Source organism: Moschus berezovskii, chromosome 1 (genome assembly GCF_049115385.1).
Source record: "Moschus berezovskii isolate FMDL1 chromosome 1, NW_MosBer_1.0, whole genome shotgun sequence".
NCBI lineage: Eukaryota > Metazoa > Chordata > Mammalia > Artiodactyla > Moschidae > Moschus > Moschus berezovskii.
The window spans coordinates 115574873-115646961 of record NC_142460.1 but is presented as its reverse complement, the minus strand read 5'-3'; the positions used below and the strand labels follow the sequence as shown (position 1 = coordinate 115646961).

At 37.3% G+C, this 72089-nt stretch overlaps 1 protein-coding gene across 1 annotated transcript; it reads left to right on the top strand.

The window, feature by feature from the left end:
• The first annotated feature begins 26069 nt into the window (after positions 1-26069).
• LOC148778828 (neuroligin-1) lies at positions 26070-61737 on the top strand. The gene is made up of 4 exons (XM_088832961.1): positions 26070-26214; positions 53243-53455; positions 56837-57626; positions 60171-61737. Exons 1-4 carry the CDS (start codon positions 26070-26072, stop codon positions 60991-60993), a joined length of 1971 nt encoding a protein of 656 aa, XP_088689087.1. The 3' UTR covers positions 60994-61737.
• The last annotated feature ends 10352 nt before the right edge of the window (positions 61738-72089 follow it).

Here is a 72089-nt window from a genome sequence, read left to right as displayed (position 1 = left end):
TTCAGATTCACAAGACACATGTAAATGTAATCTCCTTTCTGCACACCACTGATTCATTTCTTTCTTCCATTTCTTCCCAGGTGTTGATTAGACCATCCCAGTTGCTGCTTGTATCTATTTTACTGTACAGAGCTGTTGAATTGATATAAATGGAAGTGTTTATTTGAAAATATCACTTTTTCACACTTATCCTGTTTCTATTCTAAGGTTGTAATTTTTAAAGTATACCACTAATATTTTTTCACCTTTCCAAAGTCAATTCTCACATTTCATGGAACTTATTTGCCGAGATTCTTACATGGCTTATGCCACCAGAGAGAAGAGTAGCCAATCTTGAATCCTTCAGGGGTTTTATATCTTTTCCATAAATTACTGAGAATATTTTACCTTCTCCTGACAGAGTTCTCACATGGATCAAAGAGAGTTGACAACTTCACCTTGTTCCCACTGACAGAATCTCTCACATCTCCTTCCCTTGCCTTCCTAACTAAATGTGTGCTTTACTCTCCCTTTGTGGCAAATTGGTGTGCCGCTTCTGCTTTTCATATTTATCGTTAATCTGATCAATGCCTTTTTTGGTCCTTGATGATAAGTTCCTATGGGGAAAGTTCATATCTGTGTAGTTTTTTGGCATTAAACCTAAAAAGTATCACAGTAAAGTTCCTAACAAGTCCCTTCACTTTCAGTTTTTTTTCCTACCTTCTTTTCTTCTGTCAGTCTGTTAATACCTCCTTCTCACTTTGCCTTTTCCTAATCTCACCCACTCACCTGCCTCCAAACAACCTGTCCACTGGCAACTCTCAAGTCAGTGTGTGCAGTCAGATGTCTTTGGCCAACTTCTAAATATGTATCCTCAATCCAGAACAAGTGCTCGGTTGACAACTGAGTAGCTCAGGAATACCTTTCCAAGATGTTTTTTGAACTTTGTTGACTTCTTTCCACATAAATAAATGCATTTTGCATCTCAAATCATAAAAGTATACCCAGAGACAAAAAGGACTGCATGAGTTGGTGCTCCCATTAGTTCAGTTCAGTTCAGTTCAGTCGCTCAGTCGTGTCCGACTCTCCGCGACCCCATGAATCACAGCACGCCAGGCCTCCCTGTCCATCACCAACTCCCGGAGTTCACTCAAACTCATGTCCACAGAGTCGGTGATGCCATCCAGCCATCTCATTCTCCGTCGTCCCCTTCTCCTCCCGCCCCCAACCTTTCCCAGCATCAGAGTCTTTTCCAGTGAGTCAACTCGTCGCATGAGGTGGCCAAAGTATTGCAGTTTCAGCTTTAGCATCAGTCCCTCCAATGAACACCCAAGACTGATCTCCTCTAGAATGGACTGGTTGGATCTCCTTGCAGTATAAGGGACTCTCAAGAGTCTTCTCCAACACCACAGTTCAAAAGCATCGATTCTTCGGCGGTCAGCCTTCTTCACAGTCCAACTCTCACATCCATACATGACCACGGGAAAAACCATTGCCTTGACTAGACGGACCTTGGTTGGCAAAGTAATGTCTCTGCTTTTTAATATATTATCAAGGTTGGTCATAACTTTCCTTCCAAGGAGCAAGCGTCTTTTAATTTCATGGCTGCAATCAGCATCTGCAGTGATTTTGGAGCCCAAAAAAACAAAGTCTGACACTGTTTCCACTGTTTTTCCATCTATTTCCCATGAAGTGATGGGACCAGATGCCATGATCTTTGTTTTCTGAATGTTGAGCTTCAAGCCAACCTTTTCACTCTCCTCTTTCACTTTCATCAAGAGGCTTTTGAGTTCCTCTTCACTTTCTGCCATAAGGGTAGTGTCATCTGCATATCTGAGGTTATTGATATTTCTTCCGGCAATCTTGATTCCAGCTTGTGCTTCTTCCAGCCCAGCGTTCCTCATGATGTACTCTGCATATAAGTTAAATAAGCAAGGTGACAATATACAACCTTGACGTACACCTTTTCCTATTTGGAACCAGTCTGTTGTTCCATGTCCAGTTCTAACAGTTGCTTCCTGACCTGCATACAGGTTTCTCAAGAGGCAGGTCAGGTGGTCTAGGATTCCCATCTCTTTCAGAATGTTCCACAGTTTATTGTGATCGACACAGTCAAAGGCTTTGGCATAGTCAATAAAGCAGAAATAGATGTTTTTCTGAAACTCTCTTGCTTTCTCCATGATCCAGCGGATGTTGGCAATTTGATCTCTGGTGCCTCTGCCTTTTCTAAAACCTGCTTGAACATCTGGGAGTTCACGGTTTACATACTGCTGAAGCCTGGCTTGGAGAATTTTGAGCATGACTTTACTAATGTGTGAGATGAGTGCAATTGTGTGGTAGTTTGAGCATTCTTTGGCATTGCCTTTCTTTGGGATTGGAATGAAGACTGACCTCTTCCAGTCCTGTGGCCACTGCTGAGTTTTCCAAATCTGCTGGCATATTGAGTGCAGCACTTTCACAGCATCATCTTTCAAGACTTGAAATAGCTCGACTGGAATTCCATCACCTCCACTAGCTTTGTTCGTAGTGATGCTTTCTAAGGGCCACTTGACTTCATATTCCAAGATAGTGCTCCCATTAACATGACCATAATTAAACAAATTAAACCACTTTCCAAATTGTCTTACTTCTATTTTCTCTTGGTTTTGGGGAACCTAATATAGAAATGCAAAAGTTATTTTGGACTTTTCTACATTTCTTACCAAATTGGCCACAAAGTCATTAGCATAAAATTCTTAAATATCTCTCAAGTTTAACCCCCACTCTATCCCACTCCAATACTTTGGCCACTTGATGCAAAGAACTGACTCATTGGAAAAGATCCTGATGCTGGGAAAGATTGAAGGCAGGAGGAGAAGGGGACCACAGAGGATGAGATAGTTGGATGACATCATCGATTTGATGGACATGGGTTTGAGCAAGCTCCAGGAGTTGGTGTTGGACAGGAAAACCTGGCGTGCTGTAGTTCATGGGGTCACAAAGAGTCGGACAGGACTGAGCGACTGAACTGACTGACTATCCCACCACATAGACTATTATTGCATGATAATCCCAAAAGTTCTGCTTGTCTTTATCTGTCTCATGAAATTCTAACCCACCTTTCATATTGCTGCATACATTATTTTTCTTCACCTTTGTTTGCTTATCTTTCTCCTTCCATGTTTCAATCACTTTCTAGGTTCTATAGATAAGCAAGAAATAATGCCTCTCTGAGTCACTTACAATGCAGAGGAGGAAACAGAATTGTAAACTAATAGTTACCATGCTTGTGTGCTCAGTCATGTCTGACTCTTTGAGAACCCAGGGACTGTAGCCCTCCTGACTTCACTGTCCATGCAATTTTCCAGGCAAGAGTACTGGGATGGGTTGCCATTCCCTTTTCCAGGGGTTCTACCTGACCCAGGAATCAAGACTTTATCTCTTGTGTCTCCTGCATTGGCAGGTGAATTCTTTACCACTGAGCCACCTGGGAAGCCCAATAATTACCACACAAGCATGTGTGCTAAGTCACCTTAGTCGTGTCCAACTCTTTGCGACCCTATGGACTATAGCCCACCAGGCTCCTCTGTCCATGGGATTCTTTAGGCAAGAATACTGGAGTGGGTTTCCATGACCTCCTCCAGGGAATCATCCTAATCCAGGGATTGAACCCAAATCTGTTATGTCTCCTGCATTGGCAGGTAGGTTCTTTACCACTAGTTCCACCTGGGAAACCCAATAATTACCATACCAAATATAAATTATTCTAGAAATTTGAACAGTTTCAACATCTCAAAAAAGGAATGACATGTAAATCCTAAGGAACCATATCACACAGCTTAAAGTCATTGTCTTGAGGAAGTAAATGTAGACACATACACTCACTTGGCATTTACCACATGTGCCTTTCCCTTTAGAAGGTGTGTGAAACTAACAACATTTTTGCATTAGTCTTTTATCTTTGGAAAGTCACTCAATTATTTTTCCAAAATCCCCAGGATTTTTCACAGAACAGGCTTTGAACGTCACTGATGTACCTCCGTTTAAAGATAGGGAATCTGAGGCCAAGAGCCAACAATTAATGTGTCTAAATTCAGAGAACTCAGAGGTTGAATCAAAAGGAAAAACCAAACCTTCCAATAGTCAATGGTTTTATTTTAGGTTTGGGGCAGGTTCTTTACTTGTCTCTGCTGCCCCTTTCCCCTCTCCTAGAACAGAAAATGACAACTGTCTTAAGTATCTCCCTAATACTATACCTGACTTGGGAAGGGCTGTCTATGCAGTCTGAGATGTTAGTTACAGTATAATAGTCTCAAAAACATCCTACTACAGAAGTTCTGGATCTTGCTTGAAATATTAATGGAAAATATAGCCTTTTTCTACAGACAAAAATATGCCTGGGACTTTAAGGGTTTTTCAGATGCCACTAAACCCTTCCAGGGATCCCACAGATATTCAGTTTGTGTAATGAAAAAGGGGAGAAGAAATTCAACAACCAGCATCTGGTCCAACCAATTTGCACCATAAATAACCAAAGTGATGCATTATGCCTTGTACTGTTGGTCTGTGCGTATATGCTTAGTTGCTTTAGTCGTGTCTGACTCTTTGCAATCCACTGGACTGTAGCCTGCCAGGCTCCTCTATCCATGCAATTCTCCAGGCAAGAATACTGGAGCAGGTTGCCATGCATGCCCTCCTCCAGGGAATCCTCCAGACCCAGGGATCAAACCCATGTCTCCTGCATTACAGGAAGATTCTTTACAACTGAGCCACCAAGGAAGACCATTGGTCTTTCCCTGTATTATTAGATTATTCTTGCAAGTCAGAAATATAAGTGTGCAGAAAAACAAGTTTATAATTTGGACCATGAATTATCTTCATTTTTGGAAGTTTTTTTTTATGTTTTGGGGTTTTTTTTGTATCACTATAATTAAATTCTAGAGTAACAAGATACATTACACATATCAAAGAAGAGATTTCTGGAGCAGAAATACCAATGTGAAATACAGCAAAAGAGCATAACGATCTTATTTTATTAGAAGTTATATAGACATGATCACAAAATTCCATATAATTTTCTCCTTTATGCTGAATGTCATGTTTCCTATATGAAATAAAATTGAAATTCACTAACAATCGCCAAGACTTAATTATCTCCGGGATCATCAAAATCTGTTCAAAGAGATGATTAAGAGACAGATGGCTGGAATTGTCTCTGTTATGAAGAAAGCATGGAAGTTTTTTATGAGCACAGCTAGGAAATGATTATGGATGCCAAGAAAGTATATGGTTTCTAATTAAAGGTATATACTGTATCTGCAGGGAAGGGATGGAATATTAGCTATTCCTCCCTGGTTATCTAGGTGTATATGTGACCATCCATTTCAGGATGGATGAAATGCAGGACCCTGGCCTAGCTGAGTAGGAAGAGTTAAGCAGGACATACTGTGAGAGGGATTTTCTCCAGAGTTGTGTTTTGTTTTTTGTTTTTCCAGGTTCAATTAGCATGACACAGAAGTGGTAATTTTAAATTCTAGTCTGTATGTGACTTTGCAATTGCTGTAACACTGGGATACTATTAAAGAATATATAGACGCTTTTAGGTTAGTTTTTGTTGAGCTCAGCTTTTACTAAACTCACGATGCATTGAATTTTATTGTTACTTCCTCTACTTTTTTAAGTATCTACAACATAAGAACCAGGTGCTATATGTCTGTTACTCAATTAAAAAGGGCTATATACCATCCACTAAAATTTAAAACAACACTAAAATGAAGAAGTGACTTGCTGAAATGTTCCTTTGTGAATATTCCCCCATATCTTGGGCTGCCTAATTGTGGCCATTCTATCCAAATTGGCAGTTCAGGGAATTATTAACTTCTGGGGTAGTATCTTTTTCCACTTGTCCCCGATGCAAAGGAGCACGTGTGTTTTAATGAAGTTACATCTTAAAGATCTGGTTATTTATTACTGGTACACAAGAAATGAAAGCAAGTAGAGCTAGGATCCTTGATTTTAAGTGATTCAAATATTGAAAATAATTCTAGACTAGGTCTAGTAATAATAGGCAAGCTAAGCATAATAAGGAGTGCTTGCATAGGCTGTATTTAAATTTATAAGTGGAAACAAGCAATTGTTACACTCACCTGCCAGGTTCACATAGACGTTCTGTGAAAAACATAAAGCAATGTTTATTACCAGTACAATTAGCCAATTGAACACAATGGTAATTTTAAACACAATGGATTCATTACATCAACCAAATTCCTGTGCAATTGCATGGCCATCCAAGAGAATACTAATCCTACTTACTGGGGAAAAAATAATAATAATATTTCTACTATCAGCTCCATTTTAAAGAATATAAAGATTAGGAAAATAAATGGAAGTTCACAAAACTCATTTGAATGATGGCAGAAATGCAAACACAATTGTTTTCAATTCTATAATCTCTATTTTTTTACATGATTTTTATTTTTTAATGATTTTCAGCAGTTCAGGAGAGCAGATACTGATTTCCATCTGTAGAGATATTATAAAACTCAATGGCATGTAAGACAACTACATAATCTGTAACCTTCTCTTGATTTATCTATAGTACATAGTAGTCATAGCACTACCCTGGTGGCTCAGAGGCTAAAGCGTCTGGCCGCAACGCGGGAGACCTTGGTTCTATCCCTGGGTCGGGAAGATTCCCTGGAGAAGGAAATGGCAACCCACTCCAGTATTCTTGCCTGGAGAATCCCATGGACGGAGGAGCCTCATGGGCTACAGTCCACGGGGTCGTAAAGAGTCGGACACAGCTGAGCGACTTCACTTTCACTTTCATAGTAGTCATACCACGTAATATATTGGGTTGGCCAAAAAGTTCGTTCGAGTTTTCTGTAAAATGTTACCCAAAGTCCCAATGAACGTTTTGGCCAACCCAATAATTATTTTATTCTTATTGCCAATTATTTTATAATTTACCAATTAGCTAATTGATATCAGTCCTATTTTGTTTGGAAGATTTTTAAAAATATTTTAAATTATACTTTATTTTTAATTGGAAGATAATTGCTTTAAAATATTGTGTTGACTTTATTTTTTAAGAGAGTATAATTTTTATAACAGGAAAAGGGCTTCACAATTCATCTAGCCCAATCTACTTATTTTATAGATGAGAAAGCTGTGACCAAAAAAAGGCAAAGAAAATTTCTTAAAGACTAATAGATGTCTGGTGGTAAATATGTCAAATGCTGGAACCTGGATTTCCAACCATCTTTCAAAAATATTTATTAAATAGTGTTTTTAATTAGTGGAAGTGGAATTATCTTCAAAGTACAGAGATGGAGAAAGAGATTAATGTTATCATAATCTAATATTTATTTGTTATATAAACATACCTGGTATATTAAAAATACAGTTCTCCTGGTTGCCGTTAAATTTGGTCATTGTATGAGCACAAATAACAATCAGATCTGACATTATTTGTGCATTATATATACTTAAGTGATTTGTAATATATATTTATATGTATATTTATGAAAGTTCCTACATCACATTTGATAGTGGTAAGAAAGTTTTATATTACCTCAGAATTGTTTTTTCCCTCTATTTCCTTATATTGAAAAAATTACTCAGTTGGCTTTTCCAAAGGGAATTCCTATTAATTATGTAGGTATTTGTTAAGATAATTGATTCATGAAATTAAGATTACCTTTGTTCGTTTGATTTTGGAGGAGCACTAGTGTAACAAATAAACAACCTTGTCATTTGCTACATTTTTCCAGTGAATGCTCAGGAAAGAAATTAAAATGATACATCATCAGTGTGTCTTCCTGTAAAGTCAGATGGAACAACTTTTGCAAATCAAATGTAATGCAGTTCCACATAGCAGAGATTTGGCTCAATTATGAGTTTAATCATGGTTCTATTAGCTCAGATCATTAACTTTTAACCCCAGAGTGGGTCGCTCAGTCGTGTCCAACTTTGCAGCACTCCAGGCTTCCCTGTCCATCACCAACTCCCAGAGCTTTCTTATGTCCAACAAGTCGGTGATACTGTCCAACCATCTCATCCTCTGTCATCTGCTTCTCTTCCTGCCTTCAGTCTTTCCCAGCATCAGGGTCTTTTCTAATGAGTCAGTTCTTCACATCAGGGTCTTTTCTAATGAGTCAGTTCTTCCTTAAGTATTGGAGCTTAAGCTTCAGCATCAGTCCTTCCAATGAATATTTAGGACTGACTTACTTTAGGACTAACTAGTTTGATCTCCTTCCAATCCAAGGGGCTCAAGAGTTTTCTCCAACACTGCAGTTTAAAAGCATCAATTCTTCAGCCCTCAACTTTCTTTATGGTCCAACTCTCACATCCGTAGCTTTGCCTATATGGACTGTTGTAGGCAAAGTAATGTCTCTGCTATTTAATATGCTGTCTTGGTTTGCCATAGCTTTTCTTCCAAAGAGCAAGAGTCTTTTAATTTCATGGTTTCAGTCACCATCTGCAGTGATTTTGGAGCCCAAGAAAAGAAAATCTGTCACTGTTTCAGTTGTTTCCCCATCTATTTGCCATGAAGTAATGGGACTGGATGCCATGATCTTTGCTTTTTGAATGCTGAGTTTTAAGTCAGCTTTTTCACTCTCCTCTTTCGCTTTCATCCAGAGGCTCCTTAGTTCCTCTTTGCTTTCTGTCATAAGGATGGTGTCATCTAAATAGCTGAGGTTATTGATATTTCTCCTGGCAATCTTGATTCCAGCTTGTGCTTTTATCTCCAGAGGCATATATTTGCAGGATACTTACTATATGGTAGGGGCTAAGGAAACAAAACTAAAAACAGCAGTGTATTTTCTTTACCATGTATATATCAGTTCAGTTCAATTCAGTCGCTCAGTCGTGTCCAACTCTCTGCGACCCCATGAATCACAGCACGCCAGGCCTCCCTGTCCATCACCAACTCCCGGAGTTCACCCAAACTCATGTCCATAGAGTCGGTGACGCCATCCAGCCACCTCATTCTCTGTCGTCCCCTTCTCCTCCCACCCCCAACCTTTCCCAGCATCAGAGGGGATATAAAATATCTTTTAGAAAATAAGTGTGACATAGATGCTATTCAGCATGGGGTAACTACATGGTTGCCATTTTTAATTCCTCAGCGATATACTCCTGCAAATAAAATTCAATTTGCCCTTTATCTACATCAGGTGAAAAAAAATTCATTTCAAACTACAGCATGAAATGTACCCTTCCTTTCCACAGCTCTTCTTCAGAGTATGCCCTGCCCCCAGTAAGCATTTTTATACAAACCTGTTGACGAGATAATAGTATGATTTTCCTCATCTGCCAGATTTCTGTGGGAACCAAGAAAGAGCACAAATATTCATTATGTAAGCTGACTATTGTATTATATAGATTGTAAAGCAGAGGCTGGTAATTTCCTGGAGGGTGTTACTGTATAGAAATTAGGCTGTAGGTTCTGCTCCCACTGAAGATCAGCAATTCCATCTCTCTCCATAGCACAAGAAGTAATGCAGTGATGTGGTTCAGGGAACAGGCACCAACCTCAAAGTGGATTTTGATTCCTAGCTCTACCGCTTACCAGCTATGTGACCTAGGGTAAATTCTTTACCTCTCTCCATTTAGCTTCACCACAGTAAAGTAGGATTAATTATAGTTCCCATAATATAGAATTACTAAGAAAATTAAATGAGCTACTATTTCTAAAGGACTCATAACAGACTTTGGAGACAGAAAGTGAAGCAGAAAGAAAGTGTGTTTTGGTGCCAGATGCAAGTAGGTTTTAATTATGAGTCTTCCATGCATTAACTATATGACCTTAGGCAAGTTTCCTAAAAGTTATGTTTCAAGTGGAACTAAAATGGGACTGAGATCTCCATCAAGCCCAGCTCATAATATATGTATCTCTGTGTTCAGCTATTCAGTCATGTCCAATTATTTGTGACCCCATGGACTATAGCCCATCAGCACCTCGGTCAATGGAATTTCCCAGGCAAGAATAATGGAGTGGATTGCCATGTCCTATTTTAGGGGATCTTCCCGTCCCAGGGATTGAACCCATGTCTGTTCATGATATATACCCACCTAATCCCTTGCCCCTTCTTCTCAAAACTCTCAGTTTACAAATTTGCAACAATATCAAATTATATAATTCCCACACTAATAAAATTGAAATGAGATTTGTTTTAGTAGCTTGATTTGAGGCATAATAAACTATCCTTCATATCTTTGTCTTAGGCAAAGATCTCCTGCCAATGAACACTGAAAAAAAAAAAAAAAACAACTAGCAGATATACATATTTGTACGATTTGCTAATTCATTCAAAAAGTTATCAATAAGAATTAAGCAAAAGATTATAGTAAATTTTCATTTTATTATAATTGTGATTATGTGATAATGACTTTTAGAAGGATTTCTTTTGGTAGGAAGGTGACTACTGATTCTTAGGCCTGGTTTCCCTAAGGCTGTTACTGTTGTTTCTGTTGCCTGCATATAGGAACCTATCTCTCCACTCTCGTCTGAGCAGAATATCCTTGAGCCTGAAGTTCTTGTGTGATATTGATTTGACAGGAAACACCCTCTTCCTAAATGGATGAATTAAAAGAAGCTGTAAAGTCCTTAAATTACTTCTCAGTAATATTCCCTCCAATTTCACTAGTTCAGATACGTTTTTCCAGAAGATTTTCCCACACTTGAAGGCCTCCCGTGTTCACAGGTGCCAGTTAGCCGGGTACCAGTGAGACGCCCTGCTGTGTCTTGAACACCCACCATGCGCACAGCACCTTTCTCTGCACCTTTTGAGCCTCTTGTCATTGGAGAAGTGTAAAAGAGAAACAACTGCATTCAGCCTCAAAAGCTGACTGAGAATTGAAATGACTATTTTCCTGGAAAATTTCAATCAAGAAAGCTTAAATGTATTTGTGAACAGCATGAGAAAATTTGCATTCTCACTAAAAAATCAAAGAAACACAAATTAAAAGAAAATGAGATGCCATTTCACCTCATGAAGTTATCAAAGATGATTACAAAAATTATAAAACCTGGTGCTAAGAGTAGGAGAGTGATATGGATCTAACATTCACAGTTACCGGTGTGTAAAGTGATATGAACTGTTTTGAAAGAAATTTTATGATATATTGTTGTTGTTGCTGTTGTCGCCAAATCGTGTCCAACTCTCTGTGACCCCATGAACTGCAGCACGCGTATATGAATAGAGCTCTTCCCAGTGTTTTCACTATTAAAAAGCTAACGGTGATCAGAATATAGAAAAAAATGATTCTTGTGCAAAGGTGTTTACTTCAGCATTATTTGTTTTGGTGAAATATTGGTATCAATCTAAACATTTAAGTATAAGGACATAACTGAGATTATAGTATACTTATAAGATAAAATATTACCCTGTTTACATATTATACTTTGAAATGACTTTAATAGTGTAGGGAATTATTTCTGATACAATTTTAAATGAAAAAGCCAAATGAAAGTTGTACATGTTGTGTATATAGATGTAAGAAATTCTCTAATCATTTAACAGTTGGTACTCAAGTGAAGAAATGTTGAATAATTATTTTCATGATCATAGTTTTCTTTTTCTTGATTCTCCAACAATGGCATGTACTGCTAATACTGTCACTTAAATGCCTTTTAAAACTACAGAAATATGATTACAAATGACATTATGAAGCACAGCAAAGTATTTTAAAATGTTAGCATGTGATTGACTTATGGGAATTATTTTAATCCCTATTCCACATGGCAGGAAGTAGAAAAAAAATTCTTTCCATTGGTGCATAATGTTTTCTGATACTTTCCCTTTTCATATCAGTAAAGCTTCAATACTTTGGCCACCTGATTCCAAGAGAAAAAGACTCTGATTCTAGGAAAGATTGAGGGCAGGAGAAGAGGGCGACAGAGGAAGAGATGGTTGGATGCCATCACTGACTCAATGGATGTGAGTTTGAACAAGGTCTGCAAGATGGTGAAGGACAGGGAAGCCTGGTGCACTGCAATCCATGAGGTTGCAAAGAGTCAGACACCACTGAGCAACTGAACAATAATGATAACAGTGTCAACTTGCTGTCCAGCAGCAGCTCAAAAGCACATCTGACCTGTTGCTAAAGTTTATGCTGCTCCAGCTCTAAGGAGAGCTTTATGAAAGCTTCTGCTGTATCAGTCACAGTACAGCTGGGTTAATGGAATATTTTGCCCTTTAGCTCTGTACTTCCTAGGAGCTCAGAGAGAATTGGGGATTACTCCAAGGAAGAGCCAACTAGAGCCACAGGGTAGTGCATGGTATGGAGAAATCACCCCAATGAGAAGTTACTTGTTATAACATCTGGAAGCTTCTAAATGTTGAGTAGCTTTATATTTGACAGTCATAGCTGAAAAAGTATGCAAATCTGCCCTCTGCTTTCCAAAAGCACACATTGTATTCGGTGTCAGCAGGGCATTCCTTCAGAGCTGACCACTTATATCTCAGGCATTCTGAAATGTCTCTTTCCTTTCCACCCCTAAGTGACCTCTTTGCCAGTTTACCACTAGTTTACTTAAATCTAATTTTAACGGGTTACCTGGAATAGTCTTTTTGTTTATACCTCCTCTCTAGATATAATTGTTATTAGTGTCCTGTTTCACTCTGAAAAATGTCCTAGTTTAGTGAAGGTGTAACCCCTGAAACTATGCAAACATACCTCGAAGAGTAGCAGATTAGATGTTTTCTTGCAACAAACCATCTATTATTTTCCCTTCTCATTATTAAGATTTTTGTTTTAGGTGACATCATTCCACACTGAGAGTAATCAAATAGCCTTCTAAAGAAATGCTCTCTCCCTGGCCTTACATTTCTCCAATATACTTTACATGTTGATTCCAAATTGATAGAAGATTCATGTAATCTCCTTTTCCCCCTGCTTGTTAAAACCTTGCCTCAAATCCTCATGGTGTAAGGTTAGAAGATAAGATCCGTATATATGATCCTTCATAATACAGCTTCAACCAACAACACAGAAAATACTCAATGAATATTGGCTTTTGTTTTTATTATCCTGCAAAATCCAGCTTTATCATTTTCTCCAGGAAGCCTTCCCAAGATTTCTTATGCCACCTCACTGTTTTCTACACCTTGTATTGTTATACTTTTCCTCCTATATTTTACTATAGATTTGGGTTCCTATAGACTGGATCTTATTTGTCTCTGTATTGCCAGTGGTGGTAGTGGTTTAGTTGCTAAGTCATGTCTGCTTCTTTGTGACCCCATGGACTATAGCACACCAAGCTCTTCTGTCCATGGGATTTCCCAGGCGAGAGTACTGGAGTAGATTGCCATTTGCTTCTCCAGGGAATCTTCCCAATCCAGGGATCGAACCCGGGTCAACTGAATTGCAGGCAAATTCTTTACCAACTGATCCACCAGGGAAGCCCAAGTATTCCCAGAGTACCTAGGAATAGGTACGTAAGAGTGAATTTTGAGTCAAATGAAATTTAATTTTTGATTAATATTCATCAGTCTTTCCAATGAGTCAGCTTGCTAAGGGTAGATTTATAAAAAGGAATGAGAAAATTAGGGCCTTAGGAGTCTAAATGTGGATGGCTAACTCATGACAAAAAGGACATACTGATGGTAGAACTGGGGAGAGGGGAGGAGAGGGTGAGATGTATGGAAAGAGTAACATGGAAACTTACATCACCATATATAAAATAGATACGTAATGGGAATTTGCTGTATGACTCAGGAAACTCAGACAGGGGGCTTTGTATCAACCTAGAGGGGTGGGATGGGGAAGGAGCTGGGAGGGAGTTTTCAAAAGGGAGGGGATATTTGTATACCTATGGCTGATTCATGTTGAGGTTTGACAGAAAACAACAAAATTCTGTAAACCAATTATCATACAGTAAAAAAAATTAATTAAAAAGAAAGAAAAAGAAATACTGATGGTAGAAGTGATGAGATAAGTAGTCTGGACAATAGACTCTTCCACAATTTCCCAAAGAAATGTGCCTTCAGTGTTCAAGAATAGGAGAATTCTGGTGGTTCCCATCTCCTCTGCACAGTATCACTTGTCCCTAAATTAGTTTTGCCCCACTAAATCACTGTTATGCTTTTAGCACCAAATTAATGTAAAATAAAATAGTGCAGTTTATAACTGCAATTTTTAAATATGTAAGATAATCTCTTCCCTAAAATTATCTTATAGTTTGAATTTTTAAATAATTTCCCTTCACATTTCTTCCTTTGATACATGTTTTATATCCCATCCTTCTCGACTTTGGTAAAAAAATTAGGCAATTGTTCTTATCATTCTAGTGAGGGCTAGTCTGTTTTTAGTTAACACATCAACAAGCCAACATGTAGAACATTTGATCTGAATTTTCTCAACCTTGTCACTGACTTGGACTGAGAACTCAGATTTCATATGCCCTGAAGTTTGATATATCCCCTAAATTCATTTAGAAATCTACTCTTGAGAACATTTAACCCAATGAAACTGGGAACTAAACAAGGATTGCATGGATGTGTCTATGTTCATGCTCAGTTGTGTCCAATTCTTTGTCACCTATGGACTGTAGCCAAACAGAATTCTCAGTCTATGGGATTTCCCAGGCAAGAATCCTGGAGTGTGTTGCCATTTCCTCCTCCAGGAGATCTTCCCTACCTAGGGATCAAACCTGAGTCTCCTATGTCTCCTGTGCTGACAGGCAGATTCTTGACCACTGAGTCACCTAGGAAGCCCCTAAACAAGGATTATCCACCTCTGTAATCCTCCTTGTTATATGCAAAGTCTATAACTCCAACTCTTTCCATCCCCATCCCCTGAACATTTCTTCTTGGCTGAGACTTCAGTTCTAGGGACTGCCATATGACACAGCAATCCCATTGCTGGGCATACACACCAAGGAATCCAGAATTGAAAGAGACACATGTACCCCAGTGTTCATCACAGCACTGTTTATAATAGCCAGGACATGGAAGCAACCTAGATGTCCATTGGCAGACGAATGGATGAGAAAGCTGTGGTACATTTACACAATGGAATATTCAGTTCAGTTCAGTTCAGTTGCTCAGTCGTGTCCGACTCTCCGCGACCCCATGAATCACAGCACGCCAGGCCTCCCTGTCCATCACCAACTCCCGGAGTTCACTCAGACTCATGCCCACAGAGTCGGTGGTGCCATCCAGCCATCTCATTCTCGGTCGTCCCCTTCTCCTCCTGCCCTCAACCCCTCCCAGCATCAGAGTCTTTTCCAGTGAGTCAACTCGTCGCATGAGGTGGCCAAAGTATTGCAGTTTCAGCTTTAGCATCAGTCCTTCCAATGAACACCCAGGATTGATCTCCTTTAGAATGGACTGGTTGGATCTCCTTGCAGTACAAGGGACTCTCAAGAGTCTTCTCCAGCACCACAGTTTAAAATTACTCAGTCATTAAAAAGAATGCATTTCAATCAGTTCTAACGAGGTGAATAAAACTGGAGTCTATTATACAGATTGAAGTAAGTCCAAAAGAAAAACACAATACAGTATATTAACGCATATATATGGAATTTTAAAAGATGGTAATGATGACCTTATATGCAAGACAGCAAAAGAGACACAGATATAAAGAACAGACTTTTGGACTCTGGGAGAGGGCGAGGGTGGGATGATTTGAAAGAATAGCATTGAAACATGTATACTACCATATGTGAAGTAGATCACCAGTCCAAGTTCAGTGTATGAAATAGGGCACTCAAAGCTGGTGCACTGGGACAACCCAGAGGGATGGGATGGGGAGGGAAGTGGGAGGAGGATTCGGGATGGAGGACACATGTGTACCCATGGCTGATTCATGTCAGTGTAAGGTAAAAACCACCACAATAATGTAATTAGCCTCCAATTAAAATAAATTAATTTTTAAAATAGGGAATCTGTTTTAATTAAATTGGGAAGTCCTCCTTAATAGACATGATATTTTATTGATGTATGTCCTTTGTGATTAAAAATGAGACTTATGATTGCTACTTGAATATTGAAAGTTTGGATTTGTGAACTTATCCTTTGAATGATAGTAATATAGAATATGTAAAATTATAAAAGGCTTTATTGCAAATGGAATAGTGTTTTCTTACAGGGCAGAACTAAGAGTAGCCCAAATTCCCAGTAGGTTTGAGAAAAATGATCCCAAACAGAAATAAATTGAACTCTTCTAAAATCATCACCCTTGTTCCCTTTTACCCTTCTCTTATTTGTCTGTATAGAACTTTTCACCATCTGATGATATTCATTATACTTACTAACTTGCTAGTTTATTCCTCTCTCTCTCACCTAAAATTAAAATGCAAGAAGGAAAAAGTTGGTCTCTGTTGTTCACGGCTATATCTCCAATGTTTAGAAGATCATTGGTACATATTGGACCCTCAATAAATAATAATAAATAAATGATGGGATGAATATTACTAATATGCTTTTTGAAATCTACAAAGGTTTCAGTTCAGTTCAGTTCAGTTGCTCAGTCATGTCCAACTCTTTGCAACCCCATGAATCACAGCACGCCAGGCCTCCCTGTCCATCACCACCCCCGGAGTTCACTCAAACTCATGTCCATCGAGTCGGTGATGCCATCCAGCCATCTCATTCTCTGTCGTCCCCTTCTCCTCCTGCCCCCAATCCCTCCCAGCATCAGAGTCTTTTCCAGTGAGTAAACTCGTCACATGAGGTGGCCAAGTATTGGAGTTTCAGTTTTAGCATCAGTCCTTTCAATGAACACCCAGGACTGATCTCCTTTAGAACGGACTGGTTGGATCTCCTTGCAGTCCAAGGGACTCTAGGGGCCAGCATATAATCAATTTTGGTAACTACAGTATTGTGCGCATGCTTAGTCATGTTCAACGCTTTGCAGACCCATGGACCATAGCCCACCAGGCTCCTCTGCCCATGGAATTTTCCCGAAAAGAATACTAGAGTGGGTTGCCATTTCCTACCTCAGGGGATCCTCCCAACCCAGAAATAGAATCCGTGTCTCTTGCATTTCCTGCATTGGCAGGGGGATTCTTTACCATTAGCATCATCTGGGAAACCCAACTATGATATAGGTGGGTGAAAAGAACTTGTGTTCTCTGCAGGGTGTTTATGGTTCACTACAAGCAAATTAATTCAACCTGTAATCCATAATTCAAATGATATAATTCAAATTCTCTGTGTCTATATATATATTTCCTGCTTAGTCTCCCAAATACCCAGTTACATAAATGTCTTTTAAGTAATTGTTCTTTTACCAGTGCTTCCCTCATTAATTTTTAAAATTGTTATTTTTCTAGGAGGCTTATTTTTATATATTTTAATGTGATTCTCTTTGTCATGTAAATATTCATGACAACTATTTTCATTGTAAGTTATAACTCTGGTCCAACTATGGATTTTTTTCTTTAGGAAAAAATGTAAATATATGTTATTTAATATTTTTTGACTTTTCCTTTATCTAAATTTACTACTGCCCTCAAGGCTTGCTTTTAGTTTCTTTACCTTGTAATGCTTTTATGTCCAATGACTTTTACATTTTTTACATGTTGCTTGTAATCAGCTGTATTTGGATTTTGTTTCTAAATCAAATTAATTTTTTAAAAGTAGAATTTATCCTACTTAGATGTATTATCATTGCCACTCTGCTTGGCCTTACGTAGCTTAGGTTTAGGGTTTTGTTTTTCTTTTTCTCTTTTTTTAATTCTTTATCTTGGTTAAAATTCCTAAACAGTTATCTTTATGTTCTTAGTTTTTGTTGTATGGGTTCTGTGGGTTTATTTTTAATTTTCCAATGAGGACAACTATTTCTAAACCTATAGAAGTAAATGCACATACACACTATGCTTTAAAGAGTGAGTTCATTAATTAATTCATTCAACGAATATTTATTGTACACTTACTGTATGCTAGGAAATGTTCTAGGCAGCTGAGATACATCAATAATTAAAAGTCAAGAAAACGAAACTTGAATCCTAGTGAGTTGCTTTCAAGGAGTTCATTATATTATAGTTAATTCATGGGTAAACTCCAAAATTAAAGTCTTTTTTGCATCCTAATTTAATGTGAATAATTTTAAATACTATATCTTCACTTTTATTTGCTTTCCTCCCAATTTAAAGGCCTGAAGGAGGAAATGGAAACCCACTCCAGTATTCTTGCCTGGAAAATCCCATGGAGAGAGGAACCCAGCGAACTACACTCCATGGGGTCACAAAAGAGTCAAACATGACTGAGCAACTGAGCACACACACAATTTAAAGCCCTTATTAATGTAATCTACTTGTTAAATCTAAAAATTTACATTATTTTTATTTATAGTTTAAACAGCTTCTATTCCAGAAATGGTTTATGTTTTGTTCGTCTCTCCAAAACTACAGTTACTAAGAGCATTAACTATGCTCAACAGTTTTACATCATATCCAGTCATTTAACTGGGCTTCTGTGGTGGCTCAAATGCTTAAGAATTTGCCTGCAATACAAGAGACCTGGGTTTGATCCCTGGGTCAGGAAGATCCCCTGGAGGAGGGCATGGCAACACACTCCAGTATTGTTGCCTGGAGAATCCCAAGGACAGAGGAGTCTGGTGGGCTAAGTCCATGTGGTCATAAAGAGTTGGACATGACTGATGTCCTATAATGATAAATTTTTCCAGTTTTTAAATTCTGAGTTTTAATTTGTCATTCAGTCAGTTGGAATGCATCTTTAAATAATATCTGCAGAATGGACATAATTTCTGAGCCAAGCATATCTGAAATTATCATTCTATTGCTTTCATGTGTGAGTAAATATTTATTTAGGGAAAAAAATTTAAGTCATAGGTTGATATACTGCCCTGAAAACTCAGTAGCACCTTTTCTGTTCTCTAGTTCATATCTCAAAGTAGTCAGTTGCTTTTCAGGCTTTTATTCCTTTGTGGGCAACTTTTTTATCTATACAGTTGAGAAAAGGATGTGTTAATTATCCTTGTGATTCAAACATTTTGTTCTAGTAGGTGTTTATTTATTTGTATCTTTTTATTCTAGGCCATTATAATATTCATTTTTAAACTCAGGGAAATATCATCCTTATGCTTGAAATTTTGCTTTGTTAATTTGTACTTGATAATTGCCTTCTTTGCAATTACATTGATGATGTTTTCCTCTAAAATGTGTATCTACAACTCTAAGGTTACATAGCCATTGTCTCAAACTCTAATTTCTTTTCTTTCTTTTTCTATCTTTGTCCTTTATTCTCTATTAGAGGGGAGTTTAAGTTTTTCTTCCTCCTTCCCGACTGCATTTTCAGTGCAGACTTATTTTATCTTTATAACTGTCTAATCCAGCTTCACATACTATATATTTTTTTACCCTATGGAGAGTGTAAAATAATATTGTCCATATTTGTTTTCCAATCCCCTTAGTAAATAATTTATGGAGAGAAGCACTTTTTCTCAGCCATGCTGATATTATTCTCTATCTTTTTCTCAATGTCTCTTTAATTTTTTATTTTATTTTCAAGTGGGATGTCATCTACACTGATTGTATGCTTACTACTCACTAGGGTGAATGAAATACTTTGGCTCTGATCATTTATAACTACCTGGGAACTGATTACATCCCCTTTTCATACTTATGGCTAAAAAGCAGAGTGAAGTGCTGCCCAAATCTGAGAACTTACATCTTTGCATCTAGTATGTTTGTACTGTGCTAATCTTCTCTTGGCCCCTTGTATCTACAACTTTTGTAAGAGGGTCATGACAGTAGAGGTTAAATCTTTGGATGCACCCATGCATGATGTCAATTACTTTTTCACTATTAATATTTTATTATATGACCCAATAAATTCCCTTTATTGTTGCTTTTTTTTGCTTGATTCTTTAAACATTTTACCTTTTATAAATTAAAAGAATCCTAGCTAATATGGTAGTTATTATAGCTTTATGTGTTTTATCATGTTGGAGACAGAGGCAGTCCATAAACTTGTAACTGCTGAAAACTATGTCAAGGACAGTGTCCATCAAACAGCTATTCAGTCTTAGATCTAAGAAGGGAATTTTGCCAGTTGAAAAGTTAACTGAGTAGGACTAAGAACAAGTCATAACTTGTAAGTTGACCAATTCTGGGTCTGGATATCATGCTCAAGAAAAAAAAAGGAGAAAACATCAAAACTAAAAATATTTTCCCATTTAAAAATACTACCAACCAAAAGAAAGTTATCACCGTGATAAAAATAAAAAAGCAGACCTCTGAAAATGATACAGAAGCCAGAATATAATTATAGAAATTTGACATACTTCCTAGAATGTATAATATATTACCTCTGAAACAGAGGTATAAATCAACTTGGAGAAAATAGATTGAAATAAAAAACATCAGGCTGATATTTAAAAATGGATGGTGAGATAAGAGAGGATATCAAGATAATTAAATAATAGTGACAGATTTTAAATCCACAATGATTGATGTTAGTGAAGAGTAGAATCAATACAGTAGAAAACTGATTCATTGGTACAGACATAGCTTTGCCATGCATGGGTGCTCAGTCATGTCTGATTCTTTGTGACAGTGGACTGTAGTCTTCCAGGCTCCTCTGTCCATGTGATTCTCCAGGCAAGAGTACTGGAGTGGGTTGCCATGCCCTCCTCCAGGGGATCTTCCCGATCCAGGGACTGAACCCATGTCTCCTGCATTTCTTGCATTGGTAGGTGGATTCTTTACCACTGAACAACCTAGGGATCCCCACTGATACAGAGGTTGTACTTTAAAAGCCCACTTACAATATAGGGGAAAAGGAGAATAGAGTAGCAGTGAGGAGGGAGAAAATAACAGGTGTGATATTAAAAATATAGAAAACTAACTTTAGAATAGTAGAGTTTTCTAAGAAAGATATAAAAATTGGAACAGAAGCATAATGAAATGTATTATGGAACAGTTTTCTTGAGCTGAAAAAATGAATATCCAAAATAAAAGAGCTTTCCCTTATTATAAGCAAAGACTAAAAATAGATACCCACATTCAGACAAGTCCTAAAACTTTTTTTTAATTACAAAGACTGAAAAAGTTCATACTCTCATCTTGTGTCTCCCCCAAACAAAGTATATAAAGCAAACAATAAAACCAACACAAAATAGAATACCTAGAAAGAAACCAAAAAATCACACTGGCCCTAGCCCTGTATCCAACTTCTTTCCTGAAGACATCACAGGTTTTAGGCAAAACCATAATGGCACAAGGATAATATACACAACAAAATTCCTTTTCTCAGACATTCAAGGGCTCGGAATTAATACCACACCTGCATCATCTTGAAACAAAGTAAGAATTCAAATACAAAGTACACGAAATACGTAAGAGGGTTTATGGTTCCTCCCCTACTTTGTTTGGTCCGAACTCAGGAATCCAGGTAGAAAATGTCTTGTCAGGGCAATTCTGCAAACTGGGGGAGACACCAGGTTCACCCTTTTTCCTCAGCTGTTTCTCTTCTCTTTCCACACTTCACCAGTTTCCAAAATGTGTTCTTTGTGTGAAATCTTCTACTTTACAACTGAGATGACCTTGCATGACTTATCTGATATCTACTTAAAATAACAGGTGCTATCCTGGACTAACATTTGCTAAAAATGACAAAACCTAGTCTTGGGAGTCACACAGTGCTTTGAACACTGCATCTCTTTTCTCCTTTACTTTTCTCCTAAAAAAGCAAAGGTGAATAACATCCTATTATAATCATTTTAATTACTAGAAAATGTAATCATAACCCTCCTTTTCTTTGGAAAATTCTCATTTTATAATGTAAGTCATAGTTTTTCTGTCTTTTTAGTATGGATTTTTTTTCCATTTTATGTTTTTATTTTCTTCTTCTTCAGGTTTCAAGTTTTCTTTAGTGTACTGCTTTATTTCATTAAAAAAAGACAAATTTTAAATGTAGTTCTCATGCAGTAGAGATGAAATCGGGAGTGTTCAGGATAGTATGGCCTTAGGCTCTCATGCAGTAGAGAGTTGAATGCCTAACCAGGTGTTGACCTTGGCCTTCTCAGCCAGGAGACCTAGGAAACAGTTTTCTAACCAACATTCAGGGATATATTTATCTGACAATAAAAAAAAAAAGAACATCTTCCTGATATTTAATGTACATAAGAGAAAAAACAGAGCATGGCTCTTGTCCTGAAGGATCTTACAGTCTTTGGGGAAATAGGTTCTAAACCAGTAAGCCCACCTACACACACATCCTTGCCAATCTGACTATGTGCCCAGCACAGCAGCTTAGCTCCATGAATCATCTTTAGTCTAGTTTTCACAGCAGAGTATGTTGGGGTTGAACATGGACTTTGGAGTCAGAGCATCTAAGTTCAAATCCAGACTCTACTACTTATCAACTGTGTGATTTTTGAGCTGAGGTTAGTAATAAGGTTAATCAAGATTCAATAAATCAGCATTTGTAAGTTGCTTACACTGCTTAGCATATTGTAAATGATCTGTAAGTATGAAATGAATAAATCCAGTTTGATCAATTTTATGATCAGTTCCAAGTTCTCCAAGACGTTTGTCATAGTCTAACTTCCAGACTTGATTTTCATTGTCATTTAAAGCATTAAAGCATTTTGTTTCTCCATATCTTTTTCATTATTTGAGGGAAAATTGAGAGAGGGTACGTTGGGTTTGTTTAATCACCTACCATTTTTAGTCACATATCTTGCAAAGCTGAATAGAATGTTTAAACAGGCCCAAGCCATGGGGGTATTTAAATATTCACTTATAGACATTCCTAATTTCTAAAACAAGTATGTCCTTTGCATACTGCTTCAATAACTCTTTGCTTCAAGGAAGAGGAAGATTATACTTAAATTCCTCCTTTTAAACATGTCTGTCTTCTTGGATCTAACAACTTTACTGGCTTTTTAGGCTTTTGGGTGGGCAGGCTGGAGAGATAGTTACTTTGGCAATGACAGGTTTGAATGAACAGAGTCAGCAATATACATAACCTGCTACCACAAATCAAGATTTCCAAACCAAAGAAAAATCACATTTTCATGACTGAAGTTCAGAAATTTTTACCTAACATTAAATTAACCAGATCCCTACCCTTGGGCTTCCCAGGTGGCACTTGTGGTAAAGACCCACCTGCCAAAGCAGAAGACATAAGAAACAGGTTTGATCCCTGGGAAGGGACAATTCCCTGGAGGAGGACATGGATCCCACTCCAGTATTCTTGCCTGGAGAATCCCATGGTCAGTGAAGCCTGGTGGGCTACAGACTATAGAGTCGCAAAGACTCGGACATGACTAATATACCTCAGCACACACACACACTTCCCCTGGGCCTTTTCTTTCAAGAAATCTTCAAATCCCCCTCTGTATCACTTTTTATATCCTAATCACTTTTTAAACTTTTCTAACATGTTCTCTTTTCATACTCTTTGTGGGGTTCTTGTGGCAAGAATACTGGAGTGTTTTGCCATTCTCGCCTCCAGTGGACCACATTTTGTCAGAACTCTCCACTATGACCTGTCTTTGGTGGCCCTGCCCAACATGGCTTATAGCTTCATTGAGTTATGCAAGCCCCTTTGCCATGACAAGGCTGTGATTCATGAAGGGGAGCTTCCAGATGTACAAGCTGGATTTAGAAAAGGATCTCTGGCAGAGGAACCAGAGATCAAATTGCCAACATCATTGGATCATAGAGAAAGAAACGGAATTTCAGACAAACATCTACTCCTGCTTCATTGACTATATGAAAGCCTCTGACAGTGGATCACAACAAACTGTGGAAAATTCCTAAAAAGATTGGACTATCAGACCACCTTACTTGTCTCCTGAGAAACCTGTGTGCAGATCAAGAAGCAACAATTAGAAATGGATGTGGAACAATGGACTAGTTCAAAATTGGGAAAGGAATAGTCAAAGCTGTATACTGTCACCTAGCTTATTTGATTTCTATGCAGAGTACATCATACAAAATGCTGGGCTGGATGAATCACAAGGTAGAATCCAGATTGCCAGAAGAAATATCAACAAGTTCAGATATACAGATGATACCATTCTAAGGTATGGAAAAGGAACCAAAGCACCTCTTGATGAAGATGAAAGAGGAGAATAAAAAAGCTGACTAAAACCTCAACATTCAAAAAACTAAGATCACGGCAACTGGTCCCATCACTTCATGGCAAATAGACAGGGAAAAAGTGCAAATGGTGACAGATTTTATTTTCTTGGGTTCCAAAATCACTACAGATGTTGACTACAGCCATGAAATTAAAAGATACTTGCTCCTTGGAAAGAAAGCTATGACAAAACTAGATAGCATATTAAAAATCAAAGGCATCACTTTGGTGATAAAGGTCCATCTTGTTAAAGCTATAGTTTTTTCAGTAGTCGTGTAAGGATGTGAGAGTTGGACCATAAAGATGGCTGAGCACCAAAGAATTGGTGCCTTTGAACTGTGGTGGTAGAGAAGACTCTTGAGAGTGCCTTGGACAGCAAGGAGATCAAACCAGTCAATCTTAAAGGAAATCAACCCTGAATATTCATTGGAAAAACTGTGGATGAAGCTGAAGCTCCAGTACTTTGGCCACCTGATGTGAAAAGCCAACTCACTGGAAAGGATCCTGATGCTGGGAAAGACTGAAGGCAAAAGGAGAAGGGGGTGATGATCAGATGGTTAGATAGCATCACCGATGGAATGGACATGAATTTGAGCAAACTCTGGGGAGATAGGGAAGGACAAGGAAGCCTGGTGCTGCAGTGCATGGGGTCATAGAGAGTCATACATGACTTAGCAAGTGAAGAACAACAAATTTGTCCTCTGACTCCCCAGGTGGCTGGCGCTAGTAGTAAAGAACCCGCCTGCCAAATGCAGGAGGCTCAGGAGACCCAGATTCGATCCCTGGGTTGGGAAGATCCCCTGGAAGCAGAAATGAAAACCCACTGCAGTATTTTTGCCTGGAAAGTCCCAGGGACAGAGAAACTTGGTAGGCTACAGTCCATGGGGTCACAAAGAGTTGAACACAACAGAGCCCCACACCCATGCACACACACATACTGTGTTCTCTGAAAGTCATATGAGGTTGGTGATGTTGCAGGCTCTCATTAATTACAGTGTAGACAATTCCTTATTCTTAGAAAGAGAGCCACAAAATACTTGTTTCAGACAGAAATAAACATTTAAAGGTTCTTCTGGGATCCTATATGAAAAGTGACCTACAAAAATGACAACTGCCCTTAGCTCACAGGGTCAACCCTTGTTAATGCATTTAGTCAACCCAGCAAGGTAGTTTCATTGTTCCCGTGTTTGGCCTTCAGAAAACAATGTCGCACAAAAGTTAATATGTTCAGTTCATTGAAATTCACGCCCCTAATAAGTGGGACAACTCATCTTAGTACCCAGATTGTCCTTCATGTTAGGTCCAAGCTCTCTGACACTTCCATCCTCACAGAGAAAGGGGAAGTCAACTTGCTTCATTTGTGTTTAATTGTGGTTTTCATCTTTTAGAATAAATTGCTAACAACTGAAAGTAGATTGTTTTCTTTCTTAATAAAATAAATGCAGGTTTTCTTTATATTTTGGTTTGTTGTTGGTTTTTTTTATCAGATAATAACTGAAGAAGGGAAAGAGAGTAATGGTTTCAGTTAAGCTATTTTTAGTTTTTTGTCTTCATTTACTGTTTTTTAGCTGTGTCTTTAGACACTTCAAGAAGATAGTAATGATTTGAGAACAAATAATCAAGTGATAATCCTCCTGCTTAATTTGTGGAGAGTTTAAAAAGGTCAAATATTATGCACAAAATTTTCTACATGATAATCATCATTGACTAAGACATAAAATTTTAGTTTAGAGAAAACAGTAATTAAGAATCGAGTCCCTCTTTACAAGAAATATCACATTTTCTCATTGTTGAAAGTTAGTTATGTATACTCATTTAGGTGAAAAAAACAATACAGAATATTTGAATAACAATATTACCACCCTCAAAATGTCTTTTAATTGTTACTTTATTGAAGAAAATGCCTTTTAATGCTGAGTAATACTGGAAGAGTTGAAATAAAAGGAAAAAATGTGTGAAGAAAATAAAACAATAGGAGGTGATTAAAATTGATTATTACTGCAAAACAGTTATGGTTTAGAGAATTTTTAAGAGGGGAAATCATAGATGTGCAAAACAGGTATATTGAATCTTCTAAAAGGCAGATTTAGACTGTTGCTAGTTTCTGACCAGATACTAGGACAAGAGGTGACAGAGAGACCCCCATTAAAATGCTTGGTGAGCACTCCAGAGGCCGCCTTTGAGTTAATCGGTAATTTTTCACAGACGACATCTAATCTATGAGTATAAATTACTTTGCACTCTTATTATTCCTTAATTGAAGTGCACCAATGTGAAATTGCCAGAGATGTCGCAGGAATGATTCTAGCCCCAATTAACTTGGGTGGAATTGAAGTCCTTTTTTCCCTGAACTGGGACTATTGTCTGACATCTTGTATTTATTTAAATTGTTGCTAGAAAATTAGATGGAGGATGTGTGTGACTAGGTGTTTTATAAGGATGTCCTGGAGCCAAAAGAGCATCTACACAATCTATTTCTATTTTAATCCATACCCTCTGATGCAGCTGTTTTGTGTAACAGATGTACAGCCAGCAGTAGCTTAATCTCCCCAGATTCCATTTGGGAAGTGTAGATTCATAGCACTCTTTTTTTTTTTTTTTTTGAAGTGGCATTTAGAGTCTCTGTGATTTTTAATTCAAAAGACAACCACCCTTATTTTTAACTAATTCTCCTACATAGCTGCTGTTGTTTAATATATGAAACATGTTTTCTGTTGAGATTGTGGGGAAGGGCAACAAGACTTAACATTAGGCATTCCATTCTATCAATTCTGAAAACTGCTGGAAGAACATATTGCCAATAACTGACAAATAATAATAGGCAACTGATTTAAAACTCTACTCTTCTGTTTTCCCTAGCCAGTATTATTTAGGAAAATATTCTTGGTTCAATAGCTTTTCCCTGAAATTAAAAAACATGAGAAAAATAAATCTGATCTCTAAACACAGATAACTGGATAGATAAGAGATACAATTAACCCTGCAAAGGCTAAAAATAATGATGACATTGTTTCCCAATTCTTGATATTACTAGTAAATATTATTGACATCAAGTATTATACCTCTAAGTGTTTTCTAAAAGTAAGTTTCAAAAGCTCTCTATATGAAAAAAGTGATCAGTTTATGTTTTGATTCAAATAATCTGCTCAATTTCTTTTCACATTTTTAAGACAACCAACTCTGAATGTTGTCTGCAAAAGTCTCCTATTACATGAAAATATTACCTAATATGGAACCTAACTGGCATTACTTGGAAATTAATATCAAAGGTGGTTCTCACCTTAACAAAATTATGCCCATTCTTAATTCAATTTATATATTTGTTGAATACCTATTATGTGACAAAGCTCTAAGGATACCCATCAGGTGACTCCTAGTCATTCAGTAGTCATTCATGAGATTATTTAGCTAGTCCCAAAACAAGTATTTTAGAATGAGAATAGTGCTAACCCTGGTTTGGGCTTGCTGAGATTAGAAGAAATCTAAAAAATCTAAAAGAAATGAGAAAATAGCAAGATTCCCACCACACACTTACTTATCTATTTGGCCTAAGTCAAATGTAATGAAAATAAAATCATTGGTCTTTCAATCGTATTGGTTGCTCTATATGTGATTTTATCTCTAAATCCAACTTATTATAATTGTAAAACCAGCTTTCCACACACAGACAAAATTTTGTGGGAATTGGTGAGGCTATGCTTCAGTAAAAATCTCCCTGGGATGACCCTAGTTTCATTTTTAATAAAATATTTTCCTTGATTCTAGAGGAATTATACTCATGAATGAATGGGTGGATAAGTTCCTTGCAATATAAAAAAATGATTCTTGATAATCAGCAGATGGCCAGAGTGATGAATGGATCAGTAGGAACCAGAGAGAGCATGGTTAGTCTACCTTAAGAAGGTGATGAGTAAATTGAACTAATTCAACTTAAATGCCCATTGATCCTTAACAGTGTTATGTCATGGGACAGGTAGGCATTCAGAATAGAATAATCTTCAAGAACCAGTAGTTCAAGAGCCTATTTAATTGGAGCATTTCCAAGTCTGAAAATTGATACATCTTAAGTATTCTCTACATTGCTGGGAATCAGTCATGCATTAAGGAAGATTGTATATACTTCTTTATAATGCCACTAAAATGCATGAGTCGTCCATGTATTTAGGCCAGTTTAGAGACCAGCATTACAGGTGATTCTCTAGTCTTGACAGTACTGTGTCCATTTTCAGTTCAAGTCTATGGACATTTATTAAGAGCCTATTCCTAGAAATTGTAAAAATAACCTTGACCTCAACAGAATCACTACTCACTGAGTTTCTTTTTAACATGAGTTCTTCAACTTTATCTGGTATGTTCAATGTCTTTGAGAGAAAAGCCCCCCTCCATTTCTCTCTTAAAAGTCTGTTTCTCAAAGCTTATACAAAGGACCTTGTGACAGGTCTCTCTCACAACTTTACCTCTTATTCAGACTTCTCATCTAAATGATTTTATCAATGCAGCTGAGAAGTCTCTCCAATCTTTTAACTTTACTCACAGTTTTCCATAGTTCCTGGGTAGTAGACAGCTGTCAGCCAGACCAACTTGCATTCATCATTCACCAATCAAGCGGCCCGGCTAGGAAATGGGATAGCGAGCTAATACCAAGAGTCCATCATAGCTATGGCAGGAAGTCACAAACAGCCGTCTCGGCCAGAAACCTCCCAGCTGTTAAAGGCTAGAATTTCAGGCTCCACAACAGTGGCTTCTGCTCTGCTTTGTTCCAGTGTCTGACCTCCTCTGAATGAGTCCTGAGGGTGTCTGTAAATGTGCCTGAAAATTTACAGATGTGTGGTAGACGTAAATTTCATATTCTTGAAAAATAATCATCTACAGGAGATGTTTTTAGCCTGTTTCTGTACACAAGAAATTAGCAGACCAGGAGTGCCTCAGTCATTCACACTGGCTGCATTAGTGAGTGAGGTGGCTCACCGCACAGTCAGTTCTACTTCGGATCTGATAGGGACCAGGCTTCCAGCTCTATCTTCAGGTTTGCAAGTGGGACTTAGCCCCATCATTAGCAAGTGAGGGGATGTGCAGAGAAAATGGCAGAGCAAAGACCCCAACTTCATATATACATTGTGTCATCCTATAAATTTGTGACCTATTGTGTGCTAGAAGATGGCAGAGGATACAAAGATGAATTTTTTTCACTCCCCTCCATTTCATTCAAATGTTTATAGTCTAATATGAAAAAGAGTCTTGTACATAATTTTTTATAAATATTATCCACAATAAGGGACTTCCCTGGTGGCTCCATGGTAAGCAATCCACTTGCTAATGCAGGAGACACAGGTTTGATCCCTGATCCGGGAAGATCCTGCATGCCTTGGAGTAACTAAGCCCATGTGCCACAACAATTGAGTCTGTGCTCTGGAGCCTGGGAGCTGCAACTACTGAGCCCACGTGCCACAACTGCTGAAGCCTGCGTGCCCAAGAACCTGTGTTCTGCAACAAGAGAAGCCAATGCAATGAGAAGCTTGTGCCCAGCCACTAGAGAGCAGCCCCCCTCACGACAACTAGAGAAAGCCTGCACACAGTAGTGAAGACCTAACACAATCAAAAATAAATGAAACTTTACAAAAATGATTATCCACAATAAATATGTATAGTCACCAATTTAGCAAACACTTATTGAATACTACTGGTTTGTTAGGAAGTATACTGGGAGATAAATACTGCAAAATAAAGAATTCTAATATAAAGGTTATGTCTCAGTATAGAATATGGGAAGTTAAAGCCAAAAATGGACACTATAATCCCATATACAGCCTCGATAATAGAACTCTTTATATTACTTTAATACTATCAAATTCCCCACCCTTGTTTCTTTTTCATGTCCAGAAGATTTGTGATGGCCCTCCATACAATGGAAAGTTCCAGATGAAAGTCGTAAGGAGCCCTCAAGGGAATATAACAATTTTATTAGTGCCCGTACATTTGTCTTTCAATGGGACAGCCTTAGACTCTGAATAAGATGTTGCACATCTAAAGTCCTATTTTCTAGGCATTATAAATATCCCTGTTGTAGGTAATACCCTACTCTACTCTTACCTTTAATACTATGTACTACTTCATTTAAGAACAGCGGTGAGTTGAGACAAGCATTTCTTCCTTCATTTTTATTATTCTGTGATTGTTCTAATGTGTGTGTTCCTTATTCCCATGCCTCTCTACACTCAGTGCCTGATGCTGTGCCTGTCACTTGCTCCAGTGCATTTTCCCTTGAGCTGAACTGTGTGTTCTGAATATAATTAAGGGAGCCCCCTCCCACCAGAACCATATGGTCCTGTATAGAAGATATGAAGAATGATGCACTCAGGGCAAAGATCCATTGCCAGTCTATTTAAGTTGCTCCTGACAAGGGAACATAGGCCTTCCTTGAAATAAGACTAGACAGTTCTGACCCTGGAGCTCTGACTGACAGTGGTTTTCTTTGAGATGAGTGCTGATATCAAGTGAAGCTAGTTCACGTTCCCTTTAAAATTAATGTAGTAATGAATGAGTACTTTATCCACTTACCTACTTCATGAAAAAGGAGTCCTGTTCTACTTCTATGAAATCTGAAGAAACCACAAGTCATTATCCTGGAAATACTTTTGATGAAAGACAAATTTTCTATTGAGTTATGTTTAAAACCAGAAGAGTTTCCCTCACTTTCCTTTTTTGCTTAGTTATTTTTCTCTTCTCTGATTGTGCCTTTGTATTATAAGAAGGAGACTGCTGTGTTTCATTGTCACAAATGGATCATGCATTGGTTCCAATGTGTGACCTGTAGAAAGGAGAAGATTATATTATCAAGGAATAAATGGGGGTTATGTCGGTTGGATGATTTGTTAAGGAGAAAAAAGTTAAGTGTTGAAAAGAGGAATGCTTAGAAGCCCAGGAAAAGTCACCCTTTAGGTTGTTACAGAAGATGAATATTTGGTTTAAAGAAAGATCATACATACAGGCAAACTTCTTTATCAAAATATTAAGTGCATTTTTTTCAAGACAAAACCTTTAAGTCTTACTTTTTCATTAACTCACTAGGTGACCTCACACTCTTACCTACTATTCAGGGTCATTATCTAGTTAAATGAAATGTGATATGTAAAGTACCTAACCAAGAGCCTAGTGTAGTGTAATGTTCTCACTAAATTCTAGTTGTGGTACATAAGACAAAAATAATTATTGATTGCTTTATAATAGAATGGGCTTCCCTGGTGGCTCAGACGGTAAAGAATCTGCCTTCAATGAGGGAAACTTGGGTTCGATTCTTGAGTTGGGAAGATCTCCAGAAGGAGGGCATGGCAACCCACTCCAGTATTCTTGCCTGGAGAATCCCTCATGGACAGAAAAGTCTGGCAGGCTATACAGTCCATAGGGTCACAAAGATTCAGATACACCTGAACGACTAATCTAATAGAATGGTGTCGTTGTTTTAGTTGCTCAACTCTTTTGCAACCCACGGACTGTAGCCCATTAAGGCTCCTCTGTCCATGGGATTTTCCAGGCAAGAATACTGGAGTCGGTTGCCATTTCCTTCTCCAGGAGATTTTCCTGACCCAGGGATTGAACCGGTGCCTCCTGCATTGCAGGTGGATTCTTAACCACTGAGCTACCTGGGAAGCATATAGAATAGGTATTACTAAAATCCATGTAATTAGTCCATATTCTGGAAAGATCATATGTATCTAATTTATTATAATATATATTAAAATATTTTAATTTTATTTGGTGTAAACTAAAGTGTTTATTCGTGTGCAGGGTAAAGAGTTGTAAAAGAAAAAATGGCAACTTGAGGAGTGAGAATCTAATGCAGAGAAAATTTCAGATGGTAAAGAAAACACAAGTAGAAGGACACCAACATAACTGAAAGCCTGGAGGAAGAGTCTGGGGAAAAAAAAGAATAGAAGCATGACCTGGCTGAAGCAGAGGCTGAGAAAAAGAGGAGAAAGAGGTCATGCTAGTGGAGCAGAATAGGTGCTGGGTCTGAAAGCTGAGTTTGAGAAATTAACATTCTTTACTTCTGATCGCAAATATTTTAAGAAGAGCTGTGGCCCAGCTCAGGAAAGGAGCAGCTGTGACCTGCTGCTGCTGCTGCTGCTGCTAAGTCACTTCAGTCGTGTCCGACTCTGTGTGACCCCATTGACGGAAGCCCACCAGGCTCCCCCATCCCTGGGATTCTCCAGGCAAGAACACTGGAGTGGGTTGCCATTTCCTTCCCCAGCTGTGACCTAGGATCTATATAATCAAATACTGATCACCCCTTCTTACCCTCTGAGCTCTACTTGTTCCTCTGAGTGAAGTTTCTCTGGGAAGAATCTGACATGCTGTTTTTAATAAGGAAAGAGATTTTTTTGTTTTGCCACTGGGTACAGTATGACCATACCAGCTCAGCTTAGTAGGAAATCAAGGTTTGCTCCATTGCCAAACTTGTACCTAAAGCGGGCTGACTGCTTTTGTTGAGTCATTCCCTCATGTGCGCTTTGATGGAATTTTTCCTCTTCGGTGCTAGCAATATTCCAATTTCAATGTTAAGAAACAAAAGGCAACCAAGTATAAAATATAAAACTGCTATTTTTATAATTCTAAGATATTTACAGAAATGATTAAGAACTAATGAAAGCTTTACAAATAATGTGCATTTAATTGCAGTATATAATTTATTTTCTTTGTAAGAATGGTGAGATGTGGAAAGAGTCTAAGCCTGTTTACATACAAATATAATCCTAAACGACTGGAGGAAGCGTGTTGGGTACCCCTTGGGCCAGCTACCCTGAATTCTGCGAAACACAGAATGCACCTCTGTGTAAATTAGAAAAAGCCTCCCTCTACAGGCCAACTCCTTTGTGCTGCAACAATTTCCTCACTCAGGTGGCTCTGTTAGTGAGTAACTTTACCTCACAGGGGTAGAGCTGGTCAAATGCAATATGCAAGCGGCCTTTCTTCTTAGAGAAGATCAAAAAAAATTCTTAGCAACCTGCACAATGATTTTTCTTTTGGCATGGATAATAGGTGAAAAGCCTAAAGAGCACGTTATTTTCTGTAGAATAACACTGCTTTTGCTATAATTAACTTTATTCAAATAAATTGCAAATTGAACTACTATAACTTGGCTCTGATCAACAAATATTCATCTATATTATGTATTTATCCATTTATATAAGAGATGGGAAATAGATTCATACAGTGGAGGTGGGGGGAAAACTGGATTGTTTTGCCTGAAGACTATAAAGATTTTTCTTGAATATCCTGCCAGAAGAAGCTGCCAGATGTTTTCTATCTTCTTTGAGTACAGAACAAAAGGAAACTAGCTTCACTATATAGATATTTCAACTGTGAAAAGAATTTCCTACCAAAAAGAATAATAAAAAATTAGTTGACAAGAGAATTTTCTTCCCAAGGTAGCTAAAACTTTAAAAGTAAGATTAAAGATTTTATTTCCCTGCATTTAAAATTCAGTTTTCCCTTTCCTTTGAAAATATAAGGATAATTTATAGATAATAATAAGCAGCAAGCAGAGTTAATAAAGGTACATAGAATAGACTTCATATATTCATTTTTTGTTGTGGGAGAGTTGATTTTTACATGAGTAAATACCCCTGTTTTTCTAGAATAGTTAAGGGCAAATGTAAGGTAGTCTGGAAAAGAGGTCAACAGGGTAAATAATTTCATAGAGCTATTTTTGCATCATAATACTATAACCCAAAACACCATTACATGGGAATTATGACCAACCTAGAGAGCATATTAAAAAGCAGAGGCATTACTTTGCCAACAAAGGTCCGTCTAGTGAAGGCTATGGTTTTTCCAGTGGTCATGTATAGATGTGAGAGTTGGACTGTGAAGAAAGCTGAGCCCCGGAAGAACTGATGCTTTTGAACTGTGGTGTTGGAGAAGACTCTTGAGAGTGTCTTGGACTGCAAGGAGATCCAACCAGTCCATTCTGAAGGAGATCAATCCTGGGTGTTCATTGGAAGGACTGATGCTAAAGCTGAAACTCCAATACTTTGGCCACCTCATGTGAAGAGTTGACTCACTGCAAAAGACTCTGATGCTGGGAGGGATTGGGGGCAGGAAGAGAAGGGGACGACAGAGAATGAGATGGCTGGATGGCATCACCGACTCAATGGAGGTGAGTTTGAGTGAACTCCGGGAGTTGATGATGCACAGGGAGATCTGGCGTGCTGTGATTCATGGGATCGCAAAGAATCGGACACAACTGAGCGACTGAACTGAACTGAGAGCAAAAAGAAAAGTGAACATGGACAATGTAGCTGCCTTTGCAAACAGAGGGCTTAGAAGATAGGAAAACTGGACTCCTAAACAGCTGTGTGACATCAGACAATTTATGTTCGGTTTCTGATACTAGTTTCTCATCCATACCGTTACGTGATGACATTAGTTACTAACGTTACTTCCAGCCCTAATATTTTGGGTAGGAAATTCTTGCACTCTTTACCTTTAAGACATCAGAATTCTCAAGTTTTAGTGCACATGGAACTCATCTGGGAACTTGCTGAAAGCGCATATTCCACCCACAGGCATTCTGGACCCCTTACCCAGACATTCTGATTCAGTAGGTAGATTCCTAAGAATCTTTTTCATATACTGTCTCCGTGGTAAGACTGCAGGAAGACCAAGAAATACATTCAGGAAAGATTTGGATAAAATTAACTTTCTGAATAACAGGAGACATGTCTGACTAGACTTTGTACACTGCATAACTAGCAGTGCATACGTGCTAAGTTGCTACAGTCATGTCCAGTTCTTTGTGACACTACGGACTGTAACCCACCAGGCTCCTCTGTCCATGGGATTCTCCAGGCAAGAATACTGGAGCGGGTTGCCATTTCCTTCTCCAGGGGATCTTGCAAAGTGCCTGGCAAAAAGTAGGTGCCCATTGAATGCTGATTCAGTGAACTAATTTTCATGAAAAGATTTCATATCTGTGATATTCATCTCCACGATTATCTGATTCTCTAAGAGAAAGAAGATATTTCTACTGGAAGATAAATGATATATATATATATATGTTCCTCAGAAAACTCCAAATTGATGCAGAAATGCTTTGTAAGTTAGCAACTTTTTTTAAGTCATATATCTCTTCAATATAACTCCCTTCCCATCCTCAAAGTAAAAGAAAAAAAATTGAGTTCTCCACTTGCATGCCTTTTGCTAAATGGCATAATAACAGAATGCTCTTTTTATTCTGAAAAAGGACTAACTCTTTACATTAAAGTGCAGGAAAATCAAGTTGTCACTTCAACCCGCAGCAACTGTCTCTTCCAGCACCTCTGCCAAATGTCACCCTTCCTCTCTGGGATTTGGTTCTCCTACCAGGTCTGGGGGAGTCGGCCTCGCTGCACAGCTTGTAACATCAGTTTCTGTGCCTCCAAGTCTCTGATCCTTTCTCATTTCACTTCATGTATATTAATACAGAGATTAGTTTCACTTATGCTAATCACTTGGCAGCCTGCAGCCTACTGTGGCATGGCAGGTCAAAATCAGCTGAAAAGGACAGTGACTTCAAGTTGGAAAATATAATGCTTCGTGAAAACTGCACCCAGGACAGGACCTCGGACTTGTCACCCAGACATGAAAGATTTATTTTCAATTACAAATCCAAGCTTAATGCGAGGGCACCCTGGGGGAGATTCAGATCACTGCTTCTTCTAAATTGACCTTCTACTTGTTTCAATATTTCCTTCGCTATTGAACAGCATCCCATGACCCTCTGAGCTGAAGATCCATATTAGCTACTGTAGGAATTGCTGGGTTAGGAAAACTTTTGAAGAATTTCTTTAACTGAAGGCCAAGTTACATATAGAATTTCCTCCACGATGAGCCTTCACTGGTTAACATAGCAATAGATTTGAGGCTTTGGGCAATATTTCTGATGGATTGCAAGAACTAATATCACCATGTCATTTAGGCTTCAGTAGAATCCAAAAGCAAAGAATTATTCCAGTTTTTAGTATTAGGTGGATTTATTGTTAACATCTAATCAAGACTTATCATATATCCTTTTGGTGTCAATAAATAAGAATACCCGAGGCTAGTTGCTGGTGATGCTACTTTGGACTCTGAAATTAGTGATTTGCCTCAGAATACTCTGGGTCCCTGTTCTAGTGCCTTTATGTCCACTTAATAGCCGCTCTAAAAAGCATGCCATATGATCCTAATCTAGAGTTCACAAGCTTCTTTTAAGAACCACTAATTGAAACTAAGAAAAGTTAGGTTTAAAAAATATAAGATTTAAAATTTGGATTATCACTCAAGCTTAATCAGAGGTTTGATTACTGGGAAGTAATTTAGTGTGGTTTTCTTTGTATTGTAGCTTTCACTACTTTTAACCTGAGACTTTTCTCTTTCAACGTATTTCTAGACCATTTTCTGTAAAATAGTTACCCATGCTTGGTTTCTGCCTTTGAATCTAACTATAATGTCTATAATCAAGACTAACTGTGTTAGAGGAAAGTTTACATATTACCTTCACAAGGTTTATCTCATGGATGTTTAGTTTTTCCTCAGTGATTGTTTTTACATGGCATCAAGAATGGTCCTAGATTTTTCTGGTATTTGTAAACCAGGATACTCCAACTGCATACCTATTTATACATGTATAAAAAATCATTAATTCTCTCTTGCCATATATATTTTTAACTGTTTTTTTCTGGAATTAGAAGTACTTAGAAATAGGCATCTTTAACTTCACAAACATTTCTTGCATATCTGCTGTATGTACGGCACTGTGCCCCATCTGGGGATAGGATCAAACAGATGATTACAGTCCAGTGTTGGGACATACCTACAAAGGAATGTTCAGACTAAACTGGGCATTTAAAGGAAGATGGACTAACTGTGTTTGAAGTTCTCCCAACAACAATATTTGAGCTGAGGCTTGGAGATTGAGTAGAAGTTGACCATTTAAACAAGCCAAAAAACAGTGATCCTCTGCAGAGAAGAATCAGTGGATGAGAGTGATAGAATCAGAGCCAGGATCTGAAATGACTATAATATTTTGGTGAATTTGGAAATTTAAAGGGAATATTCACGATTATTATAGTTCTTAGGATTTTTCTTTTTAAAAAACTTTGTTTTTAATTAGAAGATTATTACCTTACAATGTTTTATTGGTTTCTACTGTACAACATGAATCAACTGCATTTATACGTATATCTTCTCCCTCTTGAGCCTCCCTCCCAACCCCCTACTCCTATCCCAACCTTGTAGGTCGTCACAGCGCACCAAGCTGAGCTCCCTGTGTTATACATCAGCTTCCCACTAGCTATATGTTTTACACGTGGTAGTGTATGTGTGTCAGTGCTGCTCTCCGAATCCATCTCACTCTATAGGCTTTTTCTTAAAAGAAAATTTTTATTAAAAAATGACCAAGGCAGTTCTAAATGTATTAAACATAGTGCAGAGATGCAGGTTTCAATCGCTGGGTTGGGAAGATGCCCTGGAGAAGGAAATGGCAACCGACTCCAATGTTCTTGCCTAGAAAATCCCATGGACAGAGGAACATGGCAGACTGTAGTCCTGGGGGGTGTCGCAAAACTTGAACATAACTTAGCGACTGAACAACAACAATATTAATATTATCTGATTCCTGGGATATTTTGACAATCAACTGAGAGGTACTATACACATTAGCTACATACTCCATCAGGCCAGAGAGCAGAGTGGTAAAAGTTCTACTACAAAGTTCATTCATTATTTATGGATTAATTATTTCATGGAATGTTTATTCAATGTTAATTAAGTGTTAGGAACACAAAGATGACCTCTGTTTAATCAGGGAGATAGGCCAATACACCAGTGATAATATACTTTGGCAAGAGCTCAGATAGAAGTAACCCAGAGATTGGTTGCTAAACCATCTTGTCTACATGTTTCCTATCTTTTACAGTTTTCAAAGTGCATTTGAAGTGTTCAAAAAAGGAGTTGTTTCTCTGCCCTTCTCATTGCCTTTATTTTGTTCTGTTTGCATCATCTAGGTAATTCAAGGTTGAAAGTGAAAATTTGGTGAAAGTGAAAGTCGCTCAGTCATGTCTGACCCTTTGTGACCCCGTGGACTTTACAATCCAGAGAATTCTCTATTCCAGAATACTGGAGTGGGTAGACTTGCCCTTCTCCAAACTACCATGCGATTTCCATAGTCCTCAAACTTTGTCATTAAAATTATTCTTAGCTAAGGAGAATTATGGGCTTCCCTGGTGACTCAGCTAGGAAAGAATCCACCTGCAGTGAAGGAGACCCCGGTTCGATTCCTGGCTCTGTAAGTTCTCCCGGTGAACGGATAGGCTACCCACTCCAGTATTCTTGGTTTTCCCTAATAGCTCAGATGTTATGAATCTCCCTGCAGTGCGGAAGCCCTGGGTTTGATTCCTGGATTGGGAAGATCCTCTAGAGGAGGGCATGGCAACTCACTCCGGTAGTCTTGCCTGGAGAATCCCTATAGACAGAGGTGCCTGGTGGGCTACAGTCCATGGAGTCACAAAGAGTCAGACATGACTGAGCGACTGAGCACACACAAGGAGAGTTATAGATTTATTTTTACTACCTGTTTTGTTTGATGTGTGCATGTGTGTGTGTATAATGGGATGTTGGTACCTCTATATGTGATATTAGTGAGATTATTTAGTTAATTTGTTCCAGATTAGCAGTTTTAGCTTATTGTATTCCACTTTTTTATACAGTAAGATATTCCTATATTCCAAAATTCAGGATGCTTCCGTTTCTGTCTTTTGAAAGTGCTAAAGCTTTTTGTAATCCCTGTAATTATTTTATGTAACCTTAATTAACATTACCAAATTTCTTTGTAAATTTACTTAGTTTTGTAATTACGAAAAGTTTTTCATTGCTTTATATATGAAAATACTATTCAAAAATTTTAACTAAAGGGAAGTCAAAAAACTCAACTATTAGTTAGAGATTTCTTGCAAAAAAATGACAATTTATTGAACCAAAGAGAAATAGGAATGTGCTCAAAGATTATGGGAACATGGCAAAATGACATTGGAAGCAATATAGAGAGGCTTCCATTGGCTAAATGTGGGACTATCTAAGCATCAAAATAAATAATAGTAGTAAAAGATTATAATCCCCAGGATATAATAAGAAGCCATGAACTATACTGCTAAGAATGAAGGAATAAATGAATCCAAATCGGGAAGAAATAAAAGCTTTTTCTTACAGCAGCCAATTTCATCTAATAATAAAATGTGATGAATTTAATATTTGTTTCAAATCAACCAGTGCCCCCCATTATGCTACATTGAGATTAAAAAGCATTACAGCTATGATTTTTCTGCCCCAAATTCATAACCTGAGGAAGTATAATCATGAGGAAACACAGCATATAAACCTAAGTTGAGGGACATTTTCAGTTCAATTCAGTTCAGTTCAGTTGCTCAGTCGTGTCCGACTCCCCACGACCCCATGAATCACAGCACGCCAAGCCTCCCTGTCCATCACCAACTCCCAGAGTTCACTCAAACTCACCTGCATCGAGTCGGTGATGCCATCCAGCCATCTCATTCTCTGTCTTACCCTTCTCCTCCCACCCCCAATCCCTCCCAGCATCAGACTCTTTTCCAGTGAGTCAACTCGTCGCATGAGGTGGCTAAAGTATTGCAGTTTCAGCTTTATCATCAGTCCTTCCAATGAACACCCAGGATTGATCTCCTTTAGAACGGACTGGTTGGATCTCCTTGCAGTCCAAGGGACTCTCAAGAGTCTTCTCCAGCACCACAGTTCAAAAGCATCAATTCTTCGGCGATCAGCTTTCTTCACAGTCCAACTCTCACATACATACATGATCACTGGAAAAACCATAGCCTTCACTAGACGGACCTTTGTTGGCAAAGTAATGTCTCTGCTCTTTAATATGCTATCTAGGTTGGTCATAACTTTCCTTCCAAGGAGTAAGCGTCTTTTAATTTCATGGCTGCAATCAGCATCTGCAGTGATTTTGGAGCCCCAAAAAATAAAGTTTGACACTGTTTCCACTGTTTTTCCATCTATTTCCCAAGAAGTGATGGGACCAGATGCCATGATCTTTGTTTTCTGAATCTTGAGCTTCAAGCCAGCCTTTTCACTCTCCTCTTTCACTTTCATCAAGAGGCTTTTGAGTTCCTCTTCACTTTCTGCCATAAGGGTGGTGTCATCTGCATATCTGAGGTTACTGATATTTCTCCCGGCAATCTTGATTCCAGCTTGTGCTTCTTCCAGCCAGCGTTCCTCATGATGTACTCTGCATATAAGTTAAATAAGCAGGGTGACAATATACAACCTTGACGTACTCCTTTTCCTATTTGGAACCAGTCTATTGTTCCATGACTAGTTCTAACTGTTGCTTCCTGACCTGCATACAGGTTTCTCAAGAGGCAGGTCAGGTGGTCTGGGATTCCCATCTCTTTCAGAATGTTCCACAGTTTATTGTGATCCATACAGTCAAAGGCTTTGGCATAGTCAATGAAGCAGAAATAGATGTTTTTCTGGAAATCTCTTGCTCTTTTACACCATAACAAACCTATATTTCTCAAAAATAACAAAGTCAAGAAAAGCAAGTTTAGTTCAGTTCAGTTCAGTTGCTCAGTTGTGTCTGACGCTTCGTGACACCATGGACCACAGCACTCCAGGCCTCCCTGTCCATCACCAATTCCCGGAGCTTACTCAAACTCATTTCCATGGAGTCGGTGATGCCATCCAACCATTTCATCCTCTGTCATCCCCTTCTCCTCCTGCCTTCAATTTTTCCCAGCATCAGGGTCTTTTCAAATGAGTCAGCTCTTCGCATCAGGTGGCCAAAGTATTGGAGTTTCAGCTTCAGCATCAGTCCTTCCAATGAACGCTCAGGACTGATCTCCTTTAGAATGGACTTTTTGGATCTCCTTGCAGTCCAAGGAACTCTCAAGAGTCTTCTCCAACACCACAGTTCAAAAGCATCAATTCTTTGGTGCACAGCTTTCTTTATAGTACAACTCTCACATCCATACATGACTCCTGGAAAAACCGTAGCCCTGATTAGACGGACCTTTGTTGGTAAAGTAATGTCTCTGCTTTTTAATATGCTGTCTAAGTCGGTCATGACTTTCTTTCCAAGGAGTAAGCGTCTTTTAATTTCATGGCTGCAGTCACTATCTGCAGTGATTTTGGAGCCCAAAAAAATAAAGTCTGACACTGTTTCCACTGTTTCCCCATCTATTTGCCATGAAGTGATGGGACAGGATACCATGATCTTAGTTTTTTGAATGTTGAGCTTTAAGCCAACTTTTCACCCTCCTCTTTCAGTTTCATCAAGAACCTCTTTAGTTCTTCTTCACTTTCTAGCATAAGGGTAGTGTCTGCATATCTGAGGTTATTGATATTTCTCCCGGCAATCTTGATTCCAGCTTGTTCTTCCTCCAGCCCAGCGTTTCTCATGATGTACTCTGCACATAAATTAAATATGCTAAAATAAGAAAAGCAAAGACAGACCAACAAACTGTTTGAAATTGAGGAGATTAAGTGGAAAGCTAAATTCCACTTGTGATTCCAGATTTGATGGGAAAGAGATTGAGAGGGAGGGAAGGAAAGATGGAAGAAGAGAAGGAAGGAAGAAGAGAGAAAAGAGGGAGGAAGGGAGGCATTGGGTTGTAGGAAATTTGGGTGAAGAAATACACAGTAACTTTTAATTCTGGTTTTTGAAAAGATTTTGTAATGCTGAAAGTATTCAAAAATAAAAAATATAAATCATTAAATCAGTCAGATTACCTTTTAATAAGGAGCAATATAGTAAAAGCAGCACTACGACCAGATTTTGCTATTCATACCTTAGAATGATGTGTATCTTCTCAAATATTCTATGATGATAGAAATAAAACAATCTGGCAGTATTCATACAAAATTAAGTTGTATAATCAGATTTCTTCATTGCCCAGACTTTATTTCCTCTCCTCTTTTTATTATTTGTGTCCTCAGGGATCAGCTAGTGTGGGATTGAGGAAACCAACCTATTGCCTTCCTCCTCAGATCGCAGCTCTGTGCAGTTGACTACTGTTGCTTGTTTTATAATGGTCAAAGTGACTCAAATATCACTTGTTTTAAATTGGGTTTTGTTTTGTTTTTTGCTATTTCATGTCACAGTCCAAAGTAAATATGTGCAACTAATATGTGTTAGCAGTTTTGGTAACTATTCTAAAATAGTATTTTTCTTTTTTCACATAGGCTTTGCCCAGGACGGTCCTATTTTAATTCCTTTAAAATTTCTGCCACCCACTTTATGTGTAAAAGCATTTTCCCCAGAGGTTGTCTGCTGAGAGGGTTTGCTCCTAAATTTTCACTCTTCTGTTGCCATCAAAGAAAGACACAGTTTCATTTGGAAAGTTTAGTTGTTGGTCTCCATGTGGTAACAGAATTGTAATATATTAATTCCTGTTCAGCAAACATGTATAGAATGGTCATTGGGGGTGGATGTAGTGAACCATTCAGTTCAGAAAAAAATTAAGAAGATGAGCAAATTGTAAATATAAATTATAGTTGTGAAGTACATACACACACACACAACATAAGAGAGACCAAAATATATATTAGACAGTTAGATATTTATAAAAATTTGTATAGCTCTTACTGTTCCTGAAGCAATATAGTATAGTTCTAAACTGTGTAGTAATTCCTGAAAACTTTTCTTTATATGGCAACCTTTGTGGGTCCTTTGTGCATTTAAATCACTAGCCACATTCCTGCATAATCAAGACAATTAGAAATGAACATTGTGATTTCTTGTCTATGGGCCTTTTAAAATGGAAATTTCTCTTTTTCACTTCTTTGTGAGAAAGATTATTCAGTAAACACAGAAATTTTGTCAGTTTTGGTAGCAGGTTCTTTTCCGGATTGAAACAGATAAGCACACAATAGCCTAATTCAGGGAATGTTGGATAAGCTTTTCTTGACACAGAGACCAAGAAATGTGAACATTAACAATCTTAGGTTGGGGTAGAGAATGGAGGCCATGGCACTGGATCTGGGGTTGAGGATGATGTTTTTCCCAGCATCTTGAACCCTTCTTTAAAAAAAAAAAATATATATATATATATATTTGCTTATTTGGCTGCACCAGGTCTTAGTTGAGGCATGCAAGATCTTTTGTTGAGGCACATAAGATCTTTAAGTTGTGGCATGTGGGATCTAGTTCCCTGATGAGGAATTGAACCTGGACCTCCTGAATTGGGAGCACAGAGTCTTAGCCACTCAACCTCCAGGGAAGTCCCTTGAGCCATTCTTATAATGGGAATAGTATACATAATTCCGGGCTAAGCAAATCGTGGTCTTTTCCTCTCCATTACTATTTTCAGAAGGAATTGATTAAAATAAATATTTTATTCCTGTTTGGCCAAAGGATTCACAAAATATTAAAATTAGATTATAATATAGAAGGATCAGTCTCATCTGTTGACCTTGGGCATATTGAAAATATTGGGAATTTGGGGGCAAAAAATAAAATATCTACAGGTATTTTCTTTCCATACATCTTTTAGCATTCACCTGCTTTCCCATTGTATTCCTTCATGTTCAGCTACCAGGAACAAGAGCCTTGGTCAGTAACACAGTTTCCTTTTCCCAGACATGGGACATTAAAAAGCAAATTATCTCACAAAAAACAAATAAGCCAATGTACCAAAATATAAAAGTTTAGAAATACCACTGGGTAATGGTGATGGACAGGGAGGCCTGGCGTGCTGTGATTCATGGGGTCGCAAAGAGTCGGACACGACTGAGCGACTGAACTGAACTGAACTGAACTGAATATGATATTAAGATATCAGCGTCATTTCAGAGCAATTTTTTTCTGGAGGATATATTCAAAAAAGAAATTATTTTTACTTTACCCTTTGTTATTTTCCAAGAAGAATTTGGACAGTAGCTCTCAAGAGAACACAAAAACAAGGAAGCTAGCTAAAGATGATGTATAATTAAATATACTATGTGTGTTCTTTTTCCCTACTCAGACCCCAAATTATCCAATTTTTAACTCATCATATTTTAAGCAATCTTGACTCAAAAAATAAAGGGAAATTAACCAATTATATCTTAACATGAGGGTTTTGTTTTGATATTACAGTCTCTCATCAAAACAGAGTATTTTTCAAAAGTGAGTTTGGTGGCAGGATATAAGGAAAACTTGTTTGCTCCAAGGCTGAGCAACTAGTCAGATAGATTGTATGAATCTAAGAAGAAAAAAGTATCTAGAATAAGTCAGTGACATGAGTAGAAGACAGAGACAGAGTGTAAGGGAAGAATTGACCAGACTCAGCAACTAAGAAGATCAGGAGAGTTAGCATGTGGGATTTCTGATTGGATTTTTAGCCAGAGTTTAAGGTATTAGTCACAGTTTTAAACATCTTTATGTTTAAGGTGCCTGGGACACAGTCTTTTACCCAGTGATTTGTTCCATTTTTTATGCTATGACTTAGTGCAATTTTGGAGAATCGATTTTAAGTTTTTTTTAAAATGCTATAAGATTTCTTTTAATTGTATATAGAGGTGGTTCTATTCATAAGGAGATAATTGACATGCTTTACAGTATTATACAAACACAAAACTATTTGACCAGTCTTCCAGAGTGATGTAAATGATGCAACTAAAACTGGAATTATAGAGGAGATACTACATTTAGTTATTGTAGAGATAATTTATTACTATGTTTTTTTTTAACATGTTATGTATTGAATGATCATTATCAGTAAGTCAGTTTTTGTGTGAATATAGAGATTTATTTGACTGTAACTGGACTCATTCAATATTATTTCAAGAGGAATTAAATACAAACCCCGGGTTTTGCACCAAGTGTCATAAGTTATATTTAGTTATCAAATTTTTATCTGAATATATTTGATCCACATCTATATTTTGATATTGAATTATAGGCAATAAACTACCTAGAATGTATTCTTATTCTCTTAATCAACCTCTTTTTGTCTCACACACACACAAACACAGACACACTCATATCTCCTTTATCCTTCAAGAGTCCTTTCTATCTAATGAACAGTAATCCTTCCATAATATTGTTTTCAGGGTTCATGCCATCAGCCTATTTTTATAGATCAAAAACATTTGTAACAAATTCCTTCAGAAATTTAAACTAATGGTTCTGTATTATACCAAAATTCACTTAATAGCAAATAAAGTAAAAGAGTTCCTTGTAATTTTATTTTATATTTTAATATGCTTTCATATATATGAATATTACATATTTGCAATATTCTTTTATGTAAGAAGATATCGTGAAATTTTCCTTAAATTATTATGTAGATTCAATAAAAGATGAGTTAACCAGAAAGATATGTGTCTTTGGAACCTATTTTTAAAAACTTCCATCTCAAAATGATTTACTATTTCCAGGATTGTACACACACACACTCACTCATCTGATAGACTAGGGATTGTCCTATTGTTTCTTAGCATTTTGGGTCTGGTAGGAAAATAAAAACTAATCATATGTATTTCTTAGTGTTTTTCAAAATTATCCAGGAAGATTTGACTTCATCTATTGTTTCCCACAATGACCCTAAAGAATTTCTGGTTCATATACCCATTCTGAGAATGCATTGAGTTATTCAGTCTATAGAGATTATTATCACAGTCTGGTTTTCATAAATGTAATTGACTTCCTATTTTTTTAAAAAAAAGTAAATTAGAAGTATATTTTAAATTGAATAAAATAATTTTTATCACAAACATTGAACTATTATGTTAGATTTCTATAATGAGTCTTCAATAAGAGGATCAATCTACTTTTTAAAATTAATTAGTTCCATAAACTTGCAGAGATTGGAAAATATGTCCCTTAATATACTTAATCAATCTCTATATATCTCTAAATATTTTCTATGTAATAAATTAATAATCTATAAAATAAAACATTTTGTAAAATACTTTTTACTTTTTCATTTATATTTCAGGGAAGTAAAATTTGCCACCACAAAATGTGTCTTTGGAATGAGGATTATTTTAGGCTGTTTATTTTTAAGAAACAAAAGACTCAATAAGTCTTTCTTTACCTCCCCCTTGAGCTGCCTAAAGAATTAGATACAAGGGTCCATAACAGGAAGTGAACTGTCCCCAGGGATAGCTATGAAGAATATCGGCTCAATGCTGTAGGGAGACTTTAGCAGTTCATATAAATTAAAGTTAGCTCTGTGTCCCATGTCTCTGCCTGGTCCATCTTTTTAAAATTTAATATAATTTTTTAATTTTTTGGTTTTTAGTTTTTACAATGTTGTGCTGTTTTCTGCCACACAACAATACAAATTAGCCGTAATTTTATATACATCCTCCTCCTCCTTCCCTCCCTCCCAAGCCTCCCCCTGATCCCATCCCTCTAGGTCATCACAGAGCGCCACACTGGGCTCCATGTGCTATACCACAACTTCTCACCAGCTATCCATCTTCTGCCTGATAGTGTAAATATGCTGATGCTACTTTCTCCCTTCATCCCACTGTCTCTCCCCCACTGTGTCCACAAGTCCATTTTCTACATCTGCATCTCCATTTTGCCTGGCCCATCTTCACGTGAATCTCCTTCATTCCCTTTGAAGTCCCAAACCAGCATCCTCTTTTGTCTTTAGCTGAAATGGCATTTAAGGTGAAGGCTTCAACCATTTTGGCAAAGTTTTCCTGAGTCTTTCTTATGTATACATGTTACTAAAGTTTGTTTATTGGTTCCTTCAGAGGTAGCATTTCTTTGTGGAAAGGTCAGCAAGTTTCAAGACCGTCAAATTTATAATGCCCCAGGATCTTAATACTAAAACAGCAGATAAAAATATTGTATTCAATAGTTCCTGAACATAGGGTTCACTTTTATTTATGCCGAAAGTAAGGAAGCCACACTGCTTTCACAACATTCCAAAATTGTGAGGTATTCTGAAACCATGTCTCCTATTAGTATAAATATTAGCACTTTTGCCCTTGGCTAAAGTACAAGCCGCTGTAAGAGAGTATAATTCAGCGTGTTGGGCTGAAGTAGCCATAAGCAAAGCTGCTGTCTCAACACTATCAAAAGGAGTTGAAGTAGCAACCCAGCACAGTATTTCCCATTGTTACCTTTTAAATAAGAACCGTCGGTGAACCGTGAGAAGTAAATGTTACCCAAAAGAATTTTCTGCAGATCATCAGGAGGAGTCAGGAGGTAGTATATCAGCATTAAGCAGTTGTGAGGGACCTCATCAGAGACAGAGGGGAGAAGAGTAGCAGGGTTAAGGTTGTTACAGCATAGAAGAGTTATGTGAGGAGCAGTTAACAAAAGAACTCCATAAGACATGAGGTGGCTGACAAAGAAATGTTGAGTGTGATGAGAGTTTGGGAGGGCTTCTACTCTGTGGTATACAAAAATAGTTAAAGGGGATAGCAAGTTCCTCAGTGGCCTTAATCAAAAGGGCAGTGGTCATAACGGCTCTAAGCCCATGGGGATATCCCTGTGCCAGGGGGTGATTTGCTGACTATTGCATGCATGGGTCAGTGGTGGTCCCCATGTTTATGAGCGAGTACATCCAAGGCATTCATTTCCTTTATATATATATATATAAAAAAAGAAAAAGAGAATCTGGTCTTGAGGATATCCAAGGGTCAGGTAAATTCATCAAACTCTTCTTTAAGGCCTCAAAGGCTATGTCATCATCCAGTTCTTCACATAAAATTGGGTCAAGGTTGTTACTGTTGAGTAAAACATATAGAAATTTGGCCATAAGAGAGAAATTTTGGAATCCAGTTTTGGCAGTAACTGACTAGCTTAATTCCAGGAGTTGGTGATGGACAGGGAGGCCTGGCATGCTGCATTCCATGGGGTCGCAAAGAATGGGACACGACTGAATGACTGAACTTAACTGAACTGACTAGCTTAAGAAAACCTCAGAGTCTGTGCTTAGTTTTGGGTTTAAGGAAATTTAAGATACCATGAAATCTATCTGGATCTAGGTAAAGTCCTTGTTCTATTAATAACATCAGATGCCCTTAATATCAAGCCCGGGTTTGAACAAACTGCAATTTTCCCTTGGAGACCTCATGTCCCTTTAAGACTGAAAGTCTTAGCAAGTGGTAGTTGCCTTCTTGTAAAAAGGCTTGCAGAAAGCAAGGAAGCAAATCTCCACATATTGCACCAAAGTAGAACCTCTGAGGAACTTTGTGTCATCCAAGTCATCCTTCAGGATTGATAATAATAAAAACTCTCAGCAAAACCATCAGACATTATTTTACTGGCTAGGTGAATTGTTTTTCTTCCTAAGTGAAAGCAAAAGGTTATTGGCTATCTTCAACAACTGGAATACTAAAGAATGTGCCACATAATCAATTACTGTAAAGGATTCCCTTCCAGCAGGAATGGATATCAGTAGAGCATAAAGGTTAAGAATAACAGGGTGTCAAGGGATAACAATTTGTTTATTGCTTAGAGGTCCTGGACAGACTTTCACCTTTGGCTTTTAGGTTTTCTCATCAGTAAAATGATAGTGTTACAGGGACTAGTACAAGGGACAATGAGGCCTTGAGCCTTGTAATCTTCTATTATGGGCTTCATGCCTTCTTTATTGTAGGGTATTGATTAATTCTGGGAAAAGATTTTGAGGGATCTATTTGAACTTTTTTTTTTTAATTTATTTTTGGCTGTGCTGGGTCTTAATTGCGGCACGCTGGCTTTCTCTAGTTGTGGATTGCTGGAGCTTCTCCTGCTGCAGAGCCTGGGCTCTAGAACACCTCGCTCAGTAGTTATGACACACGTGCTTTAGTTGCTCCACGGCATGTTGGATCTTTCTGGTCCAGGAATGGATCCAACCCGTAGCCCCTGCATTGGAGGGCAGATTCTTAACCACTGGACCAGCAGGGAAGTTCCCATCTGAATCTTGATAAGAGATGTGATGTGGAATTACCCATATCAGTTGATGATTTACCCATAAGAAAGGTGGTAACTGATTTAATAGTGCCAAAGATCAGTGTTTCCAGAACCAGCCCTCGTATCATCAGAGACAGAATGAATAAAACATGTCAAAGGGTAATTTAATTCCACTGGTAGTTTACTTTGATGATTGCTGTAAAGTTCTAAAATTGTCTTCCCCTTTTGGGAGAGAGCAATTCTGGCATGATACTTCTCTAAGAAGTCTTGGCCTCATATGATGTGTATCTTTCAAAGGTCCTAAACAAAGGCAATAGATTCAGAGACAGGAACCTCTTGAGGTTCAACTCCACTAGTTGAACTTTTTAGTATTCCAAAACAGAGCTGCTTTACAGGAGTGTGTTTGAACATGAAGAGTGTGACTTTAGTGTTATTTAGGACTGGAAGAGATTCATCCCCAATCTGGAGTAATATTTCTCCAAGCCGATCAAGAGGGAGGGTTGGGAAGAGCCCCTGTGGTCCTTTGGAGCCCTGTCATTGAGAAGGGGAAGGAACACAGAAAGGCAGGTTGGAAAATGGAAAGTGCCTGCCTCACTTGAGTTTGTAACCATCTCTTTTCCAATTTCCTGGCTCTTTTCAATAACAGAAGAAACCAGGGTAGTTTGGGTTTTGTTTGTTGTTGTAAGTCATATCCAACTCTTTTGCAACCCCTCCAGGCTCCATTGTTCATGGGCCTTCCCCAGCAAGTATACTGGAGTGGTTTGCATTTCTTCTCCAGAGGATCTTCCTGACCCAGGGATCAAATCCATGTCTCCTGCATTGCAGGCTGATTCTTTACTCTGAGCCACCAGAAAAGACTTAGGTTTTGTTTAGGGATCTTCATTTGCTGGAGCTGAAGATTAAGAATGTTGATGTTTTTCCTTTTAGGTGACTCATTTAGAGTGAGAGAGAGCTGGCTTGTCAGATTAACTAAATCAGGAGTGGATGTGGTTTCCCATTCCATCCTGATTCTTTGTACTAGAACAAAAGGTCTCAGTTTAGCCCATTCATAAATATAGAGTTTAAAGTTACCAGGATAGAATCAACATCTAAAAGAAGAAAAGAATTTTCTCTAAAAATAATCTGAAGTTGATTGTAATAGTTGTGACCAGTTTCATCAGATTTTTGTGTGCAAGCTTGAATTTTGTCCAATCAACAGGCTTAGTTAAATCCCTAGAAATTGCCTGATGAGTCACCAGTGATTGCTTGAGCCTGATCAGATAGTAAAGAGTAGCAAGCTACTCTTTCAGTTGTGATTCTAGAGACCTTTCAGGCTATTCTCAATTAGCAGTTTTCATCCAGTACTGGGTCTGGCCTTCACCAACAAAATTATGAACTAGCTGATATATGTCAGACAAACCAAATAGATAAGTCTGAATGACTATATTAAATTTCTTAGTAATTCTGTGAGGATCTTTTCTTACTTTGGGAAAATCTTTGACTATGGTTTCAAGGAAAAGGGAAGTTTGGCAAAAGAATTAGTGTGGAGGAATTTAGCATATAGAGAAGGTGTAGGTGATGTAAGATCTTCCCTGGAGGCTCAGGGGTAAAGAATTTGGCTGCAGTGCAGGAGACCCAGGTTCAATCTCTGGGTCAGGAAGATACCCTGGAGGAGGAAATGGCAACCCCATCTAGTATTCTTGCCTGGGGAATCCCATGGACAGAGGATCCTGTCGGGCTACAGTCCATGGGATCCCAAGAGTTGGACACAACTTAGTGCAACTAAACCACTGCCACCAGCAGGAGATACAGAGGGAAGGAGGGAGAGGCACCAGGGGCAGGTCCCAAGACAAGGAAGCCAGGGATGGAGCATGGGGTTTGAGAAGCAGTTTATCTTTAATTTTTTTTTTTTTGGCCTCAATTCATCGTAAGCATCTTATTTTGCAGAGAAGCAATTTTAGGCTCCTGATAACATTTGGAAACCTCAGAATACCAATTAAAATAAGTATTGCATTAAGTTTCTGGAAATGTTGGATCATTGTCCAATTCGGTTTTAAGAAAAATGAGTTTGGGGATTTTAAAAATTCCCCATAATGGCCAATGATACTGTAAATCACCTTTAGTTAGGTTGGTCCGTTTGGTTAGAAATATGCCTGAGGAAGGACTGTAGTTTTTAAACATAAAATTGGCCAGAGTCCCTGTAAATGGGCATGCTCAAAACTTTAGATGGTAGGGATCCCATTTCTCAAAGGTTTCTACCTAGAGTAAAAGGATAATTTTCAAATAGCATAAACATCTCAAGCAACTCAAACAGCTCAAACAGCCTGCAGGGCTAATACTAGCCAGTTCAGAAGGAACACTCTAGTTCTGAAGGTCCCAAGTCAAAGTCTGCTCAGTACAGCTATAATATAATATAATATAACAGCCCAATTCAAAGGGAGTCAGCCCAAAGGCTTAATAGCACAGTGCCAATAAAATAGCCCCTCTTCCAAAAGGAATTGAGTCAAAGGCTGAACCCACACAGTTATAATGAAGCAGCCCGTGATCCCAGTGGAATGAACAAAAAGCTAGCCAATTACAGGAGGAACAGCCCCCACCTCCCATTCCAGAAGGAATCCTGCCAAAGATGAGCAGTTCCAATTCAAAAAGGCTAATTTCAAAAATCAGGCAGATGCCAAATAAGTACTCGCACACATACAGAACAAAGTCTTAGCCAGAAAAGACATAGCCTTAAAACAGATCCCCAGTAAAACCTGGAGGGCTTCAAAATGCAAATAGGACAGAAGCTTACGTCCAGAAGAAAGACTAACTCTTAAATCCCAGGGCTGACAAGAAAAGCAGTGAGTAGCAATAGGTTCAAAATGAGCATCACACTTGTCTACAACCACTAGCCTGGAAATCATCAGGGGTCTTCTCTGGATCTCCGTGCAGGCCACCAAAATGTTGATTTAAATAGACTGCCAGCAATTTCTCCAGTAGAAATGGGTTTGCTTCGGATTAACAAAGAATTGCAGTTTGGGGTTTACAACTGTGGCGAGCCACATGCCAGTCCCCCCACAGCAAGGAGAGAAGGACTTTTTTAAAAAAGGGAAAAGGAAGGTGGGAGCATATACTAAACAAAGAGTCTGTTGGAGAACTTTGGAGAGTTTGAAGTATAGTGGCTTTTCAGGGACTGAGTTGTGAGAGTCTCTCATTGGCTGAGCTCTTGCCAGACAAGGAAAGCTTTTCTTCCTGTTGGGCTCTGAGAGCTCCCAATTCTATTTTAATTGAGGTTTCTGTTTATCAGTTTTATACTACCCATCTCCTTTTTTCAATTGCCTTTTCTACTTTGTCAGTTTAGATCTTTGTAAACCTAGAAAATCCCATGGATGGAGGAGCCTGGTAGGCTGCAGTGCGTGGGGTCCCTAAGGGTTGGACACGACTGAGCAACTTTACTTTCACTTTTCACTTTCACACATTGGAGAAGGAAAAGGCAACCCACTCCAGTGTTCTTGCCTGGAGAATCCCAGGGACGGGGGAGCCTGGTGGGCTTCCGTCTGTGGGGTTGCGCAGAGTCGGACACAACTAGAGTGACTTGGCAGCAACCTCTCCCCACCCTCATTCTATTAATCAACATATATTCCTCTTCATTATTAAATTCACTATGAAATGGAGCTTTGAACTTTGGAGAAATATGAATCTCAACTTTTCAAGAATCTTCAAATGTTCTATATTGTTTTCTAATTTCTTATATTATCTCAGTTTAGCACCTTGGGCATTCTAAAATGTAATCTCAAATTATAATCAGCTACAGTGATTCTTAACCATGGCGCATCATCAATAAATATGTGCATATACCTATACATGCAAAGAGTTGCATAGAATTTTATGCACATGTCTTAGAAAAATACCCCTGTTCTGGGCCCTCATATCCTGCCACTCTGCCACACATACCTCAAATTCCAACCATATTAGACCATGAACAACTTAAGAACTGACAGTTTTTATGCAAAAACACACCCTCATACACACCATGATACTATTTCAAATACCCTCACCAAGTAAGTCAGCCCCTAGAATGTCTCCCTTGAGGTCTTTCACAATGTTTCCATTCTCTCTTTACCTGTTACCTGGATAGCTTGGGAAACGTTTGGGGAAGATAAATATCATTTTCCAGATTTAAGTCTCTGCTATTCTTCCTAAAGTAAATTAGTTTATTCTGGTGGAAAATAATTTTTCCCTAAAGAACTTGGGTTTCACTCATCTTGATGAAAACAGGTTTCAATTTTATTTAAATTTTATATCTGTTTGACTCATGTCAACTCAAAAGGGTGTTCTTTGATGTCTTTTGATTTCTATTTTCCAGGTTTCTTGAGCACAGGGGATCAGGCTGCAAAAGGAAACTATGGACTCCTTGATCTCATACAGGCTTTAAGATGGACTAGTGAGAATATTGGATTCTTTGGTGGTGACCCCTTAAGAATCACTGTTTTTGGATCTGGCGCTGGGGGTTCATGTGTCAATCTGCTGACTTTATCCCATTATTCTGAAGGTAACCGTTGGAGCAATTCAACCAAAGGTATTATGCAGGTTGCAAATTTTGACAATTTTGGTGTCTGCATGCCACCACCATCAGTAGTATGTGATGCTCTGTATATATTTCTGTTTAAACTAAATGTTAGAATGAATTCAATAACTGTTTAAAACTTTGTTTCTTTAGCTTCTCTATGCATGTTTAAATTTTTGTCAAACTCTTTTCTTTGTTTCCTGTGGAGCTTGGTATGGATGCCCTTACAAGCACACTTCAGAATAATTAACATTACAGTAATTTTTCTCTCCTCCAAAGGGTGATTCTGGGGAAAATCAAAGATGTTCACAGTTCTGTTATGTTGATTCAGTAACCCAAATCAAAGACATGGGTTTTTTAAAAAGTTATTATTTCATGCAAGGCTTGTATATAATCTATTTTCTAGACGGTAAACTTTTTAAACCCTTTACTAGTATGAAGATAATAAGGAAGCAGTTGTTAGCTAGTTCGTCTGGAAACATCATTTTCTCTTGTCTGAGTAGAGGACAGACGTTTGGTTATTTTGCATGCATGATCCAAAATTGTCAAAGCTTTAAGGTCACTAGTAGAGCTTTTGATTAAAAAGAAAAATATGTTTGATTTTGTGCTTTTTCTATTTTCAACTCCAAAAATGTTATTTTTTTCCCCCTGAAGCCTGGCAAAACAGCCTGGAGCACTGAGGCTGGTTAAATCCATGAAATATTGTTTATGTCTCCATTTTCTGGCCTTGACATCTTTTTTCCAAAATGCCTGTGCAAGGCTTATCATGCTGGTCTTTATGAATTCCCATTTTACCATGAGTTTAGTCACCCATTCTTATATCATTATTAAGTTGAAATATCCACAAGAACAGAGGTGTTTTGTTGGAGAAGTCTGTAAAGTAAATACTTTTTCTTCATTATATATACAGAATAGATAGGAAAAGAGAGAATACATATGAACATAGACCATCTTATGTTTTCTGCTTTTCCATTGTCAGTTTACAGATATTAAGAAAGTATACACTGTCAGTTTTAAATCATGAAGCTCATCAGTTTGTAAGACTAAGTTTTATTTTATGAGCACCAGACACAGAATATTTGTTTTTGGCATCAAAGACACATTAATGTCAAGTTTCAGAATAACAGTCATTAAATGAGTTTATATATTTGGAGGATCATATATTATTATTGACTTAATTTGTAGACATAATTTATGTAACATCTCACTTTTATTAGTAGAGTTCTGATTTGAGATAACAAAATGACACATGTAGGAGAACTCTTCCAAAGTATAGAGATTTTGATCTTCAGTGAAATGACTTATTTTGAAATAATAAAGTTTGTTGTTTTTTCCTTAATTGAACAGATTAGAATGTTCTAGCTTGAAGACTATACTAATGCCAGTACTTATCTAGCATAGCATTAGCCAATCTCTTCAACTTCTTAGGGTCATTTGGTCTCAAAGGCTATTTGCACTGATTTTTTCTAAAATTTTTTTCTAAATGTAAAGTGAACATGGGTATCAAAGCCATTTTCAGCCAGTATAAAAATAGCATTTTATAAAGAGATGAATCAACTAGTTTATCAGCTAGTGTTGCTATTCATCAATCAATCAATGTGGTAAACAGTGGCAAATGGCTGTGCAAACAGGTTGAAAACAGCATTCCATCACACACACTCTTCAAGGAAATCTATCCATGCCTGGCTAGATAAATGTACTTATGTGTGATCCAGTTCTAAGCTTATTTCTAGTAACAAAGCTGCCTAAATTGACCAGGAGATGCTCAGAAGGGATCTTGGAATCATCAGGCTAATTTTATCTCCATTGCAGACATAGACTTTAAAATTTGGGAACTTCCCAGAGCTGCAACAATTCTCAGGCCTGTAACAATCATGCATACAAGCACTCTCACTAATGATAAAATATGTGGATTTTCCCAGTACCATCTCAATGGCATATTTCAGACTATATTAAATGTGATATGTATTTTTTTGGTGTATTTAGTTAATGTCATTAAGTCCCTAAAATGGGAAAGAATCTTATAGAAGTCTTATTTTAGCTATAAAGATTTTAAGCAGTAAAATATTTATCTGAGTCAATGTTGACAAACACAATTTTACAAAGTTATTAGTAGTATAGGTATTCTCTTTGCTGTAGCAAACTGAAAATATTTTCATAAAGATGTCAGAAATCAAAACACATATTTATTATTATTGTTTGACTTTTTGAGTATTTTAGAATTATCTGGAAACATTATTACAGGCATTTTGAATACATATATGTGTTTGGAGAAAAAAATGAAAACTTTGCTTCTAATTTAGTTATAGCACCTTTGTGAAAAAGAGTTCTTATACATTAACACACATGAATGATTGAGCATGTATTTGACTAACTGAACTACAAAGCTGTATTTGGAAATTGATAATAAAGGTAATTTATAAAATAGAATAGATAAATTATATTTTTAAAATTAGAATTTTATTAGAAAATACCATAATAAGTAAAGTTCGTTTATAAATTTGAATGGTATGCAGCTTTTATCAAGCTGCATATGGGACCATGATTTATAATTTTTAAATGTAATTAAGTGAAAAGCAGTGGACCATGTACTTTTCATCTTTTATGATAAAATATAGCAGTGCACATTCAACAGTGGAAAAAGTTAAATCACTCCCCGCCCCCACTAAATCCTTTGGCTGATGGTTTTCTCTTTAACCTAGCAAATACACTGCAAATGTTATATCTTCCTCAGAAAGATGAGTATTCAACATACTGTGTCTGATATAAAGAGCTGGAAAGAGTATGTCTAAAGTGATATTCTGTTTTGTGTGCCTTTTAAGGTCATCCCCAGGGTATTAGCAGATTCCCAGCCCCGGTAGTTATATAAACATATCAACAATTGTTTTCAAATAGATTCTGATTAAAACAAACACACAGAGCCATTTTGAAGAAAGATACATGCAGCCAAATTGGAGGAAATATCCTCAAAAGACAATACAAAGTCTGATGTAGAGCTAAAGGGGAGAGAGCCCCATCTGGTTGGCTGTGACAATAACATAGGTGTTTACATGCTGAGCAAATAAATACTTGAGACTTCTTTTACCACTACTATTTACACATTCTCCCTTTCTCCTTGCTTACTGCCTTTTTGAGACAGTGCACAATTTATATATCTTTCTTCTCAAAGTAGTTGCTACTGAAAGCAGAAGACTCAAATCCATCTTTCCAATTCATTGTACCCTGGGGATGACTTTGTGTACCTTCTCTTAAGCAAAAATGTCTCTATCTCCCTGTTTCTTGAATCATATCTGGGTTTTTATATGCACATCTCAAATATCAGATTTGATTGTTTTACCACAACATCATTCAAAAGTCATCTGAAACGTTTTGTTATTTTTTTTTCTTCCATAGGACTTTTTCAACGAGCAATAGCTCAAAGTGGAACAGCCCTTTCCAGCTGGGCTGTTAGTTTCCAACCTGCAAAATATGCTAGAATGTTGGCCACAAAAGTTGGTTGCAATGTTTCAGATACAGTAGAGTTAGTGGAATGCCTGCAGAAGAAGCCTTACAAAGAACTTGTTGACCAAGATATTCAACCAGCACGATACCACATAGCCTTTGGACCTGTGATTGATGGTGATGTGATACCGGATGACCCTCAGATACTGATGGAGCAAGGAGAGTTTCTCAACTATGATATAATGTTAGGAGTTAACCAAGGGGAAGGATTAAAATTTGTTGAAAATATAGTAGATAGTGATGACGGTATATCTGCTAGTGATTTTGACTTTGCTGTTTCCAATTTTGTTGATAACTTATATGGATATCCTGAAGGCAAAGATGTTTTGAGAGAAACCATTAAATTCATGTATACTGACTGGGCTGACCGTCATAACCCTGAAACCAGAAGGAAGACTTTATTAGCTTTGTTTACAGACCATCAGTGGGTGGCACCAGCTGTAGCTACAGCAGATCTTCACTCAAATTTTGGTTCACCCACATATTTCTATGCCTTTTACCATCATTGCCAAACAGATCAGGTTCCAGCTTGGGCTGATGCAGCTCATGGAGATGAGGTTCCCTACGTACTAGGAATACCCATGATTGGACCTACAGAGTTATTTCCTTGCAATTTCTCCAAAAATGATGTGATGCTGAGTGCAGTAGTAATGACATACTGGACAAATTTTGCTAAAACTGGGTAGGTACCTAAGGAATGAAGTTTGCTATACTTTAGTAAAAATATCCTCTTAAGCACTTAAAATATACATGTTTTGTGTCCAAATGATTTAATTTAATAGGTTAATGCCAACGATATTTAAGTTCCTTTATTCAAAATTTATATTTGTGGTGTTTCAGAAATCACTGCTTTATTCTTACTTATAAAGCTTATTAAGAAAGTCTTTTATCTTTATTGCGTTACTCAATAATTAAATTTATTTTGTTTCTTTTTTTAATTACACAGGATTTATAATTATTATTATTCAATAATGACAAGTTTTATAGAGATTTTCAGTTTACAATACTGTATGCCTTTTGATCCTCCCAAGTACCTTGTGAGGAGAGCAGGTCAAATACCATAATCCCATTTTACAGAAAAAGGGCCTTAGGCTATGAAAGCTTCACATCAGTTCAGTTCAGTTCAGTTCAGTCGCTCAGTCGTGTCCGACTCCCCACGACCCCATGAATCACAGCACGGCAGGCCTCCCTGTCCATCACCAACTTCCGGAGTTCACTCAAACTCATGTCCACAGAGTCGGTGATACCTTCCAGCCATCTCATTCTCTGTCTTACCCTTCTCCTCCCACCCCCAACCTTTCCTAGCATCAGAGTCTTTTCCAGTGAGTCAACTCGTCCCACGAGGTGGCCAAAGTATTGCAGTTTCAGCTTTAGCATCAGTCCTTCCAATGAACACCCAGGATTGATCTCCTTTAGCATGGACTGGTTGGATCTCCTTGCAGTCGAAGGGACTCTCAAGAGTCTTCTCCAAAGCCACAGTTCAAAAGCATCAATTCTTCAGTGATCAGCTTTCTTCACAGTCCAACTCTCACATCCATACATGACCACGGGAAAAACCATAGCCTTTACTAGACGGACCTTGGTTGGCAAAGTAATGTCTCTGCTTTCTAATATACTGTCAAGGTTGGTCATAACTTTCCTTCCAAGGAGTAAGCGTCTTTTAATTTCATGGCTGCAATCAGCATCCGCAGTGATTTTGGAGCCCAAAAAAATAAAGTCTGACACTGTTTCCACTGTTTTTCCATCTATTTCCCATGAAGTGATGGGACCAGATGCCATGATCTTTGTTTTCTGAATGTTGAGCTTCAAGCCAGCCTTTTCACTCTCCTCTTTCACTTTCATCAAGAGGCTTTTGAGTTCCTCTTCACTTTCTGCCATAAGGTGGTGTCATCTGCATATCTGAGGTTATTGATATTTCTCCCAGCGATCTTGATTCCACTTGTGCTTCTTCCAGCCCAGCATTCCTCATGATGTTCTCTGCATAGAAGTTAAATAAGCAAGGTGACAATATACAGCCTTGACGTACTCCTTTTCCTATTTGGAACCAGTCTGTTGTTCCATGACCAGTTCTGACTGTTGCTTCCTGACCTGCATACAGGTTTCTCAAGAGGCAGGTCAGGTGGTCTGGTATTAGCATCTCTTTCAGAATGTTCCACAGTTTATTGTGATCCACACAGTCAAAGGCTTTGGCATAGTCAATGAAGCAGAAATAGATGTGTTTCGGGAACTCTCTTGCTTTCTCCATGATCCAGTGGATGTTGGCAATTTGATCTCTGGTGCCTTTGCCTTTTCTAAAACCTGCTTGAACATCTGGGAGTTCACGGTTCACATATTGCTGAAGCCTGGCTTGGAGAATTTTGAGCATGACTTTACTAGCGTGTGAGATGAGTGCAATTGTGCGGTAGTTTGAGCGTTCTTTGGCATTGCTTTCTTTGGGATTGGAATGAAGACTGACCTTTTCCAGTCCTGTGGCCACTGCTGAGTTTTCCAAATTTGCTGGCATACTGAGTGCAGCACTTTCATGGCATCATCTTTCAAGATTTGAAATAGCTCCACTGGAATTCCATCACCTCCACTAGCTTTGTTTGTAGTGATGCTTTCTAAGGCCCACTTGACTTCACATTCCAAGATTTCTGGCTCTAGGTCAGTGATCACGTTATCATGACTATCTTGGTCGTGAAGATCTTTTTTGTACAGTTCTTCTGTGTATTCCTGCCACTTCTTCTTAATATCTTCTGCTTCAGCATTAAAACTCCAATCCTCACCTGCCAATTCCAAATCCCAACTTTTCCCACTGCTGTCTCTGCTAGCCTGCCTATGAGAAAACTCACTTGTACTTGAATTTTTTAATCTTTGGATGTGTAGCAGTCCATGAGTAAAAAGAAAAAGAAGAAAGTGAGATTTACTCAAATTGTGTTATCAACCATTTAACAACCTGCCTGAGATGGAATTCCTATTTCTAAATTAACCCAAGTTATATTGCTGCTGCTGCTAAGTCACTTCAGCCGTGTCCGACTCTGTGTGACCCCATAGACGGAAGCCCACCAGGCTCCCCCGTCCCTGGGATTCTCCAGGCAAGAACACTGGAGTGGGTTGCCATTTCCTTCTCCAATTAAAGCAGTCTAAAGCCTTGCTGAGTTACCTCTTCAATTAAATGTTAAACTAGTGCTATTGTGATTTTTAAAAGAATAAAGCAAATTTCTTTCTCATAATTTCTCTTTTCTAGTGACCCAAATCAACCAGTCCCTCAAGACACAAAATTCATCCATACCAAACCCAACCGCTTTGAAGAAGTAGCATGGACCAGATATTCCCAGAAAGACCAACTTTATCTCCATATTGGATTAAAACCAAGAGTTAAAGAACATTACAGAGCCAATAAGGTAAACCTCTGGTTGGAGCTGGTACCTCATCTGCATAATCTCAATGACATTTCTCAGTATACCTCGACGACAACTAAAGTGCCATCAACTGACATCACTTTCAGACCTACGAGAAAAAATTCCGTATCTGTCACATCAGCCTTTCCCACTGCCAAGCAGGATGATCCCAAACAACAGCCGAGTCCATTTTCAGTGGATCAAAGGGACTACTCAACAGAGCTGAGTGTCACTATTGCCGTTGGAGCATCACTGCTTTTTCTGAACATCTTGGCCTTTGCAGCCCTGTACTACAAAAAGGATAAGAGGAGACATGACGTTCACAGGAGATGCAGCCCTCAGCGCACGACTACCAATGATCTGACCCATGCACAAGAAGAGGAGATCATGTCCCTCCAAATGAAGCACACTGATTTGGATCATGAATGTGAGTCCATCCATCCACATGAGGTGGTTCTTCGGACCGCCTGCCCCCCAGATTACACACTAGCTATGAGGAGGTCACCTGATGATGTTCCCTTAATGACACCCAACACCATTACAATGATTCCCAACACTATACCAGGGATTCAACCCTTACACACATTCAATACATTTACTGGAGGACAGAACAATACTCTGCCCCATCCCCACCCCCACCCCCATTCACATTCAACAACCAGGGTATAGCCAGATAAGAGAAACAAACTATTTTTTTGATGGATTGCGGTAAAAGATTACTGAAGATTCCTTGGCTTTCAACCTACAAGACTCTCACTATTTAAATAAGGAGAAATATTATGTGAATATACATATCAAGAACTTTGGGGGTTTTGGAAAAAAAAAGAATTGTACATATATACACAAATCAACTTTAAAAATGAATTTCAATTGCTTGAAGCAATTGTTCTGAATGATACTTTTTCATTCACATTCAAGAATTAATTTTTTGAAGATTTATGTTACATAATGGAATTAGGCATGTGGAACACCAAACAGGAAAGAACTATGTCTGAAATATAAAATAAAAAAATTTTTAAAATAACCATGAATATGCACAAGGGACACACCAATGGAATGTCAGATAATTTTCACCAGTTTTTATTTGGAGCTGTTTTATTGTGTAGACCATATTTACATATTTGGATAAGTACACAAAGCACCAATGCTGTTAATGGCCTTAGCGGAGGCTCATGCTGAAATTTGCCAGTAAAACAAAGAAATTTAAAGACTGGCAGGTACAACATTATCACATAAGTGCTGTCAGTATAAAGTTGTGGGGATAAAGGAAACTGGATATTTTTAGCACGATGTGCATGATAATTTATATGCTTGGTGGCTGTGCTGCTGATTAAGCCGTAATTAAAATTCTTCTCATCCCATTGAAGTTTTTAATAGAAGCTTCCTCCATCAATTGGCAGAACCTAAAGAAGAATTTAGGGGGCAAAAGTAATTACAATAAAATAATTCACAGTAGTTTTGATAATAGAAGGAATTAGTTACTAAATGTATCTGAAGAAACTATAGGTATAGTGGTGAATACTCGCTGATATGAATCACAGAAAAAAAAATTCCCTGTGTTTTTAATGTTCTTTTCATTTCTAAATATTTTATAGAAATATAATCTTAATTGGACATGTGTTACAGGATCTATAATTTGCTGTGGTTTTTGTTATTCTGTATTTTGTTCCTTTGGGTAAGGTGAAGTGTGTCCAAAGAGTAACTTGCAAGTCTTTATGATCTGAGGATGCCCCAAATTACCACTCTGATTACAATTCTTAGTTCATTGATTTACTCATGTTGCATGACAAAATGTTTACTAATAATAATTCAATATAAAGTTATGTCCCTCCTCACGTCACTTATCTTTCTCACTGAGGTTCATTCACTGGAATTTACTCACACAGTCTCAATAGAGTGCAACGTAGATAAAGAACCTAGGAGGAGCGTCAACACCTGGAGGATTGTAGTCTTAAATGTACGTGTGATTTTAAATGAATATTCTAAGACCACAGAAAACTCTTCATCCCCTTGTTGTTTACCAGTAACAGTATATCACAGACCTTTCCAAATGTTTGTATATGTAATCAGATGTACATTTATATTAAAAAAATTGAGATGGACTTAAAGAGCACATCCTGATAAATACTTTCTCTCTTACCTGTACTATATTTCTATTAGACTAAAGTTATGTGATTTTTTTTTACATTTTTTCAGATGACTAGCAATTTTGATAGTTTGTAAGATAATGCAAAGAACTTTCTCTGACAAACTAACTGCAGTAACAGAAACCTTTCTTTTCAGTTACTCTTTTTCAAGAATGAAAGCTTATTATACAAAAAAAAAATTGTATACTACTTGATGGAAACAACTTTGTACATCTTGGCCATGTCACTGGTCATTGCGTGAAATAAAGATAATAATGACTATTAGTCCAATGCTAAGAGACATGATCTTTGCTCATTAAAGAGCTAAAATGTTTATTGCTGTTTTGTCTTTTTTTAAAAACAAAAAAAAGAAGAAAAAAAAATGAAACATGACTGTCTCAGAGAGTCATTTCTCTAGACCAGTCGGGTTTTTGAAGACGTAGTTAACTTCTACAGAAGACACACTGTGTATTTAAAGTCAAGTCTCATCTAAAATGAAACTGATGAAACATTAATTTTATTATGAATTTATAAGCCCAGGAACTCATGAAAAGTATTAGCATTGTATCTTTTTAATACCTCTTCTTGTGAAAGTGGCGTGGAAATAAAATATGCCAATTGTTTTCAGTTAGAAACACACGTTCTAATTCTGATCCTCAAGAAACAGGTCTATTGGAAATAAATGTGAGACATTTATGAAATACAATATCTAGGTTCCCAATATCAGGGTGATTAAATTCCCATAAAGTAGTGGATAGAAAGTTATCATTCTAAGACAACTTTAAAATGCTGAGCAAGACTTTAAGCTAACAATAAAGATAAAAATCTTCTATTTTGAGGAATTTATTTACTCATAATTCCCCCTCCCAATTATTAACTATCAGTAAAATGTAGATATTGCTCCAAAACTTCAAATAAAAATCTGTTGGAAGCAAAAAAAGTCTTCAAAATCCAGAGCGGTCTATGTTCAGTTTTTGCCTAATGTGATTATGCTTTTAGGCTGTGAACTGCCAATGTAAACAGAAGGAATTGTTTTGCATCTTAAATATTGTTTAAATAGAAAACTGTCTTTTACTATATTGATTAAACAAAAGATAAAGACAAAAATAGAAATGACAACAAAATAACATGTAAATTAAATCTTTCATATGCATTACTTCACTTAGCAAAACCATTCTATTTTAATGATGGCCTTATTTATATTTATCTACTTATCTGTTGCTCTAAACTTATCTGTTACTCAATCTACTAGCTATCATAACAGACATTTATTTTATACCAATTTAGGGAAATAACCTAGGAAAACAAAGCATAGTCCTATTTTGTTTTTATTAATGTAGCAAAAACTTTGTGGAAGATAAAGCAGCTCTAAGTTTTATTACTGTTTGAGGTCATGATGACATCATTGTGAGCGTTAGTTGCTAGTTTTATATTACAGCAGCTAGTTTTCTGAATGTAAAATGATGTCCCACAATAAATAGAACATTAAGAGCTGTTTTTAAAGCTGAAATGAATTTTAAATGCAATAAGTATTTTGAATAATGTTATTAGATTTTGCCCAAATATTTTAAATATATTTATTTAGATGATGATTTTCTTTAGAAAACAAGTCACAGAATTAAAAGAGTATTTTTGTCATCACATATTAATTCAGATTTCCCTGCCTCTGCCAAGGCTGCTCAAAATTTATACAAACATTAAGCCAAAATTAACTTTATTTCATTGTCTTCAGTTCAGTTCAAAATTTATACAAACATTAAGCCAAAATTAACTTTATTTCATTGTCTTCAGTTCAGTTCAGTCGCTCAGTCATGTCCAACTCATTGTGACACCGTGGACTACAGCACTCCAGGCTTCCCTGTCCGTCACCAACTCCCGGAGCTTGCTCAAACTCATGTCCATCGAGTGGGTGATGCCGTCCAACCATCTCATCCTCTGTCGTCCCCTTCTCCTCCCACTTTCAATCTTTCCCAGCATCAGGGTCTTTTTCAGTGAGTCAGTTCTTCACATCAGGTAGCCAAAGTATTGGAGTTTCATCTTCAGCATCAGTCCTTCCAATGAATATTCAGGACTGATTTCCTTTAGGATGGACTCATTGCATCTCCTTGCTGTCCAAGGAACTCTCAAGAGTCTTTTCCAACACCACAGTTCAAAAACATCAATTCTTTGGCACTCAGCTTTCTTTATAGTCCAACTCTCACATTCATACATGACTACTGGAAAAACCATAGCTTTGACTATATAGACTTTTGTTAGTAAAGTGCTATCTCAGCTTTTGAATATGCTGTCTAGGTTGGTTATAGCTTTTCTTCCAAGGAGCAAGTGTCTTTTAATTTCATGGCTGCAGTCACCATCTGCAGTGATTTTGGAGCCCAAGTAATAAAGTCTCACTGTTTTCATTGTTTCCCCATCTATTTGCCATGAAGTGATGGGACTGGATGCCATGATTTTAGTTTTCTGAATGTTGAGTTTCAAGCCAACTTTTTCACTCTCGTCTTTCACTTTCATCAAGAGGCTCTTTAGTTCTTTGCTTTCTGCCGTAAGGGTGGTGTCATCTGCATATCTGAGTTTATTATACCTGGGATATTTCTCCCAGCAACCTTGATTCCAGCTTGTGCTTTATCCAGCCTGGCATATCGCATGATGTACTCTGCATATAGGTTAAATAAGCAAGGCGACAATATACAGCCTTGACGTACTCCTTTTCCTATTTGGAACCAGTCTGTTGTTCCATGTCCACTTCTAACTGTTGTTTCGTGACCTGCATACAGATTTCTCAGGAGGCAGGTAAGGTGGTCTGGTATTCCCGTCTCTTTAAGAATTTTCCACAGTTTATTGTGATCCACACAGTCAAACACTTTGGCATAGTCAATAAAGCAGAAGTATATGCTTTTCTGGAACTCTCTTGCTTTTTCGGTGATCCAACGGATGTTGGCAATTTGATCTCTGGTTTCTCTGCCTTTTCTAAATCCAGCTTGAACATCTGGAAGTTCATGATTCACGTACTGTTGAAGCCTGGCTTGGAGAATTTTGAGCATTACTTTGCTAGTGTGTGAGATGAGTGCAATTGTGCGGTAGTTTGAACATTCTTTGTCATTGCCCTTCTTTTGGATTGGAATGAAAACTGAGCTTTTCCAGTCCTGTGGCCACTGCTGAATTTTCCAAACTTGCTGGTATATTGAGTGCAGCACTTTCAAAGCATCATCTTATAGGATTTGAAATAGCTCAACTGGAGTTCCATCACCTCCACTAGCTTTGTTCGTAGTCTTGACTTTGCATTCCAGGATGTCTGCCTTTAGGTGAGTGATTACATCATTGTGGCTATCTGGGTCATGAAGATCTTTTTTGTATAGTTCTTCTGTGTATTTTTGCCACCTCTTCTTAATATCTTCTGCTTCTGTTAGGTCTATACCATTTCTGTCCTGTATTGTGCCCATCTTTGCATGAAATGTTTCCCTTTGTATCTCTAATTTTCTTGAAGAGATCTGTAGTCTTTCCTATTCTGTTATTTTCCTCTATTTCTTTGCATTGATGACTGAGGAAGGCTTTCTTTTCTCTCCTTGCTATTTTTGGAACTCTGCATTCAAATGGGTATATCTTTCCTTTTCTCCTTTTCCTTTCACTTCTCTTCTTTTCATAGCTATTTGTAATGCCTCCTCAGACAACCATTTTGCCTTTCTGCATTTCTTTTTCTTGGGGATGGTCTTGATCACTGCCTCTTGTACAGTGTCATAAACCTCCATCCATAGTTCTTCAGGCACTCTGTCATCAGATCTAATCCCTTGAATTTGTCTCTTCCACTGTGTAATCATAAAGGATATGATTTAGGTCATACCTGAATGGTCTAGTGGTTTCCCCTACTTTCTTCAATTTACTTCTAAATTTGACAATAAAAAGTTCATGATCTGATTTCATTGTCTTGCTATTACACAAATTATTGTCAAATGTTTTTCACAGTTTAATGTTGTTTTAGAGAATGGGATTAGCAATATAAAAGTGACAGTTCTCATAGTTTTAAATTTTTGTTGAATATGTGGACTGAGAACAAAATCTACTTGACTACTACAGATTTCTCATGAGTTCCATTATTAACTGTAGGAAATTGGAAAATCATTTGCTATAGCATGAAAAATATCCAGCTTGAATCTGGAGAGATCATGCTAATAGCTCATAGTAGAAAATCTGAGTAACGTATAGATTATTTTATTCTTCATTTCAAATTTGAAAGTTGACCAAATAATGCTTTAATTCTAATTCTTTTGATCTGTACCACATGAAAGCAGCAGCAAAATTTTTAAAAACAATCAACCATACGTAATACTAAAGAATATAGCAATGATGCCATTAATCTTCTTACAGAAAAGAAATGCCAAAACTCAATTGTTTTATCTGCAACATATTCTCATTTATTTCACCTATTGACATATTTATAATGACACATGTTAATGTAATGAAAAGATTCAAAGAATGTGGTTTTGTGCTCCAGTTTTAAAGACACTGCTACGTAGAGCTTACTGGGATTCTTTTCTTTGGCGAGTTTCACAGAAATACTTTCACAAGGTAAAATGATGAATGGAGTTCTTAGGAAGCTGTCAAATATCATGGCAATCCTTTGAAGTTTGTTTTCTTCTGTGTTATTGGTTCAAAGCACTGGCCTTCCCCTTCATTTCTAGTAATTAGTTGTTATAGACTATCACTTTTTAATGTGAGTGAAAATTAGATAATTTGGTTATACTTGTGGAAACATGCTCCCAAATAAATTCAATTAATGGGCACTTCCCTGCTGAGATTTTGTTATCATTCATTTAATTATCTTGTCAAGCTTTATTGTTACGATAGTTGTTGTGGTTTTTTAGTCAATAAACTAAGGGAATTTTTCCAACAGCCTTATACCTCTCCTGCACTTGATATAGCAGCATGCACTTCAAATTTCCATCAGAAGTTGCTAAAGAAATTTCCTACTGAGGTGAAGTATTTTGATTATTTTTCATAAGCATTCTGATTTGGTTTTATTCTGACACTTTGCTGTATTTGTATGCAAGCCAGAAACCAGCTCAATTTGAAAAAGGTTGTAGCATCTACAAACTGGCATAACCATGTGCAGGGCATAAGTGCCTTTCTTCCTAGGATTTTATTTATGAACATTATTGTTTTTTTTTAATTTACAGCTCCTAATAATTCAATTTAAAAGGTATAATTGGATGACCATATTATAAGCTTTCAATAAGGAAATTGTATTTAGAAAAGTCTTTTCTTGCACTCAGTTTGATTTTTGTATGTTACCAAATGGGTCCAAATGACTTCTGGACAGAGCAAGGTGAGTTTCTGGATAGCAACAATTATTTAGCATTTTATTTAATGGTACATGTAGAAATTTTAATCTATAGCAAACTTTTTTTTTCCAAATAAGTAATTTTAATGTAAAAGAAGTCTGGGTTGTCAACAACAATTATAAATCAAACAGTTATATAATTTTTTCTAGTCAATCATTATATATACCATATGGTATATATAGCTTAGGAACTATATGGTTTATAGAATATTTATGATGGCCCTTTCAGACTCATATATTTACAAATGACAAATGACATTGTATTAATATATCTCTCTATATATGTATCGATGTGACAGAATTTAGTTCTCTAAAAAGTCAAGCCAAAGTGCTAGCAGTTTTGTGCTGAAATGAATAATAATAATTAGAGCTTTAAAGAAACGTGTACAAATACAGTTACAAAAACTCAGCAGATGAAATTAAAGCAGAGAAACTATTTTTGAATACCATATCCAGAATTTATATCTGTATTAGATGATGTGTTTAGAAGGATTTTAGTGGTTTTGATTCATTCCTCTCTGCACTTATCATTTAGCATATTAATGGGACATAGGTCATGTTTTTTGTAATAAAAGGCCATTGGGTTGTCATGTTTCAGTTTGTGTTTTGACATCCATGGCTTTCATTAAAACAAATTCATCATCACAAATAAATATTACCATATTTTCCAAGTTGTGTTGACCATTTTTAAACTCAGAAATAATTTTTTCCTTGCTTGACACACACAAAAACATTTCCAAGATAAATGGCCCCTTGCAACTTCTTTCTATTGCCCACACATACGCTGACAGTTCTGATTTGATAGAAACAATGATATTTTAAGATCTGTTCACCTCTTGGTGAAGGCAGGGGAAGCATTTGGAGAGTAAAGTTAGGGAACTTGGATACAGTTGCTACACAGCTTGTCAAAAGAGAGAGATGAGAAAAAGAAAAAGAGGGGTGAGGAACTGAAGGAGAAGCTAAGGAAGAAATGCTTCTCAGTTTTTAATTAATGACTCCTTACCTCCAAATAGTTGCTTTTAAAAGCAGAGTTGTATGGTAGTTTCTTTAAAAGAGCACACAGGGATTTAAACAAAACCCATTAAACCATAATTTATTGGCCTTAGAGAACAAGATTAATCATAATTAGAAAGAGGCACCAAGTTTAATCCTTGATCCAAGTCTTGGTCAAATTGTGTCACTAGATAAAATCACAAAATTTTATTTTGTGTCACAAAAATAAAATCGAGAGAGAGATATTTCTAGCCTTGTCCAATCTAATCAGTGATGATCTTGGTAGGGAAGACTAAGTGAAGTGTGGTAACTCTAATCTGAATATCGCCCAAGATGGAAGTACAGTAAACAAGTAGGACCTCATAGAGTTTCCCCATGCATGGACTAAAGACCAGTATTTTCAGACTGCTAAAAATGGTTGTCATTGCTTTCTTTGCTGGTCTTTGTGGCCACATGTGTATCAGTACCAAATAAACAGTTCAAAAACACATTTTAAGAGTTTTACTTTCCACAAAATGTTTTTGATGTTTAGTAGGATTTCATGTTGGTATGATTTCATTTTCTCACTATATTTTTACATTTCCTTACAGGTGACAGAATGTTATTTTTAAGTTCATTAAAAAAGTCCCCAATATATTCTGTAAGTGTTCATATGAAAGCAATATTTTCTAATGGAGTATCATAATTTGAAGACTTTTGTACTGCTCCCATCCTGGAAAGTTGCTTTGTATCTCCCTTTAGACATTTCTGTTTCTCTCCTGAAAACTCAGCTTCTCTCTCAGAGTGGAATTCCTCTGTACTACAGGAAATCTCCCTGCCCAATTCCTGAAGCTTCCATTCCCATGCCTTCTCTCATTTTTATTTATGGCTTCTTCTTCAAGGATGTGGAATTTGTGGGGAAAGTCTTAAGGTGAGCTAAATAAGCAATGTTTCAGGCAGGTTGGGAGCTAGTGATCACCAATCAAGCAATGAAAGAAATTAGACATCTATTCACTCACCAAGTGGTACGCAAGGTATGCCAGACAATATGCCGAGTGTTAAACATATGAGCCAACTCTGTGATTTACTCAATAACAAATAATAATTGCCACACCAGGAATAGGTTTAAACCCTTAAACTACTCAGATTACCTTCTGTGCTACCAACTATACCACATTATTATGCAACATCTTGTTTTATCTATCTGATAGGTCTCAAAATAGTAAACATAAAACATTTGTTGAGTTCCCAGAAATATTATATGAAGTCTGTTGAGAAAGTCCTTCAACAGAGGCAAATATATAACAATTATTCCTAATAATAAATATGGTCATATCTAAAGTCACCCTTTATTAGGTCAAAATAGATCATGGAATACAAAATATTCACCTTAAAGCTCATCTGATCCAACCACTTAACTGATTTCTTAATCCTCTTCTATGGTCCTAACGTGGTTGTGAGCCCTATCTAATACTGAGTCTGGAATTCTAAAGCAGCCTAATACATATGGGACTGTTTGGAATTTCTTCCTTATTATGATCTACTGTTTTTGTTTTTTTGGCCTGAGTCATATAGTCTCCAACATCTCACTTCCTTTTAAATATTTTAAGACAGTTATTATATCTTCCATGAGTCATTTTCTTCTCCAAGGAAAATTTTCTATTTTCAATACATCATTCTGAACACTATTTTTTGAATATACTACCAAACTTTTCAGAAAGTTTGATGTCAAGAGTGGAACATAGCAAACCCTTCAAGTACAGGTTGATCTCTACTTCATAGAACACCATTATAAATATCCTCATTGTAGAAACTATTTTAAAATATAATTTATGATGGTATTACCTTCTTTAGTGGTCATAGCACACTAGCAATTCAGACTGAGACATTCTCCCTATTAAGACTCTTTAAAATCTTACACACATATAACCATTAAGAAAATTCTACCTTTATCTTTCCTTGATAATTTGTTTTACCTCATCTTTAGGATATTGAACACTATTAAATGTCACCTGAAAATCTTTCCATCCAAGAGGAATGAAATCCATCAAAATGGTAAACATCCTTCTTTCTTGACCCAGACCATTAACAAATGTACTGGCCAGACCAGGATGAGAACAAAGCTTTGGAGTAATGAGTATAGAAGTAGTATGTATAGTACTGAGAACAGCAGTAGCTACATTTGCTGAGCACCTATTATATTCTAGGTTTTGTATTTACACCCCACAGCAAACTGCCACAGACCACCCTCAAAACACCCATCAGTTGTTTTCCATGCACTTATTAATTAATTAATTATTTAAAAAATATTAAAGATCTATTACATGTTAGTCATTGAGCTATTTGTGATAGAAAATTGAATAAAATATAGCACTTGTACACCCATTAATAGCAACCAAATAATTTAATTCTTTATTTTGTCCACTGATATAGCCAGAGACATTATCAGGTAAACTGAAGAACTGGTTTTCTTTCATTTAAAATATTTGAATGACATCATAGTCATCTTTAGTAGGAAAATTAGGGTAATTACTCTAGAACTTCTAAAGATTTCTGAGTGGTTAGCACTTTTATGGTAAATGGTATCATAGGAAAAGAATGTGGTTCTGCCACTTTAATACTTTGCCCAATTCTTACACTAATAATCTGTCACAGTTTAGATGCTGATTTAGGCCAGGCAACTATAGTCTTCAAATGGGATTGTTAAATAGAAAAAAATGACTCATGAACAGGTAAAACAATCCAAATAGCATAACATATTTTAAAGTAATCATCTCTCTCACTTCAAATCCCAATTCCTTCCCCAGAAACATTGACAGTTATTAATTTTTATATTATATTTCTACAAATATTACATTCATATATGAATAATGTGCAAATGTGTATTGCCTATGTGTGGACGTGGAGGAGAATATGTATATATTCTTTTTTAAGTTATCTGGAAATGCTCCAGGGGAGCATGTAATATGTCTGCTTTATGAGATAAATTAAGTAAATAAAACTGTTTCAAATATATCCATGAATCCAGACTAATCAAAATTGCATCAGAGTATGTTTATTTGTTTCCAGACCTTAGATGGGTAAAGATTAAAAATGACCAAGATCATTTTGAAGCAAAAGAATAAGGAGCAACAAATTTACCTACCATAATGCAAGAGTTACTTTTAAGCTGTTTTAATTAAAATAGTGTAGTATCGATTCAGAGATACAAATGGAGAATAATAGTGAACTCATAAACAGATCAATGAAAAAGGAGGAATTTGGTGTATGCCAGAGCAACATTACAAATCAAGAAGAAAGGAAAACTCATCAGCTAAAAGTGGTTATCTGCATGA

Excerpts from the sequence above, each read along its gene's own strand:
- LOC148778828 (XM_088832961.1), top strand. The coding sequence starts at position 26,070 with ATGTGCAAAACAGGTATATTGAATCTTCTAAAAGGCAGATTTAGACTG. Across the intron at positions 53,456-56,836 it reads TTGGAGCAATTCAACCAAAG|GACTTTTTCAACGAGCAATA; the intron begins GTATTATGCAGG and ends TTTCTTCCATAG. Across the intron at positions 57,627-60,170 it reads ACAAATTTTGCTAAAACTGG|TGACCCAAATCAACCAGTCC; the intron begins GTAGGTACCTAA and ends TCTCTTTTCTAG.